This window comes from Macaca fascicularis, chromosome 4, assembly GCF_037993035.2.
Source record: "Macaca fascicularis isolate 582-1 chromosome 4, T2T-MFA8v1.1".
Taxonomy (NCBI): domain Eukaryota; kingdom Metazoa; phylum Chordata; class Mammalia; order Primates; family Cercopithecidae; genus Macaca; species Macaca fascicularis.
In genome coordinates, this window is record NC_088378.1 from 38,923,667 (window position 1) to 38,995,755 (window position 72,089).

The 72,089-nt window shown below is 41.0% G+C and overlaps 2 protein-coding genes across 10 annotated transcripts in view; both read right to left on the bottom strand.

The window, feature by feature from the left end:
* Positions 1 to 12,869: 12,869 nt before the first annotated feature.
* Positions 12,870 to 46,694, bottom strand: ALDH8A1 (aldehyde dehydrogenase 8 family member A1). Of its 8 annotated transcripts, none has more exons than XM_045391503.3 (9): positions 45,089 to 46,694; positions 44,378 to 44,450; positions 38,349 to 38,496; positions 36,941 to 37,096; positions 34,043 to 34,192; positions 33,843 to 33,893; positions 28,176 to 28,432; positions 24,494 to 24,655; positions 12,870 to 14,350 (listed from the first exon to the last, which is right to left on the bottom strand). In XM_045391503.3, exons 1-9 carry the CDS (start codon positions 45,124 to 45,126, stop codon positions 13,898 to 13,900), a joined length of 1,488 nt encoding a protein of 495 aa, XP_045247438.2. In that variant the 5' UTR covers positions 45,127 to 46,694; the 3' UTR covers positions 12,870 to 13,897. The 8 variants fall into 8 exon arrangements, with proteins under 8 accessions (XP_045247438.2, XP_073893171.1, XP_073893170.1 ...); XM_074037070.1 differs by lacking the exon at positions 45,089 to 46,694 and adding an exon at positions 23,391 to 23,493 and having other exon boundaries at positions 44,378 to 44,550; XM_074037069.1 differs by lacking the exon at positions 33,843 to 33,893.
* Positions 46,695 to 62,214: 15,520 nt separating this feature from the next.
* Positions 62,215 to 72,089, bottom strand: part of HBS1L (HBS1 like translational GTPase) — a 93,949-nt gene continuing 84,074 nt past the window's right edge. For both annotated transcript variants that reach the window (XM_005551902.3, XM_005551901.3), the window contains 3 exons: positions 66,843 to 66,943; positions 63,905 to 64,049; positions 62,215 to 62,873 (listed from right to left, as the gene is read on the bottom strand). In XM_005551902.3, the coding sequence (XP_005551959.1) occupies positions 62,862 to 62,873; positions 63,905 to 64,049; positions 66,843 to 66,943 (258 nt within the window). In that variant the 3' untranslated portion in view covers positions 62,215 to 62,861. The remainder of the gene's footprint in view (positions 62,874 to 63,904; positions 64,050 to 66,842; positions 66,944 to 72,089) is intronic.

Here is a 72,089-nt window from a genome sequence, read left to right on the forward strand (position 1 = left end):
AAACACTTAGCTAAAAAGGAGCCTATATTTGCCCAGACATCTTAGCAATCACTGTACCTAGGAGGAATTTCAGCATGAATTAGCTCTCATGCCATGTCAATGGTAACAACCAGCCAGGCTGGACTTTTTTTTCCTGTTTCTGATCTTCAGCACAATTTGAAAAGAAGATAAGATGGGTGTCTCCTAACATGTCCCCATTCCCTGCCACTCAGCCAGAACAAAACCACTCAGCCATTTCCTTGAAAACTGCACAGGTTGCAGAAAGGCCAAGCTAGGAAAATGTGCCAGGGAACATTAGTCGTCACACCACCTCACATGATGTCTCAGGATCTGTAACCTAATACAGATCCCCGTAATCTTAACACTTCATCTTATTTAGCACTACTCAGTGACACAAATGCATGTACAGATTGCTGAGGAGCCCATGATCCAAGCTCTGGGTACAGGCTGTTCCGACGGTATCGAAGAAATACTTAAGGGTAGGAGAGAGGGAGGAGGGTGAAAAATGTTCGATGGCGCAGATATTTTTAAAAACCCAGAGATCTGTAGACAAATAAAGTTACAATGTAAAACATACCAAAAAATAAAAATAAGGAGAAGGAGGAGAAGAAAATGGAAGAGGAGGAGAGAAAGTCATGTAAAATGAGGGAAGGTAAGGAGGCTTCCCAAATCCCCACACCCAGAGTAGGTGTCCACACAAGCACACACCACGACAGACACTTATTCCTGTAGGCCCTCTACCTGGTTCCACAGAGAGCGTTTAATGTTCCTAAAATGACCAGCCCCTACCTCCTTAACTTTGGTAAGCAAACTTGCCATCCCTAGATGCCCACACTCCTCGTCTTATCACTTCTCCATGATTTATTACCTTTTTTTAAGATTGTATAAAGCCCCCCAAATTTAACCATTTCTTTGGATCTTCTTTTCTACGAAGACCTTTGTGCATGTAAATATTAAATAAAATTGTATGTCTTTTTTTTTTTTTTTTTTTTTTTTTTTTGAGACAGAGTCTTGCTCTGTGGCCCAGGCTGGAGTGCAATGGCACGATCTTAGCTCACTGCAACATCCACCTCCCAGGCTCAAGCCATTCTCATGCCTCAGCCTCCCGAGTAGCTGGGATTACAGCCATGCACCACCACGCCTGGCTAACTTTTGTATTTTTAGTAGATATGGGGTTTTACTATGTTGGCCAGGCTGGTCTCAAACTCCTGGCCTCAAGTGATCCACCCACCTTGGCCTCCCAAAGTGCTGGGATTACAGGCATAAGCCGTGGCATCCGGCCTATATGTCCTTTGTTTTCTGTTAATCTGTCTTTTGTCAGTCTAATCTGCAGGTCCCAGACACAAAACCTACCAGGATAGAGGAAAGTTTTTTCCCCTCCCTTCCAAGGTATGTGTCTATTCTATCCATTTAAGGAAACAGAAAGGAAAAGCTATTCAGAAGTTATGATAAGAAGAGCAAACTGAAATGTGATATGACTTGGATAAATAGAAGGGTAAAAGTAAAAGGAATCCATTTTTTCACCTTTTTGGGTGGATATTTTTGGCAACATAAAATAGTCTTTCCATCTTTATGGACCTTACATACTATTTGATTCTGCAATTAATATTTATCTTATCTTTTGTTTGAGACAGGGTCTTACTTTGTCACCCAGGCTGGAGTGCAGTGGCACCATCATGGCTCACTGCAGCCTCAGCCTCCTGGGCTCTAGCAATTCTCCCACCTCAGCCTCCCGAGGAGCTGGGACTACAGGTGCACATCACCACACCCGGCTAATTTTGTTTAGTTTTTGTAGAGATGAGGTCTCATCATGTTGCCCAGAATGGTCTTGAACTGGCCTCAAGCAATATTCCCACCTCGGTCTCCCAAAGTGCTCAGAGTATAAGCATGAGTCACTGTGCCCAGCCTGTATATTATCTTAATATTATGAATTTCTCTTATTGGTTTTTATCCTTCTTTATTTAAAGTCAAGCTGTAGACAAAGTACAAAAAGCTAACTTAAAATTACAGAACAGAGTGAAGAAGTTACTAGCCTAGATAATGAAATTAATCAGCAGGCGAGTTGAGAAGGGAAAGGATGGAGGCCTGGGATGGTGGTTACCATCTACTTTCCTCATCTTACAGAATAAGAAGGTAGATAATGTCAGAACTCGATAAATCAACAGATTAAAATTTATACATATTAAAGTTATCCACGGAACAATTAAATATCTTAATATATATTTATGTATTTTATATATATTTTATATATATATTCATATATAAATATAAAATATATATTTATTAAATATAAAAATATATAATATATATTTTATATTAATATATTTTATATTAATATATTTTATAAATATATATTTTTATATTTATAGAAAATATATTTATATACAAATAAATATATATATATATTTTTTTTTTGAGATGGAGTCTCACTCTGTCGCTGAGGCTGGAATGCTGTGGTGCTCACTGCAACCTCTGCCTCCAGTTCAAGCGATTCTCCTGTCCCAACCTCCCAAGTAACTGGGACTATGCTCGCTAATTTTTGTATTTTTAGCAGAGGCAGGGTTTCACCGTGTTGGCCAGGTTGGTCTCAAACTCCTGACCTCAGGTGATCCACCCGTCTCGGCCTCCCAAAGTGCTGGGATTACAGGTATGAGCCACCACACCTGGCCAAATGTCTTAAAATATTAATGTAACTAATAAAAATTGGAAGGGGAGTTGCAGATGGAATGAGGTAGGGTACGTGTACTGAATTTCACACCTTTTCATTGTAGGAAACTGAAAAACTGTGTATTATTTGAAGTTGATATGGCCAGAAATGTGCAGCCACATATGGGTTAGTTCTGTTGTGTAGAAGACATAGAAGACCTAAATCCAGAACTATTTCTAAATGGTTAAATTCTGGGAAGAACAATTAAGGATGGAGAGGGGAGTGTTTAGCTCAACACGGAGAGAAATACTTTTACTTTCATTTGCATCATTAGGCACTCTTAAGGTTATTTTTATTTTTTTTTACATGTCACAATCAGCCTTTTATAAATAATAATGTATGTATTTACAAACTCCTGTTGCTGCTTTGGGAGTGGGAACTGGGAAGGTTGAGCTCCATGTTCTCCAAGGGTATCCCAGGTCTCTAGCCCTCTTATCCCCAGCTGCTTTAAGGAATGTGAGATTATCTGGTGTCATGATACACCCAGGGACATTGGAGAGAACACCTTCCCCAGAGACAACCTGGAAAGCCTGCTCCAGGTGAGGTCAAAGGAGAACAATGTCCTCTCGTGCGCCAAGTGCTGCCGGCTGCTCAGCAGGAAGACCTGGAGAGGCAGATCTCCTGGAAACCAACTTCCCATTGCACTACTCTTTCCCTTCTGCCTGGCACAGGGAGTGCCAGGGGCTGGTCTAGGATACTCCACCTGCTTTCAGGCCATCCATGTTAGATATTCCCATAAGCCACTGAGCTCAGACTTTTGAAAGACAATTTTGGCCAGGCGCGGTGCTCACACCTGCAATCCCAGCACTTTGGGAGACCGAGGCGGGCGGATCACCTGAGGTCAGGAGTTTGAGACCAGCCTGGCCAAAGTGGTGAAACCTCATTTCTACCAAAAATACAAAAATTATCCAGGCGTGATGGTGCATGCCTGTAATCCCAGCTACTTGAGAGGCTGAGGCAGGAGAATTGCTTGAACCTGGGAGGTGGTGGTTGCAGTGAGCCGAGATCACACCATTGTACTCGAGCCTGGGAGACAAGAGCAAAACTCCATCTCAAAGAAAGAAGGAAGGAAGGAAGGAAGGAAGGAAGGAAGGAAGGAAGGAAGGAAAGAAGGAAAGAAGGAAGGAAGGAAGGAAGGAAAGAAGGAAGGAAGGAAGGAAGGAAAGAAGGAAAGGAAAGAAAGAAAGAAAGAGAAAGAAAGAAAGAAAGAAAGAAAGAAAGAAAGAAAGAAAGAAAGAAAGAAAGAAAGAGAAAAAGAAAGAAAGATTGATTCAAAGCCGTTGGTCCTTGCTTCAGATCTGCTTATCTTCTGGGAATTTCCAGTGTTCTTTGCTTGGGGCTGCCTGCAGCTGACTATGACTCCATTAATATAGGGTAGATTCACCCCTGAGATGTCCCAGGGCCAAGTCTCTCACTTCAGGCTTTGTTCATGAGTGTTTCGGGTTGTAGTGTGGGGAAGATATTTTGGTCCTAGGTATCTACAGCAAGCCTTCTGAAATGCGTGTAACAGTCCAGAACAGTCACTGTCAGTCTCTGCTGCCAAGCTTGTCGGTGCCTGGTGTCAGTGCTGACTCACCCAAAGGCCAGTGCAAATCATCGTCATCACGATTCTGAGTCTTCTGCCAAACAAATCATAGGCCGCTCTTCGGTGAAGAATCGTAATTCCGATTGTAGCTGGCCATTCATCAGGTGCTGGGAATCTGCCTAATCTTGTCTATTGGCCTAGGATATGCCAGCTCCACGCATCTGATGATGACTTTCCCATCCCACACCTCGTCACAGCCCTCCTCCACATTCCTCAGTCCAGTCTTACCCTTGGAGCGATCAGAACATTCCAACCTCATCTCATAATGGCAATTCATTTCAGTGTGACTCAACAATTTCCAACAAAGCCTTGAAAAATACTCCTGGAATATTAAGAATTCATGGAGTCACTGAATCATAACAAGGTTAATTGCCAGGGATGTTGAAATCACCCTGTGTAGCTCTCTCCCCACTGCCAGATGGACAACTGAGGCACGGAGAAGCTTATTGGCTCGCCAAGGATCTTACAGCAAACAACTCCTAAACAGAACTAGAATACAAAATATACAGAACCTATAGAAATAGACAAGAAGTAGAGGTATTCTGAGGACAATGACAACTAATTGCAAATTCTGATTAAGTATTTTGGAGCTCCTGCCTACATATAATAAGCAACTGGCCTCTATGTGTTCTTAATTACAGCTGTTGGCATTGAGTTACATGTGAAACCAGTACTCTATTTTAATATTTCAAGCTCAGACATAGGGAATGGCAGGAGAGGGTGGAAACCCCTTCCCTGGGGAACTGAAGGTGGAGTGGGGCTATCTGGGGTGGTTGGGCTACTGTGTGGGGAGCAGCCTCTGATTCTACACAATTTATGTGACAGCCCCAGAGCCTCGGGCTCTGTGACTACAGGTGCCAATTGCCTGCAGGAGCAGGTTCCTGCACAGAGCATAAAATGCTCTCCGGAAGCATCTTTTGAAAGTGCCTACATATCAGGTCCCAAGGACTGCCACTGGGAAGTAAGCAGCAGGCGCTCATGAATTTCTAATAGAGGAAATCTGATTTTCATGCGACATCCTTGAGAAATCAAAGCATGTGAGAATCATCAAGATAGGTAAAAATTTGCATATCAGCATATTTATCTCTTCAGGGGATTTTTGAACAATTTCTCTGATGTTTCAAGTTCAGCAAAATACATACTTCTGAGGTCCTCTTTGCATTGATTTTAGGTATTTTAGGGGAAATGCATTTTCCTACTAATAATCCACCAGAAAGCAGCTCTGAGGGCTTCTCTCTAGTAACTCCTGGGGTTCTGAGGCTTAGGACTTGGTCTCAGTTAGTGGTCTGCATTCAGGTTGAGTTCAGTCGTTGGGATGGAAGTGATACGGTCCCCCATGGAAGCGATACCAAAGTGCTTACCGAGCGCTTGCTTCAAGCTGAGATGACTGAACTCTCCTCCCCTCTCCTGCCCCTCCCTCTGATATCCTAAATAAAGGGAGAGAGTTCACAGCTCCTGGACAGTATTCGCGGAACATGTACTGCACCCTTTCCTCAGGATGTATTTAGTGCATCCTAATCTCGAGAAAGACTGACTCCCTGAACTTTAAGGTCAGAAATAATTAGACAAGAAAATCCCTTCTCTGAATTTCTTGTAACTGTCAAAAATGATGAGTAGTGGAAAAATGGCTTCAGGTCAGACTTCTTGCTCTCCCTGAACCTTTGCACTGTATTGTGTATAAAAAGAATATAATGTTCCTGTGGCATGATAGGGTGCATGTTGCTATTTCTGCCTTTTGACTGTTCATTATCATTTGCTATCATAAGCCAAGGGCCTGATAGATAGCTGCAGAAACCTAAATAAATGCAATAATTACTCAGGACTATTCAACCCACTCATCCTCTCATTCACCTCTCCTGTGCTACAGAAAATACCTCCTTTTGTCTTGGCAAACACAATTTGGAAAAATGATTTAAGCCTTGGCAGCAATAGATAGCTATTTATATTCTATTTTGATTGCCTTAGAGGTTAGCCATCCAGAAAGCAACGTTTCATTTCTGCATTCTGAAGAATCTTAAGGCATCCCAGTCCCATTTTTTCTTTTTCTCTTTTCTATTGTTTATATAGTTTTAAATATACATAAGCATTATTTCTATGCTTCAGTGCTCTGAAAATGCATTCTGACACTCTTCCATTCTTCATAGAGTGCAAACTCCTTGAAGGCAGAGATTATTTTTCATATTAGATGTATGCCAGGATTTATTTTATCCCTATAGATTCAAGATCAATGCCGTGGACAGCATAGAGACTCCACAAAAATCTGCTGCACTGAATGTAATAAAAATCAAAATCACTATAGTAATTGTCCTGTGTCCTGGAGAAATGACACACTTGTTTACAATGAGGCAGAAACCAAATTATAATTGTTATTCTAGTTTTTATTGATTTCTGAGTAGCACCCACACATCCCCTAAGTGAGAATATGGAAGCCAAGTGTCCTGGCTCATCAGATAGTGCAAAATCTGCTAACAGGCGCCTATTGCTTGGCAAGGACTATGGCCCAAAGAGTGAAGAATGGAGCCAGAGCCCTCCGACCGCCACCAAGATAGGTATGGCCTTGCCCAGCCCACTGCTCAAGTGAATCATATTTAGAGAGTTCATTACCCCTTGAATAGCCCTCTCCAGGGCTCTACTCTCCATCACGTGATTGAAAGACTGTGGTTATAACTCATAGAGTGAATCACAGCATTTCTATAATGTTCTCCAAAGTATGTGCTTGGGCTTTGAAAGAGAAAATAATACTTTGTAGTTGAAAACTTAGGAGGGAGAGTAGGTACTAATAAATCAATCTAACAAGAAAAAAGTCAACTTGGGAGTATGGAGTAATATTTTGTAGGAATTTACTGACTCAAGTGTTTTGGATTAAACTTATTAAAGTAATGAATTCTTCTCTTATAAAATGAAGCCTTCTAGTAGGATGATCTGACCATTTAATGAGGAGATAACATCCTGGCCAGAAAAGTCCCTGGGGCCAGTACTTAATCATGTCATCCACGACCTCTAATTTTAGCTCCTAAAAACTCTGAAGCCATCTTTTCCTCCTTTTTTAAAAAAATTATTCCTGTGCTAGTTCTAGAATCATGGCAAATGTAAAGTTTTGAGTTTGATCCATGAGCTTGACAAACACAAAGTAGACGAACATGTTTTTTATCTTATTTCTGTAGGAGAGGAAAACTTTTCCTCTACCCTCTTCAGTTGGGCCTTGTGAATTAAACTGGCAAAAGTCAGATTGACAGGGGGAAAAGGCATACAAATTTTATTTTACATTTTATGTGCATGGGAGCTCCATAGAAAAGAAATAAAAACCCAAATAAGTGGCTAGTCTTGGGGCCTTAAGTACTATTTCAACAAAAAGTGGTAAATTGTTGAGAAATGACTAACAAAGAAGAGGGGGTTTGGGCTTTTAGAGCCAATAAATTGTAGGAAGGTAAATATCTGGGGGAAAAAAACAGTGAGGGTAAATGTCATTTTGTAAGGTTTGTTTATGCAGACATCTCAGCACCATCTCTATCTCCAGAAATAAAGGTTATTCTTTATGTCCTGGTACAGGAGAGAACACTATCATAAGATAATGTTATGCTCTCCTTTTAGGCAAATAGGGGGAAAATAGCTTTTCCTGTGTCTGCTTTTTCTTAATTACCCTCAGCTCAAAACAATCAATGTGCCAAAGTAGCATATTTTGGGGTGGCATATTTCTGTTCCCCTTTAGCTTTTTCATATATCTAAGATCTTCCAGATTATTAAACCATATTTTTAAATCCATATTCTTTTTAAAGATGTTCTTCAATCACCATGTCCTGTCTTCCCTGTCCTGACTTGAGCCAATAGCTTTCTAGGACTCTTTTTAATATCTAACAACTTAAAATTTATTTTCATTTCTTTCTTCAGGCAGTTCTTCTGTTCTGTTGAATTCTTCTTCCTTTTGCTGCATTACATCCCCCAGTCAGTCGTTAAATATCTTATTGTACCTTCATTCGCAAATAAGAGTTTGGCTGCATATAAATTTAGGTTCAAAATAATTTTCCTTGAGAACTTTGAAGTTTTCCTTCTCTGTCTTTTAGCATCAATGTTACTAATGAAAAGAGTGATGACAATCTTATGTGCTTTTTTTGGGTAGGTATCCTGTTGATTCACTCTGTAAGCCTTACACTAGGATTTTTTTATTTTATTTTTAATATTTTGAGACAGGGTCTCGATACATTGGCTAGGCTGGTCTCAAATTTCTTACCTTAAGATATCCTCCCACCTCGCTCCCAAAGTGCTGGGATTACAGGTGTGAGCCACTGCACTCAGCCTACACTAGGAATTTAAAATTTTCCACTGAGTATTTCTTGAAACATGGCATTTTCCATCTAAAAAGAGTTTCTCTAGTTCAGATAAATTTTATTTTTCTTTTTTTTTTTTTTTTTTTTTTTTGAGACGGAGTCTCGCTCTGTCACCCAGGCTGGAGTGCAGTGGCCGGATCTCAGCTCACTGCAAGCTCCGCCTCCCGGGTTCACGCCATTCTCCGGCCTCAGCCTCCCGAGTAGCTGGGACTACAGGCGCCCGCCACCTCGCCCGGCTAGTTTTTTTTTTTTGTATTTCTTAATAGAGACGGGGTTTCACCGTGTTAGCCAGGATGGTCTCGATCTCCTGACCTCGTGATCCGCCCGTCTCGGCCTCCCAAAGTGCTGGGATTACAGGCTTGAGCCACCGCGCCCGGCCAAATTTTATTTTTCTATTTATTTGGTTATTTTCCCCCGTTTGTCTTCTTTTTTTTCAATACCTTTTGGGGAACAGGTGGTATTTGGTTACATGGATACGGACTTAGTGCTGATTTCTGATATTTTGGTGCATCCAGCACCTGAGCAGTGTACACTGTACCCAATGTCTTTCATCCCTCACGCCCCTCCCACCCTGCCCGTTGGGAAACTCAGAGTCCATTATATCATTCTTATGCCTTAGCTTAGCTACCACTTATAAGTGAGAACATAGGATGTTTGGTTTTCCATTCCTGAGTCACTTCTCTTAGAGTAATGGTCTCCAACTCCATCCAGGTTGCTGTGAATGCTGTTATTCCATTCCTTTTTACGACTGAGTAGTATTCCATGGTGTATATGTATGTATACATATAAAATATGTATACACACACACACACACACACACATACATACCACATTTTCTTTATCCACTTGTTGGTTGATGGGCATTTAGGCTGGTTCCATATTTTTGCCGTTGTTTTTACATTTTGAACTAGTTACATATTAATAGCTCTCTAAAACTATCCTGCATCTCGCCAACTCTCTCAGATTTTTCCTTTTCTGTCATTCTCTACATCCTGAGCTATTTTCTCAACTTTATCTTCCAGACTACTAATTTGTTTTCAGCCCTATTGATGATTCCATTCTATAAATTTTTAAAATTTGTTTGGAGAATCAATTGTTTAATTTCTCAAGACCCCTTTCATGTTGTTTGCTTGCTCCTTTTTCATAGAAGCCTGTTCTTATTTATAAATGCGCTATCCCCTCACATCTTTCTGAGGGGACTCATTCAACTTTTTAGTGTCTCTGAAAAAATTGATAATTCTTGGTTGCTTGGTACATGTTTTGTTGTTGGGTATTTTTGGTTTTGTTTTGTTTTGTTTTGTTCTGAGACAGAATCTCGCTCTATTTCCCAGGCTGGAGGGCAGTGGTGCAATCTCCACTCACTGCTGCCTCCGCCTCGCGGGTTCAAGCAATTCTTCTACCTCAGCCTCCCAAGTAGCTGGGATTACAGGCGTGTGCCACCACGTTTGGCTAATTTTTTATATTTTTAGTAGAGATGGGGTTTCACCGTGTTGGCCAGATTGGTCTTGAACTCCTGACCTCAGGTGATCCACCCACCTCTGTCTCCCAAACTGCTGGGATTACAGGCATGAGCCACTGGGCCTGGCCAGTAATTTTTTAATAAAAATTATATTGTTGGCTGGGCTCAGTGGCTCATGCCTGTAATCCCAACACTTTGGGAGGCCAAGGCAGGTGGATCATTTGAGGTCAGGAGTTTGAGATCAGCCTGGCCAACATGGTGAAACCCTGTCTCTACTAAAAATACAATAATTAGCCAGGTGTGGTGGCGGGTGCCTGTAATCCCAGATATTCAGGAGGCTGAGCTCAAGAATGGCTTTAACCCAGGAGATGGAGGTTGCAGTGAGCCGAGATCGTGCCACTGCACTCCAGCCTGGGTGACAGAGAGAGAGTCTGACTCAAAGAAAAACAACGACAAAAAAAAAAAAAAAAAAAAAAAATTATATTGTTGATTGGCATGGGTAATTAACAAAGTTATTTTCTGAAATTTGGAAAAACAGTTTACTCATAAGACCCATTGCTGAATGAGGGACTAAATCCCCATTTTCTGAAGCAAAGAAGCTTCCTTTTAAGAAGTGTGGAGAGTTCATCTTGCATCCTCATTAACTACCAGTGAGGAGGACTTTGCCTTGGGTGGTGACATTTTGCAGTGCATGTCACTCTGAGACGGGGCTACCTCTCCCTTCCTCCTCCCCAGTGTTGCATGGAAGGTCCTGAGCTATCTCAGGCTTTGTGCCTGGAGCCCCATTAGAGGCATTCGTGGGAAGTTCTTCTACTCTAGTATCTCCAGCAGGGAGCAAATGTAGCCAGCTTCTCCCGAAACCTAGGAAGAGGAGAGGAGGCACTAATCTAGTGCCTAATTAGTCTTCTAATCAGTGTTTTCTAATTCCTCGACACTCCAAGTGCAATCTCAGGTCCCACCACAGAACTACTGAATCCAACTCTGTACAGAATCCCTGGTGATTCAGGAGCACTTCCAAGTCTAAGAAGCACTGCTCCTCAGCTGCTGTCCATTCCTGAGCCTCAAGCTTAGGACCTCTGGGCTCTGCCAGGAGGAGTCTCTCCCACCTTTTCTCAATTTCTCCTCTCAGCCTGTTCCTGGCTGTCCCTTCAATATGATCTACTTTCCTTTTTTGGTATATAAATAACTCTGACTTATGAAATAATATAGTGAGCACTTATATGCCCATCAACTGGCTTAAAAATGAAACCCTTGTGGACACCCTCACCCCAATTCTGTCTTTCGTCAATTCTGAGCACAGTACAGCAGGGGTGTGGAAGCCCCAAGCCAGGACACACCAGTCCCGTGGGACTCTGCTGCAGTGTAGGCACAGAATGGAGTGGTGCCTCCGCTGCTGTGGGGACGTGAGACTGCATGGATGGCCTGGGAGGAGTTCAGTCTCAGATCTGTAGGGGCTGGAACAAAACTAGGGAAGTTCTAGCTCGACTGCTAAGACTCAGACAGTGTTATCACAACTGACAGATGGAATAGTGCTGGTTGGAGGAAAAGCATTTGCTCAAATAGGCATTAATGAGGCTGCCTTGTGAGCTCAGGAGGAGTTTGAGAGATCCAAAAGACCCAGAAGTAGGGAAATGGCCTCCAGGATGTCTGCCAGCCGGAAGCAGGCCCCTCCGCAGGCAGGACCCAGGGCCAAGACAGGAACCAACAAGAGCAGGGCTGACTCTGAGCCCTGGAGAGAACAGTCTCCTGGACCAAGACAAGCCGGTGGAAGGTGGCTGTGCAGGCACAGGGAGCAAGGAGTCAGTTGCTAGAATTTGGAATCAAGATATGGTTTGGGTCTCAGGAATAAGGATGAGCTTCGGCCAGCCCATTTACAAGAGTGAAGATGCAGATTCCTAGAGACTGGAGTTGCTGAAATTCCTCCTGCTGATGTTCAAATTGGTTCTTCACTAAAGTGATTAAGGTCAAGGGGACTCAACTGAGGAAGAGAAGAGGCGAGGAAAGGAAAAGGGAAGGTAGAATCTAGAGCCAGGTATCATCCAACACCATCACTTGATCTGAAAGGGGCTGGCTTTTATTTCTCAGCATTTGCAAGTAAGCCAATATATCTGAAATCCTAAGCAAAATTATAAAGCGTGGTCTTCCCCTCTCATCACCCTCAACCACACACACACAAACCATGGAAGAAATACCCCAGAGCACCAGGAAGACTTTGTTCCCTTCCCAGAACTTGCTTTGAGCACCTTCTGTATGCCAGGCACTATGCTATGAATTGAGACTCTTCAGAGTGCAGTTCCAGCAGCCTTGGCCTTCGACACTCCTGTCCAGTTACGGAGACAGACATGCAAACAGATCACTCCCATCGGTGTAGGAAGGCCCATGCTGGAGGTGTTCCTGAGTAGCACGACTACTGAGCAAGGGCCTTAAAGTGGAGCTGGGTAGGAGAGAGGATAGGGGAGGCAAAACAAGAAGGAAACTTGGAGGGGAGATGCAACACCATGTGTGCCAGGAACCACAGGTACTTCACTGCTTCCTGAGCACCAGCTAAGGCAAGTGGAAGCGGGTGAGAGAACCCAGAGAAACCCAGGGTTCAAACCGTACCTCTACCCATACCATGTGTGTGACCTTGGTTATGTTGCTCGACCTCTATAAACCTCAGTTTTCTCCTGTGATCATTTGGGGATCCAAAAAAGAAAAAAGCATTTGAAATCTTTATTACTTAGTAAAACGTCCATATTCCTAAGAGGATGGGGATAAGGAGGAATGCATTCAAAAATAAGATACATGCCATACTGGTTACTAAAATTGTTTAACATTTATTGCTTCTTTTGGAGTTAGTAAGTTGTAAGCCTCGCTAGATGCACACACTAAGAAATGGAATTGATTGGACTTGACCATAGGAATAGATCAAACTATGTCCTCTTCTTGTTCCAAGTTTCCTCCAAAAGTGGTAGTTATTTTGTTTTTCTTCATCCTTGTAGAGATACATTTAGTAGAGCTTACCACATAAGCTTCCCCTAACAAATTCCGAAGACATCCACTGCCTCCTTATGTAATGAGGTACAATCAAAGATCAATTAGCCATGCTAGTGGTTAATAGACAAGGAGAACATCTCCAAAGATGGCAAATTATGGCCCTTTGTTTCTTTTGGGGTTTGTAGCATTTTTTTTTAAAGACAAGGTCTTACTCTGTCCCACAGGCTGAAATGCAGTGGCATGATCATGGCTCACTGCAGCCTCAACAGCCCGGGCTCAAGTGATCCTCCCACCTCAGACTCCCAAGTAGCTGGGGCTATAGGCAGAGGGCACAACACCCAGCTAATTTTTAAATTTTTGGTAAAGACAGGATTTCACCATGTTGCCTAGGCTAATCTCGAACTCCTGAACTCAAGTGATCCGCCGCCTTGGCCTCCCAAAGTGCTGGAATTATAGGCAGGAGGCACTGTGCCTGATTGTAGATTTTTTTAAAATTTACCATATACTTGCAAATGAAATAATCTGATTGTCTGGAGATTCCGAAGAGTTCAATGAAGATGATGAAAGAAACACTATAAAAACATAACCTGGGAGGAGCTTGACAACCGTTTGGCATCATTGTTCTGTCTTCCTACTTAGAAGTCTTTTCTTCTGAGTCCACATTGAAAATAGACAGTATCTCTTCACTAGTGGGTAAAATTACTAAGAACTGAGGATAAGCTAGAGATATCCTTCTGCCAAGTCAAGGCATAGCTGGAATTCATGCCGTGATTTTCATCCAACACGTTGAACAACTGATCCCAGCAGCCAGGCATCGGCCATAGTGGCTCCACCATTAGCAAAGATCAGTGTTTAACGGTGATGGTTTTGATCTCAGTGAAGAAGTCGTAAGAGTCCTTGGCTCCTTCTCTACCTATTCCAGAACTCTTCATCCCCCCGAAAGGAAGGTTCAGCTCCCTGATGAGCCAGCAGTTGGTCCAGACCAAGCCAGACTGCAGCTTCTTAGCCACCCGGTGGACACGTCCCACATTGCTGGACCACACAGTAGCTGCCAGCCCATACTTAACGTTGTTGGCTCTTTCAATCACCTCCTCTTCGCTATCAAAGGGGACGACACACGTCACTGGACCAAATATCTCTTCCGTCATGCAGCAGGATTCATCCTTAATGTCTGTTATCACCGTGGGAAGCATGAAGTAGCCTGCCTGGCTCCTGGCGGGGAGGTTCAACCTATCCACCCCCTCCCCGCACCAAATCTGGGCACCTTCAGCAAGAGCTCTCTTGACGTAACTTCTGACCTGCGTGGGTAAAAATCATAATTAGCAATGTCTTACCATGTGGCTTCACACAAATCAGCAGAAAAGTCAATGTTTTCTAATCGGCTCAGAAGGTCATTCCTAAGAAATCTAGGGTCAATTATCTTATCACTCAGCTGCTAAGCAGGAGGGCAGAGGTGCTCCAAGCATCATTTGGGCATTCACCTTTCATACATAAGTGAGGGAAGTAATTATTTAATGTCTAAGTGCCAGGAACTCAGATAAGTGTTTTTCATACAATCTCAGTTGATTGCCTCAAAACATTATTAGCTATTATTAATCTATTATTATCTTCTATTTGCTGATAGTATAATTGAGTGTGAAAAATATAAATGGTTCATAGAGCTAATAAACAGTAAAGTTAGAATTCACACTCATGTATATTCTGTAGCTAAATACACAAAGAATATTTTCTCCCTTTTTGGAAGCTATGTCCATTGCAGAAAATGGGAAGAAAAAGATGTGTAAGATTTAGTTAAAGGCCAGAATGCCCTTTAATAGATGAGCTTCCAGAACAAATCATTTCTAATTTCTAGTCTCATTACTGAATATACTCTGAAAATATACCTAGGTAATATATTTTAGCTAACTATAATGGGAAATAAATTATGTAGCAAGTTAACTCGTAATAATTATACATATAAATAAACATTGTTGAAGTCACAATTATATGTTTTTCTACCCCAAGGGGTATTATAAGCAAAAGAGAAGTGTAAAAGTAGCCCTAAAAATTAAAAATGTAGAACAGCAGTAAAGAAGCAAACCAAAGACAGGGTAAATTTCACGATAATGTTTTGGATTTTTACTTATCTATCGAGAATTCTGCCCCAGGATTACGTTAGAACTCCATTGTAGAACTGTATTCAGTGTAGAACTATATTCAGTGTAGAACTATATTCAGTGTAGAACTATATGTATATTTTCCATGTAAAATAGAGGTAATATTATTCTATTATTAAATTTGCTCCAGGTTTGTAGAATTAATAAGCCATGAAGTTAAAGACTTTTTTGGAGACAGTGTCTCACTCTGTCACCCAGGCTGCAATGCAGTGGCACGACCATGGCTTGCTGTAGCCTTGAAGACTCCTGGACTGAAGAGATTCTCCCACCTCAGCCTCTCGAGTAGCTGAGACTATAGACACAAATCATCATGTCTAATTCATTTTGTTTAAATTCCTAAAGAGATGGGGTCTTGCTATGTTGCCCAGGCTGGTCTTCAACTCCTGGTCTCAGGTGATCCGCCCTAAGTGTTGGGATTACAGGAATGAACCACCACACCCAGCTCAAGACTTTTTTTAAAAAGTAGAACATTTGATACAGATTTATATTCCCTTCCATTAACCTCCACCCCCAACATCCATAGTGATCTCGAAGTTTTCCCAGAATATATGCTATTCTAGTTTGTGGGTAGAAACTAAAATAAGTTTGTACCTCTCTTGATCCCTACTCTCTTTCTTTTTTTGAAACTAACTCATCCACATTAATTAAAAGGCTCCAAAGGTGAGTGTCCTGTGTGAACAGGGGAATTGAGGTGCAGCTGTCCGGAGGCCCTGCTGGGATGCAGTGGCTGGACTTCATCAATGATTCAGCACAGCACAAGGAGTACCTGGCTTTAGACCATTATGTCTGAATGAGATCACATGATTTATCTCTCAGAAGCTCTTGGAATAATAAAAGATAAAGAGAAGTGTCAGTCTTCAAATTGTGAACTTATCAAAACATTTAATATCTAAGGTGACACACTAATTGAATTCATTTCCTAGAGAAAGTATGACTAGATGATATCTACCCTAGCAGCTTGGGAACAGAGATTTTCAATAAATTCTGGGGGGGGTGGGGGGGTGGAGAACAAAACCATGACTAGTAATATGCTATAAATGTAAGAAATTATTATAAAATTTTTTCTTCAGGAGAGAGAATAGTTAGTACTCAGTAGCTTTAGACATAAAATCAGAGCACAGGGGTTAGAAGAGTAACCCCGAGAGCCAAGCTGTATTCAAACCCCAGTTCACCCGTTTACTAGCTGAGGGCTTTTAGATGTCCTATGCCTCAGTTTCCTTATCTGAAACATAGAATTACCACAGTCACTAATTCATAGGGCTCTTGAGAGAATTAAATAAAATAATATATACAAAAGATTTAGCATAATGCCTGGTACATAGTAAGCCTTTTTGACTGTCAGCCTCTGTTGTTATTGATGATGTTGGTGGTGACAATGAAATGACTGACCCGACACTTATTAGCAGAGAGACCTCAGAGACACCCCTCATTCTGTAGGTCAGGTTTTTTATCTGATAAAAGGGGACAGGAAACTGCAACAGTGGGCCTTGGTTAGGTCTGAATCTTGGCCCTAGCAGGGGATACACCCGTCAGCTTTTTCTGTGCTGCCTCCAGTCTCATTGTAAACCCTGCAGAATTATCCCTGTATAGTTGCCTGCATCTTTAGGCAGACAGGTACACAGCCAGATCCTCCAGAGTGTCAAGTAGGGAAGGATTCAGGAGGTAGAAAGAAAAACAAAAAGCAACCCTGCGAAAAGGCAAATGGAGCCTTATCTTCAATCCACAAGGATAGAATTCCCTGCAGGTTACTAAGCATTCCATGGAGTCACTGGGACCCTGGGAAATCATACCTCCATTTAGGAGCATGTTCTATCTCCATAAGTCCTTGAGCCCTCAGCCATTACAAAACAACTTGTACATATTCTAATTGGATTCTTTTGCCAATGGCATTGCCACCTATTGCAGCAATCACGCAGAGGTAGGACGGACACGAAAACTCCAGACTCCACATGGCCAATTTGATTTGGAGAAGACAAAAACACACCGTAGGGGCAGAGAGGGCTGGCATGCCGATGGCAGCCCGGTCTTCTTGGGCACTCAGCCCCAAAGCTTTCTGGGGTAACACGAGGAAAGATGACCATCAGCAGAGGGCAGCCGCTGCCTCCTCCAGCAAAGATGGTTTGGCACACAGAACTTAAGAGTCACAATCTGAAGAGACCATACTTAACATTTCTCTAGGTGTTTCTATTAGCTGTCTCCCAAAAGGCAGAGACAGCAGGGCTTTCTCACGAGAACTCAGCTGAAAGCCTCATGAGGAGCCCAGCTGGTGGGAGGCTCACTCAGTGTAAAGCCATATCTCATTTCATCTGTGCACACACTCAGAGTGAAGCAGTGAGGATGGCAGATGCCCAGTGATCCTCTAAGCCACAGGAAGATGGGGTCAGCAGGCTGTTTCTCAGCAGAAGGTAGATCCTCCTGAGGCTTTATACAGAGGAGGCATTGCGGGCAGAGCTGAGAGGAGTCCTACTCTATGTGGGAGGGATCGAACAGAGAGGATGACAAAACAAGGCAAGCTACATAGATACCAGCAGTTTTAGATGTGCTGTGGTTATGGAAATACTATCCTTATTGTTTTTCTCTTAAAAAACTTGGCTGCTGATAAGTACCATTTTCAAGTTTTCAACAGTGAATAAGTTTCTTTTTTTTTTTTTTTTCCTTTTTTTTGAGACAGAGTCTCACTCTTGTCACCCAGGCTGGAATGCAATAGTGCGATCTTGGCTCACTGCAACCTCTGCCTCCTGGGTTCAAGAGATTCTCCTGCCTCAGCCTCCCAAGTAGCTGGGGCTACAGGTGTGAGCCACCATGCCCAGCTAATTTTTGTATTTTTAGTAGAAACGGGGTTTCACCATGTTGGCCAGGCTGGTCTCAAACTCCTAACCTCAAGTGTTCTGCCCTCCTTGGCCTCCCAAAGTGCTGCGATTACAGGCATGAGCCACTGTGCCCGATCTAACAGTGAATAACTTTTTAACCATGTCCAAAATCTTTCCCCTTTGAAGCAGTGGAATTTTGGAGCTTTCTGAGATGAGTACAAACTATTTAGCTATACTTAGTTTTAATAAGAATAGTTGCTGAAAAATTATTTTCTATAAGGATCAAGCAGAAAATCAAAAGTAGTTGATTGAAAAGTCTTCAGTTGAGTATATAGTAACATGCTGGTTTCTTAGCATGAACAGATGTACCTTAGGACTGTAAGATGCCAACAACGGGAAAAACTGGGTGAGTGGATATAAAAATTCTCTGCCTTATCTTTGAAACATTCTATAAATCTTAAATTATTACAAAGTAGAAGGATTATTTTATTTTTTGAGACAGCATCTCACTGTCGCCCAGGCTGGAATTCAGTGGCGTGATTTCAGCTCACTGCAACCTTGACCTCCTGGGGTTCAGGTGATCCTCCTGCCTCAGCCTCCTGAGTAGCTGGGACTACAGGCATGCACTACCACGCCTGGCTAAATTTTTTTGTATAATTTTTAGAGACAGGGTTTTACCATGTTGCCCAGGCTGCTCCTGGGCTCAAGTGATCTTCCTGCCTTGGCGTCCCAAAGTGCTAGGATTACAGGCATGAGTCACCATGCCCAACGAAGATTTATTTTAAAAAAAAGAAAAAGAAAAAGAAAAGAAAAGAAAAACTGACTGAGAGAGAAAGTGTTCAATGGTAAAAATATCTAGGGGCTTTCAAAAGTTTTGTTTAAAAGATAAATATGAGTTTATGGCCTTATATTTTAATGTGGTCAGAAAAAAATTGGTAACTGCTAAGATTCATCATTTCCAAAGTGATGCATGGCACCTAAGTATACTAAATTGAAATGATATTAAGATAATACAACTAACATGTGAAACAGATGCTTGATTTTCAGGCATAATTTGGTTCAATAGAAGATGGCATTTCCGGACTTAGATACGTCCAAGAGAAGCTGGCACCATGTCTAGGGCTTTGCCAATATTTCAAGTTTTAAAAATATTGAATAAAATAAGTGGTTTAGATCTATTAGAAATCTTGGTTTTTGTCCACAGCTTCTGCAGCTGTGATGCTAGAAATAATGAGGAATGAGAAATGAGGAATAGTGGCCTTCCCATTTCTCCTTCCTTTAGGGGAAGATGGGGTTGGTAAAAACACGGTGTATAAGATGGGGTGATGGAAGCACTACGTTAAGGCAAATTTATTATTAGGGAGGTGCAAGGGATGAAAATTAGTTGTAAAAATATTAGGAGCTCCAACACGAGAATCTTCTTCCTGGGAGTCATTGTGGTCAAGCCCAGCAAAGTATTCTAGGTCCCCTGATTCCCTGCATGCACAGCTTGGAGCTGGCCAGAACAAGGTGAGCCCTAGGGAAACCAAGCTCTCCCTGCATGTCTTAGTCTGGATTCAGATAAGAACTTGCTTGACAAAATCCAAATAGAGAGCTGGGCTGAGGCAGGAGGGCCGGCCAGAGAGCGACACATTTTCAGAAACTCAGAGTAGGGTGTCCCTCCCACATGTATGCCTGTGCTTCTGGGACATGAACTTGCAAACTGAGTCCTCTGCTACCATCTGCCACGGACAGAGTCCTCACACATATTTGCCTGATAACAAAAACTATCACAAGAGACTCTACCAAAACCACAACCTTGCACAAAGGCCACCGCAACCTTGCCCCAAAAATTGTCCGTTCAGCCTTGGACTGGTACTCCCATTTAATAATAAATCACCCTTATTATTGATCCTCGTAGCCAACGATAATTGTTTCAAAACAACATTCTGTCACCTTCCTCATTTGCCCTTTAAAAACCCTCGTCTTCCTTTGCCTCCCTGGCTATGCCCAGAATCCATCACAACACGCATATCCCAGTTCATAATCTTCTGGCATTAATTCCCAAAGAAAGTCGCTTTTATTTTCTCTAGAGAGTCCTTCTCTATGTTGTTATTTTAGGTTGAAAGATTCTAACCACAAACCTACTGAAGAAAAGGTAATCTAGGTCTTCTCTGTGGAGTCACTCATAGACACAATGTTCAGGGTATATATTTCACTCTAGGGAAAAATATGGATATTTTATGCTGAAGTATTCTGACACCTAAACTTGCTAAATTCTGTGTTTATTTTATGGGTGATGAAAAGTAGGAATCACCAAAACACAAAGCTAAAGTTTAAGAATTTGGGAGGCATTCCAAATGTGAATGGTGTCTATAACTAAAATGTGTTATAATAGAAATATTTTGGTACCTTTTTAATAAGTTGATTCTTGAGAAACACAAGGACAGTGGAGAAATATGAAGCTGCAGAAATTTTTTCACTTGTATATTTGTAGTAATGCTATAGAAATCTGAAATTATTTTTGATAATAATCTAGATGTAATTTTTATATTCCTAAATTGGCATTTAAAAAGTTAGATTTGTATACTCTTGAGGTATTAAAGATCCATATTTAACCAAATGTTTTCAGAAAACTAGAGTTAGATACCAAAACTACTTGTGACCTAAACTGGAATCACCAATACTTGTACCAATGGTGAGCAGTTAAAGAGGAATTTCAAGCCAAACCTCAAACGCATGTATGTGTCTATATAGCCCCTTTATCATTGCTATGATTTAGTGATCAGTGATACTAGAGGCTCCAGGCTCAGATGGTTCAAGCATTTTCTTGGAGAAAGGCTGGGTTCTAGTTTTTGTATTTATTTTGTTTTTCCTTTCAGAGTCTTGATGCTGAGTCATGCTGGCCAGAGATGGCCAGGACCTGTGCATTTTGGACCGAATTCCAGGTAGTTTAATCTAAGGATCAAAAAAAAAAAAAAATTTTCAAAGAAAATGGATACCTTAAATTTGGGGGATATACTGTAACTGGAACACATCATGTGGTGTTAATTCAGTCATTCGCCCAACAAATACTATGCACCTACTATGTTCCAGGAGCCTTCTAGAGTCTAAAGATACAGCAATGAATGAAATAGACCAAGAAGCTGACATTCTAGTCCAGAGAAGATAGTCAGTAAAGGGGTAAGACGTATATATTGCATGTCAGATGACAGTAAGAACCATGGAGAAAAATAAAGCTCCAAAGAAGCCAAAGTTTTACAAGGTACCACTGTGTATAGGGTAGGCAGGAAAGCCATCATTCAGGTGACATCTACTCTAAGAAGGGGAAGGAGAGAGCCATGCATACATCAGAAGGAAGAGCATTCCAGGCAGCATGAGCAACAAGAGCAACCTCCAAGAAGGAGGAGGGTGCCTGGTATTCCTCAGGAAGAACAGGGAGGCCAGTATGCAGGAGTGGAATGAGGAAAGGGAAGGGTCACAGAGGTAATGGGAAAGATTGTAGCCAGTTTCTTAGGTTATTCTAAAGACTTAGGCATTGACTGTGAGTAACATGGGGTATGACCATACACAGCATGACACATCATCACCGGTGATGAAATTACTACGATATTAGAGCAAGGTTTAAAAGGTAATTTCGCTACATTAGAAATGTCAGCATGGACTCAGGAGCCTTCTGTTGTTGCTGTTGTCGCTGTTGCGGTTTGAGACAGGGTCTCATTCTGTGGCCCAGACTGGAGGGCAGTAGCGGAATCTGCAGCCTCCACTTTCCAGGCTCAAGTGATTCTCCTGCCTCTGCCTCCCAAATAGCTGGGATTATAGGTGTGCACCACCACTGCCTGGCTAATTTTTGTGTTTTTCGTAGAGACGGGGTTTCACCATGTTGGTCAGGCTGGTCTTGAACTCCTCACCTCAAATGATCCACCCGCCTCAGCCTTCCAAACTGCTGGGATTACAGGTATAAGCCAATGCACCCAGCCAGGACCCTTCTTTAAAAAGGCAGTGTGGCCAGGCGTAGTGGCTCACACCTTTAATCCCAGCACTTTGGGAGGCCAAGGTGGGCAGATCACCTGAAGTCAGGAGATCAAGATCAGCCTGGCCAACATGGTGAAACCCTGTCTCAACTAAAAATACAAATATTAGCTGGGCGTGGTGGCACACACCTGGAGTCCCAGCTACTTGGGAGGCTGAGGCAGGAGAATTGTTTGAACCCAGGAGGTGGAGGTTGCAGTGAGCCAAGATCGTGCCATTGCACTCCAGCCTAGGTGACAGAGTGAGACTCCATCTCAAAACAATAAATAAACAAAAATAAAAAATAAAAAAAGGGCAGTGTGTGTGAAGCATCACAAGGTTTTAAGCCACCTCTTCTTGACCTCTTCTTGGATGTCATTAAGCTACTTGTTATGTCATAGGAAATCCCCTAATGGTCACCCTTAAGCTCAAACGCTGGCCTTGATCACCATTCTCCACTGAAAGGAACCAAGGCTCAGTAGAGAGAGGTCTTGTTGTCCATGTGTAGCAGAGCAATTGAGACCACCTGAGGCCTCCTGTTGTCACAGGACAGAGATGCCTACAGGTGGGCCTCCGGTGGGCTCAGAAGGACAAGAAAGCAGGTTAAAGAGGGGGCTCCTGGAGTGGTTTTAAAGGTGAGGGCATGTGGCCTATTTAGTGTTGCATTTCATAAACACACAGAATCTGCAATCTATGCCAATTACTAGAACTCATTAGTGTCTTAAGTCATCACAATATTAAATATTTAATTCTCCAATAGTGGCTCATTTCAGCTTAGTACATGTTAAAAAAATAATAATAAGAAGAAACCTCCTGTGGCCAAGGAGGAACATACTGGGCATCAAAAATATTGTATGAAAGTCCACAGGAATTACAACATATTGAAGACAAATTATTTAGAGTGTCACAGAGAAAAGCCATAGCTACCAATATGAGTCAAAGCGTGGCATCGATTTCTCTCTCTTACACACACACAGAGAGAGAGAGAGAGACAGAGAGAGAGAGATCATTCAACTGATACAAAAAGTTGCTACTTCTATTTGTTTCCCTAATATATATTCTCTCACTGGGTAACTAAAATAGTTATTATGGTAGCGACTAAAATAGAAAAAAATAGTGTATCTGTTGAGTTGATACAGAAAGAACTTTGAAATTCTGAGTGAGTGAATTGCACAGGAACCTCACCCTGCAGTATTGCCTGAACCTGCTGAAAGGTACTCTAGGAGGTTAACTTTTGTTCCACCCCTTCCTGTTTCCCAGGAAGCGATCGGGGGCATACTAACATTGTTTTTCACCAGTCATTTGCAGGTGTGGGCAGGCAGGCAGGGAGCCCTAGTGTCCAAAAGAGCCAGAATGAGAGAGAACAGGGGAGTCTCTTGCACCTGGAAAATCTTCACTCCGTGCAGGACCATCAACAGCTATTGGTCTCACTGGACATTCGGCGGACCATTGTCTATGTACCCACAATCCTGTAGGTAAATTTAGCTGGAGAAAAAGACGCCATGCTGGTCAGCCTCACTTTCAGTAAATGACTACACGCCTCAAGTGAGCCCTTTGAGCTGCTCTGCTAATAACTGGGTCATTTTCCAGTTCTGTTCTCATGACCTACTGCGAGATGATTTCATACCCTCTCCTTCCTCCTGAAACCTTCCACACCTTTTCCCCTCCTCACCCTGATGCCTATTTCACTGAGAAAACAGAAGAAATAAGGACAGGCCTTCAAGCTACTTCATCTTTCCATCTGCAAGCAACTGTGTTGCAGTGTCCTGAAAGTCAAAGTTAAATATAGTCAATGTGGGAGTGCACTGTGCAGTGTCAGGGATTTCTACAAACTTACGTAAATGCTCTGTCTCTCATTGGCTGGCTGATGGGGACAAGTTTCCCTCAGTGGCCCTGAGTTGAAAGCAGAGTCCTTCTGACTCCAAAATGTATGACTTATTTTGGGAGTCACATCTGGTTATAAATTAAAATAACCCTAAATTGCAGTCAAGGGCCAGATCTGCTTTTCTTAAAAAATGACCCTAAAGATCTGAGTTTCATCAATCACTCAGAGACTATCAGTGGTTTCTTCCAGATGGGCTACCCCGGTCCCCCACTGACTAAGGACGACACAATTTGGACTGTTTGTGTTGGCACTTCTGGCTATAAACCAGAGGCAGACCTCTTCCAAAGAGAATGCTTGCCTATGGAAATCACTGGCACTCTTCCACATCACCCTTATTAGCTGACCTTTCTGTTTTGAAATTTGGCTTCCCCTCTCTACTGGTGGTATCTCCACGCTGACTTCTCAAGTTCATTAATTTCATGTGGATGCACTTTCACCGGGACTGCATTTGCATATTCTTATCCACAGTGTCTAGACTCTGTGTGCAAAAATGGGGTAGTAACTAACAATATTTCAGAGTCTGATGTGTGCAATGCTCATACTGAGCTTCTCTTCAAATAAGAACTTATTCTGTAACTTACATGGCAGAAATTTACTCACTTTCTCCAAATGTGCTTTACTTATCAGAGCACCCATGCTGGCCAATGGATCAGAGGGAATGCCGACTTTCCACTTTCTGGTAGCTTCTACAAATCTCTTTAAAAATTCAGTGTAGATGCTCTTCTGGACAAAGATCCTGCTGGTACAGAGACAGATTTCGCCCTGCCAAGAATGAGAATAGGGACAAGGCTGGAGACACTGTCCTTCATGGATAGAGCACTCCGCACTTTTGAGTACCTGCCATGTATCAGGCGCTGGTCTAGGCAATGGGGTACAATGGTAAATAAGACAAAGTCCCCACCATGTGGAACACATAGTCTTGTGGGAAAGACAAACAAAAACACAAGTACAAAAACTCGATAAATAATATAACTTCAGGTTGTGATCAAAGCCATAAAAGAAAATTAAGCAGAGAATGGGAACGGAAACTGACGGCAGGGGCAGGGGCAGCGGTTTTACAGAAGGGAGTCATGGGGGGCATGTGCAAAGAGGGGGTATTCGCCTGGAATCTTGACTGATGTGAAGCCATGAGACGGGAGAAGATCTGGAGGTGGGGAATTCTTCAGAGTAAGTACAGAGGACCTGCAGCAGGAATGAGCTGGTGTGCATGAGGAAAAGCAGCTGGTGGGGCTGAGGCTGGAAGAGGAGGCAGGGACAGGAAGTGCATGGTAGGAGAGGAGGTCAGGAGGCTAGCAAGGCTCTATTGTGCAGTCTTGTAGTTTCATAAAGAGATTATGTTTTATTCTCAGTATCATGAAAAAATGAGGGAAGGTTTTAAGCATCAGAATGATACGATCAGATTTACATTTTAACATGCTCATTCTGGGAAAACAGGATGGAAGGAAACAAGTGTAGGAACAGAGCAGAGGAGTTAAGAGAATATTCCAGAAGTCCAGATGCGTGTAGGTAGCTGGGACCAGGGAGGCATCCATGGAGATGCAGAGAAGTGAAAAGGACCCACTGAGTTCAACAGGTTCTTCCAGGGGCCCGGGACCTCCGAAAAGTGATGAAGCTGGCACAGATGCACCGGAGAAGTGATGGGATTCAGGATATACCTTAAAGACAGAACCAACAGGACCTGTCGATGGAAAGAGAGGGCAAGAACAAGAGTAGGCCGCACAGGGATTGGGGGTGCTGTTCCCTGGAAGGGCAGACTTGAGGTGGTAAGAGGATTGGTATTGCAAGGAAGGGAGAGGGAGGGAAATGAGAGCTCTGCTTTGGACACGCTGGGTTTCAGATGCCTCACAAACATCAAATAGAGATGCTGAGTGTGCAGGGGAGGGGTTATAACAGATTTCTCAGTGAAAAATAACCCTATCATTTGAATATAGCATGTAACAGTTTACAAACCACATTCTAGACTTTCAAAGCATCATTTATGCATGACAAGTACATAAATGCATAAACATTTTCACCATGTTTGTGTTTGACTTCACAAAAATCCTAGGAAATAGAAGCCTCCTGATTGTCCTGGTATTTGTACAAAGATTCATTGTCCGGATTAAACCATTAATGTTTTGAAATAATATATTCTTTCTGCAACCAGGATTGCTGTTAGGATCATCTCCATATCTAGCTTGGGAAATGTCTAAACACTTGATACTTTCATTTGCACAAGTGCCCTGTGACATCAGGGAAGGAGAGCATGACCAAGAGGCTAGAGGGGTTCACCCAGTTCCCTGTTGCTCAGTGCCCAGAAAGCATCGGTAAGCATACCAAGATGCCCAGAAGAAAGACTTTGGAGAGAGTAAGAAAAGGATAGTATCATTCACTGAGTGCCTATCGTCAAGCCAGACACTGCGCAGGGTGCTTTCCTCATTATAAATAATTCCGTAGCCTGTTAGCTTTTCCAGTTTACAGTTAGGAAAAAATGTTTTGAATTAGTACATGTCCAAGGTCACACAGAGATGCTTCAAAAAAGCCAATTACATTCAATTAAGGAAGAAATATGCACGACATAGAATTCATTGCTCAGCTAAATCAAGCTGCTTTATTTATTTTGCCTAAAATCCATTTGTGACCTTGGATTAGCCAATGAGTTAGGTATATGTCTCTTTCCCCATTGACATTTTAAAACACTCCCAAAAGGAAGGTTATCTGGGCAAACTCAAATCCTTGCACAATTCTGGTAGGAGAGAAGCTTACGCTTCTTATCTCCATGCTCAGAATTTGTTTTTTTGTTTTGTTTTTGAGATGGAGTCTTGCTCTTGTCACCCAGGCTGGAGTGCAGAGGTGCAATCTTGGCTCACTGCAATCTCCGCCTCCTGGTTTTAAGAGATTCTCCTGCCTGAGCCTCCCAAGTAGCTGAGATTACAGGTGCCCACCGCTATGCCCAGCTAATTTTTGTATTTTTAGTAGAGACGGGGTTTTGCCATGTTGGCCAGGCTGGTCTCGAACTCCTGACCTCAGGTGATCCACCCACCTCGGCCTCCCAAAGTGCTGGGACTACAGGTGTGAGTCACCATGCCCAGCTCCTCAGAATTTGTTTAGTACAGAGTTTAGCTTTCTCTCATCTTAGTTTCTCAGTCCACAAAATTTGTCACTCTGTTGTTGTCTCTAAGCCATGAAAACACTTGGTTTAATTGTTCACTTGAAACTTGCTTAATGGTTAAATTAGTTGTATTGTAAAAGTACATTGTCTATTTATCCAGAAACTATCTTTCTAGCCACTTCAAGAGTTACAGTGAGAGAAATAATTACACTTATGATTATCATGAAGATAATAACTGAAAGTAACTTTTGTCACTCTATACTCATGAAAACCCTGTTAGAAGACATCATTATTGTTCACATGATTTTATCAGTGAAGCAATGCAGGTTCAAAAGTTTATGCAATATTCAATGTCACCTGAGTTAGCTCAATACACATATCTCTCATTTCACTGCTCTTTCCTTCTGTGAAGTTCTAAGTCTTTGGCCTATATCTTTATTCTCTGTTAAAATAAAAATATCCTTTGAAGAAAATCATCCAGTGTTTATGTACATCTGCTATATCCTAGGCAGTATTCTAAGCATTGACACTGAAAATACCACACAAAAGCAGGCACCGTTTCCATCTTCTTGCAACCTACTGTTTAGTTGATCTGGTCTAGTGTTCTTAACTCTTTGGAATGCCATAGCCTTAAAGAATCTGCCAAAAACTACAGAGCCCAGAGAAATATCTGTTATGTAATTTCAGAAGCTACAACGATGCCCTGAAGCTGATCCATGAATCCACGCCGAGAAATCTTCTCTAGTCAGTTTCAGGTATTTGGAACTCAGTGTATGAATGCATTTGGAATACTTTTGAAATGAGAGTAAGATTTACTGGGAATAGGACATTTGAACCACAAGCAAAGACAAGGTTTAAGAAAAGAATAAAAGACAAGACAGGGCAACTGTGTGAATAAAGAAATGGAGATGCTCGGAGCAGCAAAATCAATCATTCCACCCCCGGCTGGTGCCTGATAAAAGCTGTGCAACTGAAGAAGAGGAGTTTGCTGAACAGAAGCTGTGACTCCACAGGGCCACTAATTAATGTTCAAATTGAGCAGAGAGTTAAGGGAATCACACAATGTACTGGTCCTGCCTTCACGGAAATGGCACTGGATTGAGTTGCTTGCTCCAGGCATTGCACTGTGATGAACCAGATCCAGCTTGACAGGGCCATGGAGGGGAGGGAGAAGAACCCCAGGGGACATACCTGGTTGGCAAAGCTGGACCTGACGGTTGCCGGAATGCACTCATCCAGGTTGGCGTCCTCGAAGATGATGGCAGGATTCTTGCCCCCCAGCTCCAGGGAGAGCTTCTTGCAGTGTGGAGCGCTCAGCTGGGTGATCCGCTCGGCGGTGGGCTGGCTCCCGGTGAAGGAGATCAGGGGCACCTCTGGATGGGACACCAGGGCCTCACCCACCCTGGGCCCAGTTCCAAACACAATATTGACCACACCTGGTGGAACACCTGGATAGGAAACAATATCAGTTATAGTAATTCTCGGTATGTTGAAGAGTTCAAGTTACATGGAAATTCTCCTTGAAAGTCCAATCGCTTGAATGGGAGTGGGTGGGGATGGAGGAAGCACTTGGGTTTTACAACACTTGGAACTTTCATGACTGCCTCTGGTTTAATAGCAAAGCAAAACCCACAGAGTCACCTCAGCCCACAGTACACACCAGGTAGGATCCCACCGGATGCTTTGCCCTAGAGAGACGCAGGGTGGAACATATTTTAGGTGATTCGTTCCATAATACTGGCTAGGCCTTAGGGCTTGAGGATGCAGAGATAGTCTCAGGCAGGTCAAGCCCACTAGGGGAGCAGCCCCCTGCTCCATCTTGGTGTCCAGGAGTCACAATGCAGTGTGAAAATGTTAAGTAGAGAGGTGTATACACGCTGCAGAGGAGCAAAGAAGAAATCGACTATCTTGGCCCAGGGAAGAAGGGCGAGGCTCCCAGGGAGGGTGGGTTTTAGGTTGGAAGTCCTGTGCACCATGCTTATAAACAACATCACAACACTGTAGGGCCAACTTACAAGTACCACAAACAACCAAAAATGGGTGCCCCAATCTTTTCTATCACAAGACCCTGCTACCCTGTATATTTGTGCATTTATGCATGTGTTTTCTTTTTTATTATTTTATTTTATTTTTGAGATGGAGTCTGGCTCTATTGCCAAGGCTGGAGTGCAGTGGCGCCATCTTGGCTCACTGCAACCTCCGCCTCCCGGGTTCAAAAGATTCTCCTGCCCTCAGCCTTCTGAGTTGCTAGGATTACAGGCATGCACCACCATGCCTGGCTAAATTTTGTATCTTTAGTAGAGAGGGGATTTCATCATGTTGTCCAGGCTGGTCTCGAACTCCTGACCTCAAGTGATCTGCCCACCTCAGCCTCCCAAAGTACTAGGATTACAGGCATGAGCCACTGTACCCGGCCTATCCATGTGTTTTCTGGACTTACTTGTTCATTGCCTGCACACAACTAGAAGGTACACTAGCTAAGGGCAGAAACAGTATCTGTTCTTTGCTCTCCGTTGTATACTCTGTGCCACAGCCTAGTTTGGCATTGAGAAATAAAAATAAAATCCTAAGCTCCCCCAGTTCACTGAATAGACCCTCTCTTGGCCAAAGGGATACCAGAGAAACCTTAAAAACTGAATTCCCAGCCATTATAGGATGAGAGGTCAAACACGCCGTAGTATGACCCTTCCTTATTAATCTTTAACCAGAATTCTTTCCTGAGTGTAAGCAGAAGCCAGCTCTAAAAAACAAGAAATGAACAACCTATTCCTTTATCGCCTTTAGCTAAACATCTGAAACTGCAACCAAATTTTCCTCCCTCTTTGCAGTTTAGATGTGGCAGCTCACCAGTCTCACAACGCATCCCTTCCTAAAAACTGACCACCATCTCTGGACTGGTTTTGGCCGACTGCCAAGGGTATGTCATGAGGGTTTTCATGTCCTCTGCTTCACCTTTTGACGTCAGATGACCAAAAACTCCACCCTCGGAACATGCTAAGGCTGCCATCTTTTTGAGCACGTGATCCAGTGAAGACACATGAAGCTCACCTGTGCACGCACCTGTTTCTCCTTTCATAAATATTCATGACTCCTCCCATATCCTACTGAACATGAATATTCAACCACCCTGCTCAGGATAAATTTCTGTTCCCTTTACCCCTCCTCCAAGTACTTGTTCTCCACTTTGGGCAGAGGCTACGCTTCCCAGCCTGCAAGATGGCCAGTCTGCAGGCTGCAACGATTTATAAGAAATAAAACCCTCCTTTCCAAATGCATGAACCTTATGATTCTTCAGCTGATAGCACAGGGAACTCAGACCAGTAAATGCAAACATTAGATGGGGTGCTTACTGTGGGGTCACCACTGCTATCCGTGACTCACACCCTTCAGGCCTCACAACAACCTTAGGAGGTAGGTAGTTTTATTACACTTAGTTCACCAGGAAGAAATTTGAGGCAAAGTGAGATTGAATAACAAGCAGTAAGCAGCAAAGCCAGCAGGTTAATGACTTAAGTAAATGAATGAGTGAATGAATGCTTAGTGTACATTATTCAAATTAGAAATGATTCATGAATGAGGAAGTTTTAAAAAGAAAATCATCTCTATAATGTCCAAAAAGAAAGTCATCTGTATAATCCCGCTGTGTCTAGGCAGTTCTTAGGATTGGCCTAAGTGTTGCATCTCTGTACCCAACGTGCACATTTGTTGAAATCTAACTTAGGTCAGTCCCAGACTGTAGGTCACTGTCAGAGGAGTGGCTGGCACCATGTGAGAGCACCCCAGCTCTGGGTTGGGGCAAAGAAAAGTGTGGAAGGAGAGGCCCTCCCTTGGGATGAAACAAGGACAAGTTTCCCACAGTTTCCTGGGCGGGGCCCAGCATCTCCACCAGTGATGGGATGTGCGTGTGGGTGAATGGGGTGTGGGGCAGGAGGGGGTGGACTGTTAGACTTTATCAATCCTGAAGGCAAAAACTGAATGGAATCACTGCTAATGTTCACAGTAGTTTCTTGGTTTTTTTTTTTTTTTGAGACAGAGTGTCTCGCTCTGTCATCCAGGCTGGAGTGCAGTGTCGCCATCTCAGCTTACTGCAACCTCCACCTCCCAGGTTCAAGCGATTCCCCTGCCTCAGCCTCCTGAGTAGCTGGGACTACAGGCGTCTGCCACCCCCAGTTAATTGTTTTGTATTTTAGTGGAGACGGGGTTTCACCATTTTGGCCAGGATGGTCTTGATCTCCTGACCTCGTGATCCGCCCGCCTTGGCCTCCCAAAGTGCTGGGATTGCAGGCATGAGCCACCACGTCCGGCCCACAGTAGCATTTTAACCGAGGGTGAGAGAGAATGCAGAAGCACTGCATATTTATCCCCACAGTAAAATGAGCCCATGCCGCAGTGAATTGCCTTCCCCTCGATGGTATTAACATTTTGATCACATTCCCTTGGGCTTGGATGCTAATGTCGGCTGGCCATTATTTCCCAGTACCATTTTGACGTTTTATCCAGAAATTAATGGAATTTTTCTCAAGATGTCTGCCCTCTAACCCTGAAGAGATTCTGGTGATAAGAGAAGGAAAGCAGTTTAATTGACAAATAACAAGTTAGCAAAACTCAGGGGAGGTGGCTAACAGACAAGTTAGGAACAGACGAGAACAGACTAGAAGGAAACCCCTCAAATGCCGGGGCTTGGCAGGGTGGCAACAAGAAGAATTTTAGGCTTAAATAGAGCACACACACACACCCCCTCACACACACACATCCCCTGCCCCACACCCACACCCACACACACACGTTCCCTACCGGCCCCCCCCACACACACACACACACATCCCCCCCCCCACCACCCCACACAGCTAATGGGAAGAGCCAGGAAAATGAAGTCAATGGGCACTCCAGGAATTAGGGCAAATATTTGGTGCCCCCAAGAAACAATGACTATTCCAGGAGTCCCATAGAAGTATTCACTGTGTCCTTTTAAAAATTAGTTTATTTCAAAGGAAGGTTATCCGTCAAGTCTGTTTAAATGCCCAGGACTAGAGGAGCTGACTCTTTAAACATCCAGAATGAATTAGTTATTTTCGCTTTTCCCTCCCCACTAAAAGCTTCTCTTACATGATTCTAAAGCAGATGACACAGATGTGGTTCACATTCCTCCCAATCCCAGTGGAGAAACCGAGGGCTCAAGAGAGGAGCAAGGTGAAGATGACACGCTGTATTTGTCAGGGGAGGAAGTTTCAGCCCATGGAGGAAAGAGGAGAAGGGCTGTCTTAGTTTCATGGGCTTATTAGCCCACAAGAAATAAGATCAATGCTGTGCGGAGATGGAAACAGAAACTCTCATGCAGGCCAGATTCAGGACAGACTGGCTGGGAAAGATAACTCATCACTGATCCAGACGTGCTTGGTCTCAGGAGAGAGTGGTTAAGGGAACACGGTTCTGCGGCGCCACCCCTGCCTCCAAGTCCCAGTAGAGGGGAAGCCCCAGGCCTAGTCCACTCTGGGGAACCTGCAGTCACCAGGCAGGGAAGAAATATGTCGTGCCTTTGCAGACACCACAGACTTCATTTCACAAAGAATGGGATTAGACTGTGGGGTCTTTTGTAGAGGAGGAACATGGGAAGGGTCGGCACTTTGAAATTATATGCCCCACCCCACTCCCTCCACCTCGAAGCCTGGGATGTCCACAGATGACAACCCAGAGTCCTAGGCTGGAAGGCCTCATTCCTCCGGAGGACCTGGGATCCGAAGGCCCAGTGCCGTTCCCTAAACAGCCTCAGTTTTGAGCCATCATCTTCCTCGTGGACTAAAGAACTGGCTAGGGTTTACTGGAAGTTAATGTGTCTGTCTGTGCTTCTAAGAAAGGTGTTCTGAAGAGGGAGAGAGGGATGGGCTCTTACCCTCCGGGCATTCTGTGGATACAGGAGAGCCCAGCAGTGCCCCTCTATGAGCTGAAAGGCAGCAAGGAAAGACTCAGCTAGACAGACGGTGAGTCTGTCCCCACCACCCAGCACTCCTGCCCTGGCTGTGGGGTGACGTGGCCAAAAGACCTTACATTAAGGGGACTTCTCACAGGAGGGCTGCTGGGGTCTCCCGCCTGCTGCCTTGAAACAGTGCCAGCCTGTGCCTGTGCGGAGCTACACCCCAGAACAAAACCAGGAGCGCATCCTGAATGCGGCCAATAAACTATTACCAGAAAAAGAACAAGGAGCAAACGCGTGAACCTTGATATGCTAGGAAGAGGCCATATTGTATTAGCTTTCCAGGAGCGGTCCCAAAGGCAGGGAAAACTGAAGGATGTATATTTAGAGCTCTTAAAATTGGGTTACTTCTACTAGGTATTCTATAGCTAAGCACACTATAGGTGTACCTAGCAATATTCTTATTGTCATCAAGATTAACTTGTGATTCCAACTTAAGATTTTATTTTTTATTATTAGTATTTTATTTATTTATTTATTTATTTTTTGAGACAGAGTCTCGCTCTGTCGCCCAGGCTGGAGTGCAGTGGTGCAATCTCAGCTCACTACAAGCTCTGCCTCCCAGGTTCATGCCATTCTCCTGCCTCAGCCTCCCAAATAGCTGGTACTACAGGTGCTCGCCACCATGCCTGGATAATTTTTTGTATTTTTAGTAGAGACGAGGTTTTACCGTATCAGCCAGGATGGTCTCGATCTCCTGACCTCATGATCCACCTGCCTCAGCCTCCCAAAGTGCTGGGATTACAGGCGTGAGCCACCGCACCGAGCCCCAATTTAAGATTTTAATTGACTCTCTGGAGCAGGCTGGTGTCTTTGATTTGATGGGGCTGTTTAAGTCTGTGTCACTATTGTGCTGCCAGTGGCCCACCCTGGGGAGTGGAACTCACCTGCAGTAGCACCTTTCTGGCATTGAAGACAGGACGCAGGATGAGGGAACCCTGTGGGTGGAGGGGATTTCCCAGACAAGGATCAGAAGACAAAGCCCAAGGCGTAACTGGAATCAATTGTGCTGCTGAGTGGAAGATTTCTATAAACTATAGCTTTGCTCCAACTCTGTGCCTGCCCCGCAACCCCAACACCTAATTACCTGCTTTATCCAGGAGAGTGCACAACATCCACGCCGTCACTGAGGTCAGCTCACTGGGTTTGGCCACCACAGTGTTCCCTGCAGCAATCGCTGGAGCTATCTTCCAGGTCAGCAAGTAGAGTGGCAAATTCCACGGGCTGATTAGACCAGCTAAGGGATGAGAGCAGAAGCACTGCCTGTGACAGAGAGCACACCCCTCTGAGGCGGACTGGCCAAGTGGGGTTATTAACGCAAAACTCCTTCATGCTGCAGGAAACTTAGCTTACTCTTCTAACTTCTTCCCAAGCTTTGCTTATATGTAGCCACCTTCAGGGAAATGAGTCTAAAATATATTCCAAGCAACTGCACCTTTTTAAAATAGAGTAAAGTCAATATGATTTACCCATTTCTTGATGGTTCATGATTATGAACAACAGCAACACAAACTCCAGAGCTAAAGAGTTGTCACCTATCATATAGCCAAAGCAATATAAATCATTCTGTTACAAAGATACATGCACGTGTATGTTCATTGCAGCACTTTGCTATTCACAATAGCAATAGCAAAGACATGGAATCAACCCAAATGCTCATCAATAATAGACTGGATAAAGAATATGGAGTACATATACACCATGAAATACTATGCAGCCATAAAAAGGAACGAGATCATGTCCTTTGCAGGCACATGGATGAAGGTAGAAGCCATTATCCTTAGCAAACTAACACAGGAGCAGAAAACCAAACACCTGAATGTTTTCACTTATAAGTGAGAGCTGAACAATTAGAACACATGGACACAGGGAAAGGAACAACACACACCAGAGCCTGTCAGGGAAGGTCGGGGAAAGAGCATCAGGATAAAGAGCAAATGCATGCTGGGTTTAACACCTAGGTGATGGGTTGATAGGTGCGGCAAAGCACCATGGCACACATTTACCTATGTAACAAACCTGCACATCCTGCACATGTCCCCTGGAAGTTCAAAAAAATATAAAAAATAAAAAAACAGTTGTCACCTATCACTAAACAGTTCCAGAATGTGATGCATTTTGAGATGTATAGACTGAGCTTTACTTTTTCAAAAACGTCTCCTTCCTCATTATTTTAACTGTCCGGCTGTTATTTCTTCTAACACGTTTCTTTACCTTTATTTCAAATCTGTTGTGGGTTGAGACATAAAATCTCAAGCTTTCTATAATTATTCATAAAATAGGGGCCAATAGGTTCGGAGTATTCCTTGTGAGGGTCCTCCTATCAGTAAAGCCAATAACCTTTGGCACATAGACTGTGACATCCATTTTGGCTAAATATTTTTAAATAAAAATTCTCTCTAGATTATCACTTGTATCCTGATCAGAGAGATTTGCTGGATGAATAATGTAATCAGCAGCTAGAATGTGTCTCCATGCAATATTCTGAAACTACCCAGGTTTCCAACCACAAAACACACAAATATAAAAATCTACCTTCTGAAAGGAAATTGATTCACCTTATTTTATACTCTTCCCTCAAGCCTGTGCTATGAAAGTAAATGCATCTCTTAGATTATTACATTTCCCATTGAAAAATCCATTCTTTAGGGGATAAAAATATTTTTGCAGCAAAATGTATTAGCACATTTCTTAGGAGGAGGTAGAGCTTTCCACAATGCCTTGAAAACATAATTTCTGAAGGTTTCAAGGAACCAAAGCAATGAGATGTCCCAATTTTTTTTTTCCTTTTAACTTATATTCATAAAATGTAACAAGTTAAAAAATGATTGTTTTTTTCTTCGAGGAAACAGTGACATCTAGTGGAAAGTTTTAGTCATCGCAGACATTTATTTATACGTTCCTCCAAAGGTCAAGAGGCAAAGGAATGCATGAAGTAAGAAAGTTCTCAGTAGAGGCTTATTTATCACATACCTGGCACCATACTACATGCCCTACGCTTATTAATTATTTAATGTACATAAATAGTTCTTCCTTTTTTTTTTTCTTTTGAGACGGAGTCTCGCTCTATCACCCAGGCTGGAGTGCAGTGGCCCGATCTCAGCTCACTGCAACCTCCGACTCCCGAGTTCAACCTACTCTCCTGCCTCAGCCTCCCAAGTAGCTGTTGCAGATGGAACCTCACTCTTGTCACCCAGGCTGGAGTACAATGGCATGATCTCAGCTCACTGAAACCTCAGCCTCCCGGGTTCAAATGACTCTCTGCCTCAGCCTTCCAAGTAGCAGGGATTGCAGGCGCCCCACCACATCCAGCTAATTTTTTGCATTTTTAGTAGAGACAGGGTTTCGCCATGTTGGCCAGGCTGGTCTCGAACTCCTGACCTCAGATGATACACCCATCTTGGCCTCCCAAAGTGCTGGGATTGCAGGCGTGAGCCACTGCGCCCAGCCTGGTTTTTCCTTTTTTAAATATAAGTAGAAAAAAAAAATCCTAGCATGTGAATTTATGTATTTACTCTTAGCATCATTCTTTTCCCTATGATTTTCCAAGATAATGTTTCAGGAATAAGTCGAGAACATGAGGCCTGGCATGGTAGCTCATGCCTGTAATCCCAGCACTTGGGGAGGCCAAGGTGGGAGGATCACTTGAGGTCAGGAGTCCGAGACTAGCCTGGCCAACATGGTGAAACCCTGTCTCTACTAAAAATATAAAAATTAGCTAGGTGTGGTGGCTAGTGAGCCGAGATCATGCCACTGCACTCCAGCCTGGGCGACAGAGAGAGACTCTGTTTAAAAAAACAAAAGTAGGGAATTTGACACAAATAAAATAAACTAGAAATAGATTTTTTAGGCCAATGGATTTTAGGTAAAAGAAAAATATCAGCTTTTCCTTTTCCTTAGCCTGTTCCTTGAGGACAATGACATAGAATGTTGTGAGCATCTGCAAGCATAAGTAGGAGGCGGGCTCTCACTGAACAGCACCTACCGACTCCCACCGGGGCCCGAACCGTGTAGTGCATGCAGCCCAGGTGGTCCATCTGCGTGCACTCCGACGTGTGGTGCAGGATGGAGGAAGCGAAGAACCTGAAGTTCTGCACAGACCGGGGAATGTCCATGGTTCTTGCCAGTGCTAAGGTTTTCCCTGTAAGAAGCAAACAACATAAAGCACTATCGGCTAATGGGGACACTCTATCCGTCAGCTTCCACCGCCCACGTGTCCCAACTCACACTGAAACGGCCTGGATTCCTTCCAGCCTGGGGCAGGCATTTCTTGACCTCACAAATATTTGATCATGGTTTGACAAAACCATAAAATATTTCGGTATAAGGTTGGAAACTGAAGTGGGGGGTTAAAATTGAGTCAATAATCTTTGTTTTGTGGACTGAACACATCATTCTCATCCTCAGTTTGCCAGATGCTACCACTTCACCCACACAAACTCTTGCAATTCAGTCACCAGGCTTTGTACCTGTGACAAAGGCATTGAAATATGGGTGTTAGGACCATTGTATTTGCACAGCAGAAAACGAAACACTTTCACACACATGGAATGTGTATTTCATGACCTCTCAACACATGGTAGAGTCATCAGAAGGGCGGCTGGGAATTCCCTGGCATGGGATGCTGCATGGCACCTGCTCGCCCATCACATGCCCTGCACGTCCTAGCTCCTGGATGGAGTAGAAAGAGAAACAGAAGCTTACCTGGACTGCTACTGAGTTCTCTTTAGCGATGTAGGGAGACTGGCCAGGAACACCAACAGAGAACTATTTCCTTTTCAAGGGCTTAGGACTCAGGCTGCTTTCTAATTTGGGCTTGGTTTATAGCACACATATAATTTTTAAAACTCTTGCCTTATCCTAACAGATATTCTTGCAAACATTTACAGATATTTACTCCATTACCCTGACCTCAGGGAAGGAGTGGAAAAAAAAATCAGAAAATGCATCGGGGGTGGAATGGTGACTGACATATCAGAAAACATCCTAAATAACCTGACTGCATAACTGCTTTTCGAATTATCTTTGCTTTGAAATTTTCTGCTTAGAATGAGTAGGAGACTGCATGATCAGCCCTAGTTCTTCATCTCTCTATGTCCATGCCCTTTGCTGTATATATTTGCACTTCCTTTCATCCAATGGACAGAGTATATTTCTTTGCCCCTCAGCTTTTGGGTCCAGCCATGTGACTTTCTCTGGCCATCTGAATGAGATGGGGTGGGCCAGCTGCAAATCCTGGCCTTCCCAGGCCTGGAGCAGGAGAGGGTTTGCTCTCCACTTCTACTATTGACAGAGGAGCAGGCACGTGGGCTGGTCCGATGGCCCCAGGAGGGGTAACATGAATAATCAGAGATGCCCTGAGTCCCATGTTACAGTTAAGAGGCAACTCTCACCTTGGTCTTTAGACTCGGCCTGGGCAAACTCCTCCAGGGACTGCTCCAGCAAATCCGCCACCTGGTTCAGGACCCGCGAGCGCTCCTGGGGGCTGCGGGATGACCAGCCGGGAAAGGCTTCTCTGGCGGCCTTGACCGCGGCTTCGATCTTTGAGGAGCAAATGGGAGAGAGGGTCACCTTAAAGCTGCTACTCCTGAGGGGATGGACGAAACCAGAATCCTCAGGTCTCCATACACCTCATTTTTTTGTTGTTGTTTTTTTAGACAGATTCTCACTCTGTAGCCCAGCCTGGAGTACAGTGGTGCAATTTTGGCTCACTGCAACCTCTGCCTCTGGAGTTCAAGTGATTTTCCCACCTCAGCTTCCTGAGCAGCTGGGATTGCAGGCATGGCTAATTTTGTATTTTTAGTAGAAATGGGGTTTCACCATGCTGACCAGGCTGGTCTCGAACTCCTGAATGCAAGTGATCCACTCGCCTCAGCCTCCTAAAATGCTGGGATTGCAGGTGTGAGCCACCACGTCTGGCCCACACCTAATTTTGAATATTCAGCATGCCCCAGTGCTGGGCCACCCACCAAGTAAATGACACAGGTGTTTACATGACCAGCAAAGGAGGGGTACCACAGAAACAAAGAAACACACTCCATTTCAACCAATGCATCCTGAATGTGGTAATCAGAGCATTAGAAAGAAGCTATTTGAATTTTAACAGATGTACATTTTCAATCACTTCAGAAACTAGAATTTTTAAAAATATCGTGGGCCAGGAGTGATGGCTCATGCCTGTAATATTAGCACTTTGGGAGGCTGGGTTGGGAGGATCTCTTGAGCCCAGGAGGTTGAGACCAGCCTGGTCAACATAGTGAGACCCTGTTTCTACACAACGTTGTTTTAAAAAAATTAGTTGGGCATGATGGTGCATGCCTGTACTCCCAGCTACTCAGGAGGCTGAGGTGGGAGGATCACTTGAGCCCAGGAGGTAGAGGCTGTAGTGAGCTGTAATTGTGCCACTGCCCTCCAGCCTAGGTGACAGACTGAGACCCTGTCTCAAAAAAATGTATATATTATATACATTTTGCATATATATAGTATATATATTACAGAAGAAGAAAATTAATCTAGATATGTGGAATCTCTAAAGCTTCTAACTCAGCTCTGACATATCTTATAAGGTCTGAAATTTTGGGTGAAATCACATCCTCAGATTGTCAATTTCACTTGAAATGACTAATTATATTCATAATTTATTGACTAATTTTTATATAAGGGAATATGCTAAATACTTTATACAAATTATTTTGTTTAAGTCCTTTTAAAATTCTATAAAATAAGTATTTCTATGCCCAATTTACAGAGGAGAAAACTGAGACACAGAAACTCAAGTAACTTGCCATAGGTCACACAGCTAATAAGTGGCAGAATCAGGACTCAAACCCAGATTTTGGTGGTTCCCAGGATCACAGGTTGCTCTGCCTACTGCCTGGTTCTGCCCAGTGGAAGAGGCCTTACTGGGGAAGAGGAGATTTGTGGCTGAACAGATGGCTTGGGTACTTGCTTTTAGAGTTACATACAAAAGGAAACAATATATGTATGAGAAGGTATGGGCAGGATCAACTCATGGCCAAAATGTGATGTAGGCAAAATAATTTTCAAGTCCTCTTCTGCCTTTCTCTTCTCTCCAGCAATGTCTAAGTAATGCCTTCTCCAGAGATGACAAATCCCTAACCTGTGTCTCACTCCTGTCCTTTCTCACATGCATGAAAAGTTATTAGAATCACAGCTGTCTTCCACCACTGGGCCCTGGCTCAGACTCAGAATCCTTTTCCATAGGCTTCTGGCAGCCGTGAGCATCTTTTTTGGAGGACTTGACCTGAAGCAATCTAGCCACCCAAGCCTGTGCTAGCCCTTATGCAAAACTTGACCCACACCCCTCCTTCATTTTCCTCATGCAAACGGACTGATATGGTTAGGTTTTGTTTCTCAACCCAAATCTCATCTTGAATTATAATCCCCAGACGTCAAGAGAGGAAAGTGATTGGTTTGTGGGGGCTATTTTCATGATAGTGAGTGAATTCTCATGAGATCTATGGTTTTATAAATGATAGTTTTTCCCGGGCTTCACACGCTGTCTCGCCTGCCGCCAGACATGCCTGCTTCCCCTTCAGCCATGATTGAAAGTTTCCTGAGGCCTCCCCAGCCATGCAGAACTGTGAGTCAATTGAATCTCTTTCCTTAATAAATTACCCAGTCTTGGGTAGTATCTTTATAGCAGTGTGAGAACGAACTAATACAGTCACTTTTAGCTGAGGTGAAGTAAGGTTTAAAATGATTCTCATCTTAATTAGAAAATTCTAGAAATATGGTGGCTTCACCTCAAAAACTAAATCTCAGATGTGGACCTGTAGACAGGATGGGGCAAGAGATTCCTTTGGTTTCTTCCACCACTAGCTGCAGCCATGAGGAAGCCCCACTGCCAGCCAACAAGAGGAGCATGAATTCCTACTCAATGTAAAAATCTGATCTTTTTGCTATTCAGAAAATTCAAGTCCACTCATATTTTCTAAGTTGCCTTATAGCACATCTTATGTCCATGTAATACAGAATACACATTAATGTACTACAAACAATAATATTAGCATAAGCTAATACATAGAAATCATTTACTATATGCCAAGCACTAAGGGCTTTACACATATTAGTCTGTTTAATCCTCAGAATAACACTACAAAGTAGATATCATTATTATCCTCATTTTATAGATGAGGAGACTGAGCCTTGCAGAAGTTCAGCCCTAAGTCAAGGCCATGGATATCAAGTGGTGCAGCTTGTCTTTGAACCAGGCAGTCTGACTCTAGTATGTGCTTATAACTGCAATGCTATAATGCAAATGTGCTATGCACACAGGTGTGCATGTGTGTGTGCACACATGTGCACATACCAATGGATCTAAGCATCAGAGATGAGAGTGTTAGCACTGTCCTCTGTAAAATAAGGATCATAATAGAGACTTCTAGGTTGTTATAACTTGCTTCTTTGGATAATCCATGTTAAAGGGCTTACTGAATGTACACTACCAGACTTTAAAATATACTACAAAACTATAGTAACCAAAATAGCATGGCACTGGTGTAAAAACACACACATAGACCTATGAAACAGAATAGATAATCCAGAAATAAATCCATGCATTTACAGCCAACTCGTTTTTTACAAAGCTGCCAAAAATATGCATTGGTGAAAAGATAGTCTTTCCAATAAATGGTGCTGGGAAAATTGGATAACCATATGCAGAAGAATGAAACTAGACCCCTATCTCTCACCAAATCAAATCAAAACAGATTAAAGAAAGACTTAGACAGATGTTAAGACTCAAAACTTTGAAACTACTGTAAGAAAACACAGGGTAAATACTTCAGGACATTGATTTGGGCAAAGATTTTTTTGGGTAAGACCTCAAAAGTACAGGCAACAAAAGAAAATTAAATAAATAAATAAATAAATAAATAAATAAAATAACATTAAGCTAAAAATCGTCTGCACGACAGAGGAAACAATCAACAGAGTTAACAGGCAACCTACAGAATGGGAGAAAATATTTGCAAACTATCCATCTGACAAGGTATTAATAACCAGAATATATAAGGAGCTTGAGCTTTTATGTATACATATACAACTCAATAGCCCCCACCAACAAATCCAACTTCAAAATAGGCAAATGATCTAACTAGATAGTCCACAAAAGAAGACGTACAAATGGCCAAGTATATAAAAAATGCTTAACATCACTAACTATTAGGGAAATGCAAGTCAAAACCACAACGAGCTATCATCTCATCCCAGTTAAAATGGCTATTATTAAAAAACAAGAAATAAAAAAGGCTGTTGAAGCTGCAGAAAAAAGGGAAGACACATACACTGTTGGTGTGAAAGTAAATTAGTGCAGCCATTATGGAAAACATATAAAGGTTTCTAAAAAAAAAACTAAAAATAGAACAACAATATGATCCAGCAATCCCACTACTGGAAATTTATCCAAAGAAAAGGAAATCGGTATACTGAAGAGATACTTGTACCCCATGTTTGTTGCAGCACTATTTACAATAGTCAAGATATGAACTCAACCTAATGTCTATCAACAGATGAATGGATAAAGAAAATATGGTATATATACACAATGGAATATTATTCAGCCATAAAAAGGAACAAAATCCTGTCATTTGCAGCAACATGATTTCAGCTGGAGGATATTATGTTAAGTGAAGTAAGCCAGGCACAAAAATACAAGTATTACATGTTCTCACTCATATGTGGAAGCTTAAAAATGTTGATCTCATGGAGGTAGAGAGTAGAATTATGGTTACCAGAGGCTGGGAAGGGTAGAGGAGAGGATAGAGGTTGGCTAATTAATACAAAAATATGGTTAAAAGGAATAAGTTCTAGTAGAGTGACAATAGTTAACAATAATTTATTGTATATTTCACAATAGTTAGAAGAACGATTTGGAATGTTCCCAACACCAAGAAATGATAAATGTTTAATGTGATGGAGATCCTAATTACCCTGATTTGAGCATGACACACTGTCTGCATGTATCAAAATGTTGCATATGCCCATAAAGATGTACAATTATGATGTATTACTTTTTAAATTTTTTTTAAAAAGAGCTTAATGACTGCAAAGCACATAGCAAAAGCTGAATAAATGGGAGCACCAGCAACATTTTTCTGAGTGATGTTTTGGGAAATTGGACATGCGGTTTGTATGGTAACCATATTTTTGAAGCCAGAAAAAAACTATGACTTATGGGATCAGATAGGATATTTGGAAGTTGGATTGCTGAGAAATTGAACATATCTATTACTCTACTAGCTAGTGCATCCATACCTCACTCTATTTTCTAAAAAGGTATGAGCAGTTAACTGCAGGAAATATTTCAGCTGAAATTGGCATGTTTGTCATTTTTAACTTCACTTTGGCAAACAAGGAAGAGTGGAAAACACAAAGCTGGATTTCCCAGAGCTGTGTTAGGTCATTTGAAGCAAACAAAATTGCAGATTATAATTTAACCAATGCATTAACCAACATTTGCAAACATTAATCCCTAAGTCTAAAGGTTTATTTTAAATGCAAGACAGATTTGAAGTATTAACAAAAAAGAAAAAAAATAGCAGTGTTCTTCAAAAAAAACTTTGCATAGAATATGTATCTTTATATAAAGGCTATAATTATATTTTAAATAATCTAGCTCTTTGTGCCTTAAAAATAATAAATTATAATTCATAAGGCATTAGATGACTATATATACATCAGCTACATTTACCACTTCAGATATATTTACATTCTCAGTGCAATAATTGATAGCTAATCAAATATATCTCAAATATTTTACAAAATTCTCCAAGTAAAATTAATACTACATTGCTAAAAAAATGTAATGCATATGCCATTAAACACTTTGAATAAGAAAAAAGATGCTGTTAACTCAAACTCCAAAAATATATGGGAATTTGATTTTGAGTTTCATCATTCAAATGATTGATTTTATTTTACTAGGTATTTTGAAGACATGAGAAATTATGAGAAGACAATCTAAAATAAAGCCCACAGTTTTTTGCTTGTTTGTTTTAGTAACGCTACACATTTTTTTAAATTCCATGGATATAGTGGTAAATTTAAGCAGTGCTTGGTGGAGAAAAGGGAATATTTAACAAAGCGATAACTCTTACAAATAATACTTTGTACTAGACACTGATTAGGAAATGTTTGAGAATTACAAAAAAAAAGAACTGCACACAGGGCTGTGTTAGGTTAGCTAGAAAATGACTTACTTCTGAATATAGTAAGAGGTTTGTTCTATGTATCATACAGTCCAGTTACAAGGTAAATCTTCTCAGAACTCAAATCTTCCTTCTATCATGTTTAACAATCCTACATCTTCCCCCAACTGCCTCTGCTTTTAGAAAATTGTTACCCATAATTGGCCAACATATTAAACACATTTCAGTCTTCTTTAAGTGCATATACTCACCTCATCTTTTCCACTATTTGGCACTCTGCAATACACTTCCCCCGTTGATGGGTCGTAAGAATCTATGTATGAGCTACAAGGTAAAAATTTTCCATCTATGAAGTTTTCCAGCATCAAAAGTGCCTTTGTTCCAGCCATAGCAAGGAAAAATTCTGCCTTTCCTCTTTACGACTGAGCACTCAGGTTGTCCCCACCACTGTCTGTACTCCTGAGTGAGCCTCCCCCTTCCCAGCCCCCATCTCCCCTTTGCCAATCAGCGAACGTGGGAGGACACCTGACACTCTCAGAGAGCATTCCAGTCTCCAAACTCAGAACTAAGAGAGTGGCTGAATGTTTCACAGACTTCTAGTGCAGTACTTGACATGGATAATTGTGTGTAAAACTAACAGCTACTTACGTATGTGTTCACAACCCTTTAAAATCGTCAAAAGGCATCTGAGCGTGTGATTTTATTGGGTTCACACTGTAAACTGTTCATTGCTCAAACACTGATTGGATGTCAGGCCCCGAAGCAAGTCCTTTACATGAATTTACTCATTTGTTTCACACAACAGTCCTGTATGAAGTAACCATTACTTCCTCTCTTTATAGAAGAAACTGAGCCTTGGAGCGGTTAGACCATTTTTCCACGGTCACATAGCTAGCAGGGGATGAACTGTAGCCTTTTAATCTCCAAATCATACACTTTTTTCTCAACACATCACTGCTCACCCTGCACAGGTGACTGAAGACAGATGCCCTCTTTCCATGGCTCATCTGTGTTTCTTTACTTTGGCTGCCCTCTCTCGGAAGAGCTGTCTCTCCATCCCAAAACCGGGGCCACAGTGGCTGTTCACATCTTCCTAGATGTGCCATGGAAATAAAGACAAGCCAAAAACATGTGTGACACATATAGCAAGGGGTTCAGATCCATGATGTAGCTGCGAATTTCTACAAATTGGTAAGAGAAATGAGCACCCCAACAGAAATGATAAGCAAAGATACAAAAAAGCAATCCATAGGAAAAGCAACACAATTGACTAACGAATATATTAACAATGCTCAGCTTTGTTGTTAAGCAAGGAATGTGAAATACAGAGGTGGCCTGATTTGCCAATCAGACTGGAGAGCATTTTTAAAGATTGAGAACATCTACTCTGTGGGGATGTGGAGAAGCATCCCTAGGCCATAGGCGGGAGGGTTCGCAGAACACTGCTTGGGGCAATTTGTCAGTGTCTGGTCAATTTCCTTTCTAGGAATCTCTCCTACAGAATTACGTGCTCATGAACAAGTAGGTAAGTCACAGGACATCGTTTTTTATGATAATTTAAAAATCAAAACAACCTAAATGTCCATGAATTGGAGAATATTACAGTATAATTGTTATATTCATAACAAGGAATACTACTTAGACATTAGAAGGATGTATTGTTAAGTGAAAAAAGAAAGCTAGTGAATAATATATATGGTATAATTTCTTTGGCTATTTACATGGTTGAGGGGAAGGCGTTTTTACTCTAAATACTTTTAAACTGCTTAAATATTTTATGGCAAGCCTATATTACTTTTATAATTATGATTTATAGTTGTAATTCAGTTGAACATTAGGTACCGATATTCTAAAATTCATTGATCACATGGGGGCACTTGCTGGCTGTGCACCTCCTTAGGCCCTCTCTGCTTCCATCTTTATTGGTCCCTAGATATTCTCCAAAATTCTTGCTAATCTCTGATGCAAAGCAATAGGCAAACCCATTCCCTGTGAAACTAAGCTCCGGGCCCCTGTCGGCCTATCTAAAGACTGTCTATGACACTCTGCGGAACAAAGGACCAACTTCTTGGTCTTTTTTTCTTTGCAGCTCTAAAGTTCTGCAGAAGCTTTGGAAATATAACTCATTATCTTTAGCATAACTACATTCTTTTTTTTTTTTTTTTTGACAGTCTCACTTTGTCGCCCAGGCTGGGGTGCCGTGGTGTGACCTTAGCTCACCGCAGCCTTGAACCCCTGGGTTCAAATGATTCTTCTGCCTCAGCCTTCCTAGTCACCCGGACTACAGGTGTGTGCCACCACGCCTGGCTAATTTTTGTATTTTTTGTAGAGATGAGGTCTCGCTATGTTGGCCAGGCTGATCTTGAACTCCTGGGCTCTGGTGATCCTCTTGCCTCAGCTTCCCAAAGTGCTGGGATTACAGGCATAAGCCACTGCACCCAGCCATAACCACATTCTTGGCAAGAGCTCAATCTCCTCACCCAGTAAAAAGTAGAAAAGCTGTATAAAGATGTTAAAGGTGTACATTTTTTCTCAGCTTAAAATTTTTAACATTCCTTTTCTAGGTTACTTTTTTGTTTTTAAATGAACTTTTATTTATTCCTCACACCATATGCAAAAATTATTTTTTGAATCCATTTTATTTTTTATGTTTTTATTTTTATTTTTGGATACAAGTTTCCCTGTTACTCAGGCTGCAGTGTAGTGGTGTGATTATAGCTTACTGCAGCCTTGAACTCCTGGGCTCAAATAATCCTCCTGCCTCAGGCTCCTGAGTAGCTAGGACTACAAGCATGCCACACCATGCCTGGCTAATTTATTATTATTACTATTATTGCTATTTTGTAGAAACAGGGTCTTGCCTGCATTGCCCAGGCTGGTCTCAAACTTTTTTTTTCCTTTTGTTTTGTGTTAATGATTTTTGGTCGTATTACTATGCTTTTGTTGAAAATATCTTCTGATTTTTTTAAACACTGGTCACATATATATAAATACAGTTATCACCACATAACAACATTTCAGTGAATGACAGACCCTATATACAACGAAGGTCCCATAAAATTATAATGGAGCTAAAAAGTTCCTATTGCCTAGTGACATCATAGCCATCGTAATGTCATAGTGAGAGGCATTACCCACATTTGTGGTGATGCTGATGTAAACAAACCCACTGCACTGCCACTTGTGTAAAAATCTACCACATACAATTATGTGCAGTACCTAATACTTGATAATGATAATAAATGACTGTTAGTGGTTTATGTATTTACTGTCTGTACTTTTATCATTATTTTAGTGTATATTCTTTCTACTTATTAAAAAAAAAAAAAAGTTAACTGTAAAAAAACCTCAGGTGCTTCAGGAGATTTTCCAGACGAAGGTATTGCTATCTGAGGAGATGGCAGCTTCATGCATATGACTGCCTCTGAAGACCTTCCAGTGGGACAAGATGTGGAGGTGGAAAGTATTGATGATCCGGACCCTGTATAGACCTAGGATAATGTGTTTGTGTCTTCATTTTTAACAAACAAATTGAAAAGTAAAATTTTAAAGTAAAAAATGTAAAAATAGAAAAAAGCTTATGGAAAAGGGGATATAAAGAAAATATATTTATACAGCTGTACAATGCATGTGTTTTAAGCTATTATTACAAAGAGTCAAAAAGTATTTTATAAATGGAAAAGTTCATAAAGTAGGAAAGTTACAGTGAGCTAAGGTTAATTTATTATCGAAGAAAAGTATTTGCTCATAACTTTAGTGCAGCCTAAGTGTACAGTATATTGTCCAGTACTGTGCTAGGCCTTCACATTCACTCACCATTCACTCACTGACTCATCCAGAACAAATTCCATGGATAAGTGGCCTACACAGGTGTACCATTTTTTATCTTTTATACTTTATTTGTTATGTATTTTTCTGTTTAGATACACAAATACTTACCATTGTGTTACAATTGCCTATGGTATTCAGGACAGTAACGTGCTGTACAGGTTTGTAGCCTAGAAGCAATAGGCTATCCCATTTAGCCTAAGTGTATAGTAGGCTGCACCATCTTGGGGTAAATACAAGCTAAAAGTTTTGCACAACCATAAAATCAATTAATGTCACATTTCTCAGAATGTATTCCCATAATGAAACAAGTATAACTATAAATACATATATGGGTAAATAAATACAATCATCTATACATTAGGGTCCATTCAGAAAACGGAAAGCATGGCAGGTTTGTCAAAATTAATACCAGGAAATGTTTACCCAGACGAAGCTGAAACAGCATGTAAGGGCTGCTGAGATAACCCAGAGATTAGCAACCAACCACAAAAAGCAGCTGCCATTCTTTAAACTGGAAGACAAAAAGGAAGAGGTGGGCTACGAGAAACCAGAAACTTTCAGGGGACCGCCCCCCCTGCCCCCCCCCCCCCGCACTCCCCCCCGCCCTCTGCCCCAGCTGGTGTTGGGACTTTTTTTTTGAGATGGAGTCTCGCTCTGTCGCCCAGGCTGAAGTGCAGTGGCTCCATCTCAGCTCACTGCAACCTCCGCCTCCCAGGTTCAAGCGATTCTCCTGTCTCAGCCTCCTGAGTAGCTGGGATTACAGGCGCACGCTGCCATGCCCGGCTAATTTTTTGTATTTTAGTGTAGACGGGATTTCACCATGTTGCCCAGACTGGTCTCCAGTTCCTGAGCTCAGGCAATCCACCCGCCTCAGCCTCCCAAAGTGCTAGGATTACAGGTGTGAGCCACTGTGCCTGTCCGGTGCTGGGACTTCTGAAGGGCATGGTGTGGCTGATGCTGGGAGGCCCAGAGCAGCTGGAGTCTGGAGCTGGCGCCGTTGCCTGTCGCCGGAGAGTCGCTGACAGGCACTGGAGACAGAAGGTAGTCTCAGGCTCTTACTGGTGCTGCCCATGGTCAGAAGGTCAGCTGGAGACAGAATGCGAGAAATACACAGCTCCCAGCCTTGGCACCACAGAGCAAAGTACCAGTAAGTGAATTTGGTGCTGAGAGACAGTGAGTACCACCCGGTGTGTGTATAAAGACTTCTGTAGCCCATCTCCTTGGGTCTCCAACAACTCTGCCTAATTGATGGACTTATCAGAATGTTTGTCTTTTTGTACAGAGTGCAAAGGATTCTAATGGGAGGACTATGGAAGGGAGATCTTTTTGAAGAAAGGACTTTTCCAAGGATGGCATGAGAGAGGAATTTTCTGCCACGTGACAGCAAAAGAGGATGGAAACCAGACACGGTGCTTCAAAATAGTGCCTGGTACTGATCAGAACTCCCCACACAAAAGATCAGGCCCAGCGGCAGAGCAGGCGTGTCTGTCAGTTACAGTGTCTGTCAGTTACAGTGGCGTCCTTGTGCCATTGGCTGCTCAAGCTGGGCCTTCGCTGGTTTTTCTTTCTTTCTTTCTTTTTTTGAGACCGTTTTGCTCTTGTTGCCCAGGCTGGAGTGCAATGGCATGATCTCAGCTCACAGCAACCTCCACTTCCTGGGTTTAAGTGATTCTCCCACCTCAGCCTCCTGAGTAGCTGGGATTACAGGCGCATGCCACCATGCCCGGCTAATTTTGTATTTTTAGTAGAGATGGGGTTTCACTCTGTTGATCAGGCTGGTCTCAAACTCCTGACCCCAAGTGATCCGCCCTCCTCGGCCTCCCAAAGTGCTGGGATTACAGGCCTGAGCCACCGCGCCCAGCCTCGCTGGGTTTTCATAATGTGCTGGGCCTTCCCTCCCTTCCCCTCTGTCCTGTCAGCCCTTTTCTGTCCGCAGTGCAACCACTTGATCCCCACCTGCAGGTCAACCACAGAGATGACTCTGGAACCAGAGCTCAGCTGAGCTGAGAGAGACTTTCACTCTGGAGGACAAAGCATGGGCCTCACTCAGAGTCTGACCATGTCCGTTGACCCCAGTCCCGATACCTGAGCTCTGACATGCCCTCAAGGCCTTCTCTCTAAGCTTGGCACAGATGTTTCTCCTGTCAGTTTCCCTTGAAGAGACATGAAATCCTATATCTGGGCCTAGTGGCTGAGAACCTACTTCCAGGTACTTCTACCTGCTTCACCGGACGTGTGGGTTATCACCTGCTCCTGAATTCTTCTGGCTGGCTCCATCTGCTGGCCACTGTGTCCTGCTGAATGCAGATTTGTTCTTACCACATCCCTGTAACACCATTCTGACCCATGGGGGAAGTGTACTCCCATTTGCGGTAACAGAATCTACCTACCACCACATCCCAAGGGGTGGATTCACTGTCAGGTCCTGCACAGTGAGGACAAGGGACTCAAGACCTTGAGTGCACTGAGAAAAAATTATAAATGGGAGGTATTAAGTATACTAATATTCTAAGAGAGCTAGTTGCTCTAGAATATTACAAAAGAGAATAAGGTGGTTTTATCTAATAGAACAAAAGTTATTCTCTTTAAAAGGGGAGAGGCAGTCTTGATTTAGGGGGCCCCAGGTATACTGTAGTTCTGAACTACCAACAGTGGTAAACAAAAATCACAGCATGGCAGCATGAGGCAGCTGGGAGGGGTACGCTAGACTCAGGAGAAACACAGAATGGGGAACGGAGAGTGCCCAGACAGTGAAATGAAGCCATCAGAGGTGAGGCTTTGGAGAAGGATAGGGGAGCATGGATACAGAAGCATGGAGAGGAAGTTAAAAGACCAGACAGTAATTCCAGGCCAAATAAATACCTGTTTTGGGGCACCATTTTCCTTCTGTCTCCACAAGAACCTTGCTCACTGGATTATCATCTAACTTTTCATTCTTCTCCTCTCTCCTGGCACTTTCGGCCTCTTCAATATAATATCACATAAAATAATATAATAAACAAACATTTAAAACAATCTTCCCTGGCTCTCTGGCCTCTGTCCTCTCCTCTATAATCCTTCTCTCCTACTGAAAACGGTACATAGAATGAATTAAAATGAAAGTGCTATTGTTATTGGAATAACTACCCTCACTTATATGTGGCAGGATGCTGTTCTCTTGCCCATTTGCCACCCCCAAACCCCAATCTTCTTAGCCTCACTACTAGGAGGAAATATTGTGCACAATCACACATCAGAATTATCCTATGCAAGGTTATCAAAATGAAACACTAGAGGTTTCTTTGGTTGCATGTGCTCCACTCAAGAATTTGGGGACATGTCCTTGCCCTTCAAGGTCAGCGCTCAGAATGGGACCACTGTCTTGGGATGATGGTTGCAGGATCCCCCAAGAGATACAGCTGAAGGCTAGAAAAACTGGGTGAGGAGAGGAACAATGTATAAGAGAGAAATTCAAGAAGTATGTATATGGGATTCTGTTTCAAGTGTGAACAGATAAGACCTTAACACATATGCTTATATTAAACTCAGTCATTTTGGGGAAAATGCCAGGTGCCCCCTGTGGTGGCCACCCCTAACGTTCTCTAACATACAATTCTCCTCCTGAGTACTCCTCAGCCCCTTTGCAATGAGGTGGGGCCGTTTGGATAGTTCTGGCCAGGGTCTTTGAGTAAAAGCCAAGCCTTCTGGGGACTGTCCACTGTCTCTCCCACTTCCCTGTAGACTAGGAAGGCTGTGTGTTCCCGGTGGCAGGTACAGGATGGAGAACCTCTGTCAGCCTGGACTAAGTCACTCTACGGAGTACAGTTCTATCATGTGGTGATAATTAGCATGAAATAAACATGTGTTTTCCCATGCCACTGTATTTGGGCACCAATTTCTAACCAATCACAGCATAAACAAGCCTACCCTGGTTAGCAGGCATGTAACTTTAGTTGGCTAAAATTTCAAAATTTCTCATTGATGCTCTTTGTGTTGCAGATAGCAGTCCCTGGGCAATGATCCCATATCTAGACAGGAATAGAGCCCTCTGTGAAGAGACACAGCTCTTTTCCTCAAAGAAAAGGGCATGGTCAAATGCGTGGGGCCTGACAGGTGTTACATACCATGTTAATGATGCAACCCTAGCCTACTTCCCTAACCAAGGAGGTGAAAGTCCAGTGCCCAGCTCAGAGGCAAGACTTAAAGCTGTGGTCAGTGGAGGGAAGGTAGGAGCCTCCAGGGCGAAGGTGTACACCTTCTCCGGTATGGAAACAGTGCTAAGATGTCAAAACTTAAACCTAGGTAAGGGGTGGCGAATTGATATTACAAAGGCCACAAGCTGTGGAAGCAGCTACCATCTGACTCCACAGTACCTTGATTGATATTTGTGACTGGACACTTGGGGAGGATCAGACATTAGGATCAATTAAGATGCAGTTCTTCTGGGCCAAATGGCCAAGGATAATCAGAGAAAATAATATCTTACACCAAATATACTAAGTGGAAAAAACTGCTCAGCAAAGTAGACTTCAGAAATGATTCTGACCCACAATACCTTAAAATGGGTGTGACTGACATTGTTTTTCTTTTCAAAATGTACTAAGATACGAGACTCCCTCACTCTCAACTCCCATGCAGCGGCAGATCCTCCAGGCTTCCTAACTCTGTGGTCAGATCCAGTTCACCAAGGGAAAGCTTTTTAGGAATTGATTTTCACAGGAAGGATTTTACTTGGCCAGGGACCACTTCTTATCATCCAGGAGATTTAACAAGATGTTTTCAGGCATATCTAGAAGAGGTGCAGGGCTTCTAACATGGGCTTCTCGGGCCATGTATACAATTAACCAGGAATGAGGCCAGGGATCTCACTGCTTATTTGTTCACCCTGGGAGGAAGCCCTGGTTGCCTAGACTTTCATTCAGGGATCAAGAACAAAGGACAGATGCAAAGACTTGCACAGTATATAGCTGAACAAGGATCAGCATTAGGCAGAATAGGTATCCAGAAATCTACATTGACACTCTGTTAAGGTGCCAGGAATAACAACAAAGTGGAGATAAAAATTCTCTATGGCATGTAGGATTCACAGGCAACACAAACAGGGATCTTTCAGAAAAAGGCTCTGTATCTTGAAGTGGATTCTTTAATGCCGGGCATGGTGGCTCACGTCTATAATCCTAGGACTTTGGGAGGCCCGAGGTGGAAGGATCACTTGAGCCCAGGAGTTTGAGACCAGCCCAGGCAACAGAGTGAGACCCCTATCTCTACAAAAAAATAGAAAAAAATTAGCCGGGTGTGGTGGTGCATGCTTGTAGTCCCAGCTACTTGGGAGGCTGAGGTGGATCACTTGAGCTCCAGGCGGTCAAGGTTGCTGTGAACCGTGATCGTGCAGTAGCACAATCATTGCTCACTGCACTCCAGCCTGGGTAACAGTGAGACCCTGTGCTGGATGCCGAGCCAGAAAAGTGAAGGTCATGTTCTCAACAATTCTCCATCCACTGAAGAACTATGGTGGTGGGAGTGGGGGCTGACTGTGGGATTTCCCTAACCCCTAGACAGCAGGGCTCCAAGACAAGTCAGAGAATAGCCTTGCCCTCCCTACATCAGGAACAAAGTGGGGTTAGAGACATTTTTGTTTCAATTGGTGAAATGTTAACAGAGGCTAGTTGAACAGCTGTGATCTACACACATTAATTTCTCAATTTTGATTATTATTATTGTGGTTGTGCAGAAGATAGAGCTAGCTAGATAGATATAGATAGACAGATAGATAGAAAGACAGATAGATGATATAGTCTCACTCTGTCACCCAGGCTGGAATGCAGTGGCATGAACATGGCTCACTACAGCCTCCACCTCCTGGTATCAGGCAATCCTCCCACCCCAGCCTCCCAAGTAGCTGGAATTACAGGCATGCACTACCATGACTGGCTATTTTTTTATTATTTTTTGTAGAGATGGGGTCTCACTATGTTGCCCAGGCTGGTCTTGAACTCCTGGCTCAAGTATTCTCCTGGTCTTGGCCTCCCAAAGTGCTGGGATTATAGGTGCGAGCCACCGCACCCAACCTCTGGAGAATACTTTGTAGGAAACAGATATTCAATTCAGTAGTGATGGGACATCATGTGGCAACATGGTTTAGGAAAAAAATTGTTTCTATTGGACTTGGAACTTTTCATTTGTTTGAAATATTTTCCAAAATATTCATAACAGAAAAGGAAGTGGATTCTTACCTCATATTATGAACATATTATTAATATCCCATAAAAATTTTTTTTTTTTTTTTTTTTTTTTTTTTGAGACGGAGTCTCGCTCTGTCACCCAGGCTGGAGTGCAGTGGCGCAATCTCGGCTCACTGCAAGCTCCGCCTCCCGGGTTCACGCCATTCTCCGGCCTCAGCCTCCCGAGTAGCTGGGACTACAGGCGCCCGCCACTGCGCCCGGCTAATTTTTTTCTATTTTTTTTAGTAGAGACGGGGTTTCACCATGGTCTCGATCTCCTGACCTTGTGATCCGCCCGCCTCGGCCTTCCAAAGTGCTGGGATTACAGGCGTGAGCCACCGCGCCCGGCAAAAAATTTTTTTTTAAAGAGGGGAAATGTCAGGGCTGGGGAAAGGCTGTGATATATTAGAATAGCTTCGATGGCACTTATTGCTAATGTTCTAATCATTAGTAGAGGGAAGAGTTTATGGGGTTTTCTTAATTGTTTTAATCTATATATGAATTACAAATGTTCTTTCGCTTGTATTAAATACTATATAACAAAAATTTAAAGACTTTATTATTTAGAACAGTTTTATATTTATAGAAATACTGCAGCCAGTTTCCCCCCAATATGAACATCTTATACTAGAATAATACATTTGCCACAATTACGGAACCAGTAGTGATACATTCTTAACTAAAATCCATAATTTATTGATATTTCCTTAGCTTTTACCTAATGTCTTTGGTACAGGATCCCACTCATGACACATTACACTTGCTTATGTCTCCTTACGTCCTCATGGCAATGAGTTTCTCAGATTTTTCTTAATGTTTTATGACCTTCACAGTTTTAATGAGTATTGGCCAAGAATTTTGTAGGATGCTCCTCTATTAAATTTGCCTGATGTTTTTATCATGATTAGAGAGGTGTTGTGAGTTTTTAGGAGGAAGAACAAAGAGAAAAAGTGCCATCTTCACATTATTATACATACATATGTTTTGGTATGTATAATCAACATGACATCACTCTTGATGTTAACCTTGATCACCTGGCTGAAGAAGTACTTGTCAGGTTTTTCCATTATAAAATTCTTTTCACTGCTTTTTCCATACCGTACTCTTTGGAAAGAAGTCACTAGGCTCAGCCCCACACATGAGGAGTGGAGTGTTATGTTCTACCTCCATGAAGGTGAAGTATCTACATAAATTATTTGAAATGCTTTTACAAGGGAGATTTGTCTCTTCATTTCCCCTTTCTTATTTATTCAATCTCCTTTTATTTATTCAATCATTTATCCATATTGGTATGGACTCATGGGTATATTTCCTAAGGACAGTCATTCTGTTTCTTTTCTAGGTTTTTAGTTAAATGTTTCTTAAGTTAGTTTTCCCATAGGCCTATAGTAAAAAATATTTAAGGATATACTGCTTTCTTTCCATTACATACAAATATATACACATATACACATGCATATATGTAAAATACATTTGTTGTATACACATGTAATACATAGGTATAAGGGTTATACACATTTTTAAAAATTTTTACTTTGCTGATTTATTTCTATTACTTTGTATTCCACAAATGATTTGAGATGACTTACAGAAATAAAAACACATACATTATAATAGGTTGGGGGTGGAGAAAATATTAGGAAGAATGAAAAAGTGCTCACAAACAAGATAAAGCCAGGGATACGGGTAGTTTACAAAATGCCTAAGATCCTGTACAGTTTGGGGCCTCAAATTTGGCTGTCAGCCTCCTGGCAGCCAAAACAAAGAGAAAACTATCATCAGTATAAAGCTATCTGAAGCTTTAATAAGTAGTCTCACTTTCATTTTTGAAAATAATCTTAAGTTTTCTTCATTAGGTTATTTAGAAGAGTGTCTTTTATACGTCCCATGACTAAAGTATTTCTAAAAACTCATTTTAATATACAGAACATTTGAATATTATGCTTTTGATAACCTGGGGTTTTCTTCATCACTAAGAATACTTTATTCAATTTTTGTAAATGAACATTTTAGAAGGTGTTTAAGGAAATAAGTCTGGCCACAAGTAAAACTCCTCAGATGAAAATGTCAGTATGCTGTCATGCAGGAGGCTCTCGGGGCATCAACAGTATTTCGCTTAAATTACCATGGTTTGATATCTGGCTTATAGGCTCTGGGATCTGAATTTGTCAATATACTGAGAATAGGCTCGTTTAACTAAACTCAAGAGGTTAATATTTAACACCCAAATTCCAATTTATTTATATACTATGAGAAGTATATCAGAAAACCCCCAGATTCTTGTGTCCTCATTCCTGGCACATTCCCTTCCTCTAATTAAACTACTTGAATTGCCAAACAATCAAACTTCAGCACATTTATTCTTACCTTCAGCAGAACTTATGTAGCTCAGTAAAAGTTAAAGGAACAACAAGGAACCAGAAGAGACATCAGACAAATCAAAATTCAACAGTATTTGAATCTAGCTCAGAGTTATGTATTTATCTCCTAACTGGGCCTGGCCTGGCCAAGGCAGCCAGGGAGTCTTTCCTTTCTGGACAGAGTGCAATCATTTGAATATTTATGGCCTTGCAAAATTCCTGATGAAATTTAATTCCCAATGTAACAGTATTAAGAGTTGAGGCCTTTTAATTACAAGATTGGGCCATGAGGGCTCCATCCTCATGCATGAGATTAGTGTCCTTATAAAAGCACTTAAGGGAGCAAGTTTGTCCCTTCAGCTCTTCTGCCTCATGCAAACACGGTTTGTTCCTTTTGCCATGTGAGGACACAGCAAGAGATGTCATGTTTGAAGCAGAGAGCCCTCACCAGATACCACATCTGTTGGTGTCTTGATCTTAGACTTCCCAGCCTCTAGAATGTTAAGACATAAATGGCTGTTATTATAAATTACCTGGGTAATTTAGGGTATTTTGCTATAGCAGTTGGAACAGACTGAGAGACAGAGCTTTGAATGAATAGCATTTGTTGCTGTGAACCTTTCTCAAGATTCCATGGATAACTAAGCCCTCTTATGAATGGCACAGACCTTCTTTAACTCTTTGCAGATATCTTGCTATTTTTGTTTTCCATTTCGTTGTTAATTCCTGTTCCTTTGTAGATTTGACTTTTCTCTATGACCAATTTTAGAATCTGTGTCTTCAGTATTCCGCAGTTTCACTAAAATGTACTTAAAAGTGGATTTCTTTTTATTTACCATCCTTGAAATATGTTGTATTGCTTCTCTTTGTGAATTCACGTCTTCCATCAATTCTGGAAAATTTTACAGCTCTATTTTTTGATATTGTACATCCATTCTCTGTATTCCCACTTTCTAAAACTTTAATTTTATATAATATATACCTTCTCATTCTAGTCTCCATTCCACATGAACTTATTCGTCTTTATCTTATTGTGGGTAAATTCTCTGATCTATGCTTCCAGCTACTAATTCTTTCTTTGGCTGTATCTAATCTGTTTAATTCAAATAGTTTTTAGTTTCAATTATATATTTCACACTTAAACATTATGTTTGATTTTAAAACACATATGGTCATTTTATAGTCTCTTTTTTACTCACCTCTTATAAGGAAATATTAAATATTTAAGTATTTTAGCCAGCTATTTTATATTCTGTAACCAGTAATTCCAATATCTGTAGTCCATTTAAATGATTCCAAACCTAAAAGACAACTCCCATATCTATAGTCTGATCCACTGAGTTCACTTTATAACGTAACTCTTCAAGAGCAGTGTTATCACTGCTCATTATCCAATTCTTGAAGGAAACTTGTAACAGTACATTCTCTTTTTACATATGTTCATTTTTTCTGCTTTGCTGTTTAAGTCCTCTATGACCTTGTTTGTTTACATTATCTATAAGGCAGAGCTATGAGAATTCCTCAATAATTGTAATTATGTCCTTTAATTTTTAATGTCTAAATTTCATTATGCATTTTTATGTCATTTGGTACAGCTTGTGCATTATACTTGTTATTAATATGAAATTCTCTTACCTTAATTTTCTTTTTACTTGCTTTAAATTCTTAGTCCAGTGTTAATATTGCTACTCCTGATTTCTGGAGAGGCAGTGTAGTGTCTTTGAACATGCCTCAGTCAGACTTAAATCTAAATTCAAATCATGTTTCCATAATTTATTTACTAGTTTTTAGTAATCCCTCTGGGCTTTAGTCTTCTTATCTGTCAACTGAGGTTAATAATACCTACCTCATATAATTATAGATATGTCATATTAGTGAGTATATGAAAATTGCTTGGCACATGGTAGACATCCAACAGATCACAGTTATTTTTGTCTCCCCAGTACATCTGTGCCCTTTCTTCTTTAAATCTATAGTGTTATTTACAAAATAGGAATATTTTGTAGATGGCATATCATTAGCTTTGCAGTTTGAGTCTACATTTTAAAGATAAAAACCTATTTTCATTTATTGTAATGATCACAACCTTTGTCTTCATTTAATTTTCTTGTTTCCTTTCCATCTTTTGCTGTACAGACTTAGTTTCTTTGCCTTTTTTTTTTTTTTTTTTTTTTTTTTTGCATTGATATGAATAGTTTCACTAATTCCACTCGTGGTTACTGTAAACATTCTTAAAACTTTGTTTTATGGGATTATCAGAATAACAAAATAATGTAGTCCCTTTATGGACTATAAGTAATTTAATGCTTTTCTTTCCCTATTTCATATCCCCATACTTGGCACAATAATTTAATTCACTTACTTCATTATTTTGTTTTGCATTGTATTTTACATCTACATTTACACTATTAACTTACTTGTACATACTTAAATGGTTTTGGTGTGAAAAAGCAGCTTCTGACCTAGCATTCACACTATGTGGTGGTGTTCTCCTGCTGAACATTTAACAATTCTCAAATCTCTAACATCAGATGAGGTCACCGTAATCCGGATAAAATGAGATACTGTAATCATGCCTGAGCACAGACAAAAACAAAGTCACTATGCAAACCATAAATAGCCAACCTCTTCTTGTGGCTAACATGGATGACTGTTGCTTCTTTCCTTTCCTCCCATCCACAACACAAAAATTAAGATACCCAATTGCAAAATCACTCCCACTTTCTGACAGCACTCACTCAATCCAGAAGAAACCCGTGCTTGCTTCAGCCCTCCTTAAAATTAGCTACATGTGCTCAAATTCTTAGCAAGCCCCTCCTTACACCTTCCCACGGAGAAGCACCTATAGACCCCAGTGGTGTGCAGTCTCTCTTGCTGCAGCAAGCATCAATAAAAACTAATTTTGATTACAATTATGCCCTGGTGATCTTTGATGACATCAACAAATGATGAGCATCAACAGATGTTTGCTGCAGAATTTTCTACCATCACCTACTCCCCAATCGTAAAGTTTCGAATTATCTCTCTCTGATACCCTGTCCCCTGGTTGGACTATCAGCCCTATTAAGACTCAAGCCGGACAGCTTTCTCTTGTGCCTGGAATATGACAGGCTCATAATTAGATGAGGAAAGGATGAATGTTTTTCTCTTACGCATTTCTATAACTATTTTAGAGGGAAATTAGAAGACGATTAAGTAGTTTGTACTGGGCCTACTTGTCTTGATTTTTTGGAAACTGTATAATTTTGACTAATTTCTGCACATCAGGATCTGTAATTGTTATTTTTATATCAATAAAAAATACCTCTAATAATTCTATTGATTACATAAAATGAAAATAACTTGGCTAACGCTCACAACTATGTAAAAAAATGCATTGGAGAGACACAAAAGAAATACATGAAAACATTGGCAGCAGCTACCTTTAGGTGATAGAACTGTGGGTTAATTTTACTCTTCTCTGTATTTTCCAAATTTTCTGAAGTCACTATGATTGCATTTTAACAACGGTTAAAAGTATTGATTTCCATACTCACAGGAGAAAAACAGCTATGCCTAGAAACTGGTCTCTAAAACATTTCTCACAGTAGAGAGGCTCAAATGTCATGAATGTGTGAATACTACTAACAAGTCAAAAAACGGTTTTGTAATGTGTTCAAGCCACATTATCCTAGAGGTTAACTGCTCAGTAGAATCTCACAAAGAGTCAAAGTCAGAGGACAAAGCCATTAGTGTGAAGAAACAGTAAAATCATAAAAAAGAAGAGTCAGGACAAGAAATACCTGAAGCAATATGACACAAAATGAATGTACTATAAATTATGGATGAAAGTAACAGGGTGAGGAAATCAGAGCATAAACAAGTTTGGGCGTGCCTGCTCTACCTCTTTGTCACTTAATTAACTCAAGTCTTCTACTACCAACAGTGTTCTCACACAGTGAATCCTCGAAATAATATCACCACTCCCTTCAACCACAATCAATCAATAAAATGCAAAAAAAAAAAAAAAAAAGATTGTACTTAAACACTATTGGAGAAGGAATGAATAAATGCATTAATTTCTACTACTACTATTTGTTTATGCTAAATTGTAAACTAAAATTCTTAATTCCATCATGGTCTTATATAATATACAGAGTGGATGGTTTCTTGTTTTTACTCCCCCTACCTTAAACCCCAATCCATTTCCCCTTCCTAACAGCACCCTGAATTTCCAATCCTCCCACAACTGTTAGCTATATGCTTTGTGTGATACTTACTTCACACTCAAACACAGGATATCCTAGGGAAGTATTAATAAATAAAATTCAATCAGAGTCAATGATGAGATGTTTCTAGGATTTCTGGAAAATATATGCTCTTTTAGTCTGTCCTTGCCCTGGATGGAAGATCTGAGGATGTAAGTGTGGAATTTTCACATCCTGTCAAGAACCTGGCATTACAGGAGAGGTTTTTTATTTGTTGAAGACAAGGTCTTGCTCTGCTGCCCAGGCTGGACTGCAGTGATGCGATCATGGCTCACTGCAGCTTTGACCTCATGGGCTCAAGTGATCTTCCCACCCCAGCCTGCTGAGTAGCTGGGACTACAGGCATGTGGCACCACACCCAGCTGATCTGTTTTTAAATTTTTTCTGTAGAGACAAGGTCTCACTATATCGCCTCAGCTGGTCTCAAACTCCTGGGCTCAAGCTATCCTCCCAACCCAGCCTCCCAAAGTGTTTTGATTACAGGTGTGAGCCACCGTGCCGGGCTAAGAGTTCTGTATAGAGTTTGAGGGCAAAACCAGCACTAAGGAAGGCAGAGTGGAGATGAGTCCTTGCTAACATTGGGTGAGCTGCTCGATTTAAACTGAACCAAAGCTAGAGCTACCTCTAATTTTCTCAGTTATGTCATTCAAAAATTTTTCTTTGCTGCTTAAGTCACTTGAAGTTAGATTTCTGTCACATGTATCTGTTAAATTCCTGATTAATATTAATATATAAATAAAAGTTTCTTAACTCAGTGAATTTACTCTGAAGTGACAACTACACATGTATTTTGGTAAAGAAATATACCAAGTGTGTTCACTTGGTAATCATCCAATAAGCAGCACATGTATAATCTGCCTACTTTACCGTATGGATGTTATTGCTTATGTTCAAAATGTCAGGTTCATGAAAAGGGGCGGGGAAAAGAAATGCTGTTGTATATGTTAAGCCATCAATATACAAATCACACTGCTTTCTAATTAAAAAAAAAAAAAAAAAAAAGGCTTATCATAAATAGTCTATTAGATCAGAGTTCCAGGTCCAGCTGAGGTCAAAATCTACTCTAAAGCTCCTTGCACCCAGGAGGCACCTCAACGAATACCTGTTTTTAAATAAGTAAACTTTGGGGTTTGTTGTTGAAACCTTAAAGAAAAATACGACTCTTACTTACTCACAGGGGACTTATAATTTATAAGGCAAGCAAGATAAAGACAGGGCCATCATAGGTGTAATTCTAAAAGTGAGAATAGGAAAAGCAAGTTATGGTTAAAAAAATGGATGAGATGAAATTGGATCTGCCATTAGGATAAAAAATAATTCATGTGACAGAACTAGGAAACTCTTAGGTGGAAAAGATCCCACAAAACCCCTAAATCATATTTAATGTTAGTGGCAGAGAATCTCATAAATGTCTAGAGAATCTCATAAATGTCTGAAGAACAAAACACAGTTTGTATTATGCTCACACTAAGGCATTTTATTAGCTGGCTTTACAACTTAAATAATATCTTGGCTTTCAAAGGAACAGCTTCCACTAATTCCAAATTAAACTTTCACAAGTTTACTTGTTTGGGGAGGGACATTCTTATGGTCACCACAAAATACCTTTATTATAACCTTTCCCAAATCTTTTCTTAGCGTTAACCGGGAAAAAAAAAAAGCTTAGGTCAAATATCAACTGCCTGAAAAACCCAGTTAAGTTACTTTTCCTTAAAACATGTGCAGTATAATTGAATCAAAAGAGAAAACTGCAAATACATTGTGCTTTGGCCAGAAGTAGAGTTCATTTCATGATGATTCAGTATCTTCGGATACTATTTTTGACACTTGCCATAAATCTCAGCGAAGTAAATCCATTTACTAACATTTCAAAGGGAAAGTTGTTTTTAACATTAGCCTTTCTTTGCCAGTTGGCAACTTATAATTTTTGCAGAGGTGATTATTAATACTTCTTTGCAGCTAATTTTAGCTTTAATTTTTCCTCTCATCTAAAAAAATATCAATTGCACATTGTTCCTTTGACTTAATGACTGGATTCTTTGAAACAGAGGTTAGCTATTTCACTGTATCCGGAAACACGGCAGAAATTCTGACCCATCATTCTTTTATCTGTTAAAGCAAAAAAAAAAAAGACATTTGCTATCATTTAATCAATCACATTATAAGAACAACAACGGGAAAATTACAGTGAAAGAATTATTATATCAAGAGAAAATCTTTTTATTTGTTCTGCAACTTTCTTCCTTTCCTAGTCATGCTATTTCTGCAATTTACTATACTCTCTCCATTATTCTCCACAAACAACTCTATCTTATTTTTAGAATGCTCTTTTAGAAAGAATGCCTTGATAGATTAAATGTGATGTTGATGACATCAGCTACCATATTGGATGCTTCATATGTGCCGACTGCTGTGCCGAGTTCTTTGCACGTTATCATTTCATTTCGCAACAACTCTAGGAGGTAGATTCTATTATCCTATTTTTATACTGAAGGAGGTAAATTGAAGAAGAAATGCATTTATGCTGCTAAAAGTTGGTGGAGCAAGAACACAAACGGGTAGTGTAACTCTGAAAGCTGTTTTCTTCACCTCCACCCCACACCGCCTTCCATATGCATTTTACTTAAATGATGTATATAGAGTTTCTTGGTGCTTTAGCAACTTAAAAGAAAGACCTTTCATGATATGTGTAACTCACTTCGGATGCAACTTAAAGAGTATGTTATATCCAATTAAATGAACTAGTTTTAGGCAGAAAACAATCATGTGCAGTAATGAAGTACCCTTTAAAATTCACAAGATTCATATTAATTATGATAATGTAGAAGAAATTAAATCACTGAAATTTTCTGGTTCATTTCTGGCTATTTTCTCCAGCAATTAGAATTTAATATAAATTCTAATTTCTTATTCTAATAGCATAGCTGTGTTTCCTTTAAGCCATAAAATCTCATTGAAGATTTTACCAATCTTCCAAATATAACTCTATCCCTTAAAGGACCACTACAACCTAAAATGCGTAAGGCCTCTCCTCATCAATGCTTCTTCTTTCATTCCCTCAATGCTTTCTTTTCATTCCTAAAAGGTAAAAAAGAAAAGGCATCATAACTATGGATATATAATGAGTCACTTTAAAATACCTCAGTGACAACACCAGCAGCTATTGTAGAACCACCGTAACGTAGCATGAACCTCCCCAGCTCTTTAAAGTCTTTATACAGCTCAAGAGCTATTGGTCTTTGTGTCTGCAGCTCTACCAATGCATTCTGGCCTTTAGTCAAAAACCTATTCAGACAAAAAAAAGAACAAATGAATATATGATAGACGTGAATAAACGTAATAATGACAACCTGAAAAACAAATATTTCACATTTAACCAACATATCAACTGTGTCTTTCAAAACCAAGAAAAATATTTTTTAAATAAAAATATATGTCTCTGGACTTTCTGCTTTAGTTGAAAGAAATGAGGAGTAATTCTAGATTTAAGAAACATTAGGTAGTTCATTTTTACCAGTCTTCCAAATATAACTCTATCCCTTACAGGACCACCATAGCCTAAAATGCTTAGGGCCCCTCCTCATGAAAGAAATGCTTTTTCTTTCATTCCCTCAAGAAAGTGAGTTCAATTATCTAATAAAGAAAATTATACTAAGGCTTATTTCTATGAAAAAAGTATTTGCAAAGCGGAATATAATGCCCTATGTCTTTCCTAGTAAAACTGTAATTTGGAGAATATGTATTAGGAAGTTATCTGTAAAGAGGACAATCAATCTGCTGTTGCTAAGATTATCCTCAATCAAGCAAGCAATCTCTCTGTTTCCCCACACAGGAATAATAGTTCCTTAGCAGAGTTCAGGACAAAAATCACATAAGTAGCTTTTCCACAATATGATACTTGTAAAATATGAAGGAAGACTGGGCATGGATCAGACTGTAAATGGTTTCATAAAAATAAGTAAACAAAAAATCTCTAGGGTAGGTCCTGCTCAGACTTAGTGAGAGAGGCAGAACCTAAAAAGGGACATTTTGGAATTGTTTTCTAATTTAATTTTGATGTACTCTAGAAGTATAGTGGACAGAAATCATAAACTCTCCTTTTGAAAGATTAGTTCAGGGGCAGACAGACTAAAAGAAGGTTCTAAAAAAATACACCAAAAATTCCAAATATCAGTTTCGGACAATTTCAGGCTTAAGTTCATTCCTTAGGAAGGAGAGCATCTAATACATACATGGCTTGTTCCTAATTTAGTTTCTAAAACATTAAATTCCATACTGCATAATCAAGAGCCTACAACGTACCTGAACAGGAATGAAAGGGAAAAGCCAAACAGCTGTGCAAAATAAAAGGATAAAGCTACAAATAAGGTGACAGGGAACACAAACATGAGAATATATGTTAAACTCTACCATCATTGAGCTAGGATTTTGTAGCAGAAGCATGGAGGGGAAGACTCAGGATTATATATGATGAGCCAATTTCAGACTGAAAATTCTGTATCAATTGTCTGGGTCAAACAACCTGGCTCCTGAACAAAAGAATGTAAGCTATGTAAACCAACTGACCAGGTTAGAATCCTGCCTCTATCACTTGAGCTTTGTGTCACTTGCCAGATGCTTCACAGGACTGCTAAGAATATACATCATGTGAAAGCATTCACAATACAACCTAAAAAATAGTGGCCCTCAAGAAATGTTAGTCGTATAGTTATATCGTGTTTCTCAGAACATTATGGCAAACACTCATGCCAGAAGCTAAAGACTCAGGTTAAATATAAAGATCTACCTTTAGAAGAGAGGTAAAGTAGCCCTTCCTCCTAACAGTGAAACAGGCAAGGGTTTAGAGCAATGTAAGATTTCCTCTTCCACTTGCAGTCAGCCTATTAACCCACTACCCACATTTGGCCTCTTCTGCAGGTGTAAAAGATGAGGAACACCAAGGACAGAAAAAAGGGGACTTGGGATGTTATTGGAAAAGACGTTGGAAGGGAAACCCCAAAGCTAAAGCAGCCAAACCAAATTGCAATTAGCCTTAACTTGGATTAGGGTAAGAAATCTTTTTTTTTCTTTTTTTTTCGGGGGGGATGGAGTTTCACTCTTTTGCCCAGGCTGAAGTGAACTGGCACGATCATCGCTCACTGCAACCTCCGCCCACCGGGTACAAGGGATTCTCCTGCCTCAGACTCCTGAGTAGCTGGGATTACAGTTGTGAGCCACCACACACAACTAATTTTTGTATTTTTAGTATAGACAGGGTTTCATCATGTTGGCCAAGCTGGTCTCAAACTCCAGACCTCAGGTGATCCGCCTGCCTCTGCCTCCCAAAGTGCTAGGATTACAGGCATGAGCCACCATGCCCGGCCAAGAAATCTATTTTGTAACATTCATCTCCAGTTTTGTATTTTGTTTTTATTTACATACTTAGTTTCTGAGGAAGTACTTAAAAAATCCCAATCTTGTCCTAGCCAAAGGGAAAGTGTCACACCTAGGCCTGGACATTAATGCTAATCAGCAGGCCCAACAGGATGCTGATCACCTCAACGTAAGGCTCCACGTGGACTATGAGCAAAAAACAAAAACAAAACCAAAAAAAAACTTTCCAGATGGGAAAAGAGCAGGCACTACAGAGTGTGTAGATTATTTTCTTCTTAGCTTAGCGTAGGGAATGATCTTATTAAGGAGGTGACAAGAAAGTTAAACACGCAGTAGAAATTTGGAACCAGTGTCTAGACATACTTTTTAAAACGTAGGTCTGGTTTTTGAAATGCCCTTATTTTCACATCATCAGTATCTACGGCTTGAAATGTACATACATATATAAGCTTATATTTACGTTTATTTATAATTCACATCCTCCACCACCACACATAACAGAAATTATATCTAGCATTCATATCTAAACAAAAGCTTAAATACTTGCTTGTTTTTATGTTTGTTTTAATCTAGTCCTTGAAAAAAATAATTTCTGGAACAAGTAAAAATGGGTTTCACTTACCACAAAGAGAAATACTACACAAATGAGCTAATCATTAAAAAATTGGCTTAAATTGCTTATCATTTCTGTATTAAAACACTCACTTAGGCTTTTTCTTTGTGACTTCACCCGTGCTTTTGTTTAAGACACTAATCAATCGTTTAATAACGGCGGGTTCACTGACAGTTTGGTAGTGTAACAGCACCTAAAACAAAAAAAAATTATAACATAAAAATCTGCATAGTATCGCTGTCCTTTTCTTTTGGCACTTACACTTAATTATCTTCAATTCAGTGCTACTGCTTGGAGTCTTTCAGGATCTCCAGTTGCTTCCTCTAAGTCCCACCACTCTAATCAGGTGGTTACTTAACTTACTAAGGGGAAAAAAGTCATGAGAGGCATTTCAAATTTCTACTGCACCAATTGCTGTATCAACTTAGCTCACTGCATAACCTGTCAGCTTTTTCCTCTGTACAGATGGAGGGTAACAACATCTTAGGGTTGTTGTAAAGATTAAGTAAGATAATTCGTCATTTAGAACAAATGTTTTTGTCATTTTTATTATTATAAGTAGTAGGGAAAGAACCTGGGATTGAATCTCAACTCGTTCTCTTCTATCTGTCTGTACCTCAGTTTCCTCAAGTGTAAAATAAGTAGGCTTTTATAGTGTTATGACGAAAATTAAATAGGATCAGACACAGTGCCTGCCATGGTAGATGTTCAACGAATATGAATTGTCTCATACAAATTAGAGAGGGGGATAATACCATATTCACAGTAATTAATGTATTCATTGTTGAATAAGAATATTATAATAAATCAGAGGTAAAGAGGAAGGACACTAACATTTTTAACTACACTGGGTACAAGCATTGTATGATACGATTTATAAGTTCTATTTAATTTATGCGGTAGCTGAGTAGGCCCTGAAGTCAGACAGACCTGGGTTCAAATCACCTCTAGTTGTGTGAACTTTGGGGCAAGTTCTTTTTTTTTGGAAGCAGAGTCTTGCTCTGTTGTCCAGGCAGGAGTGCAGTGGTGCAATCTCAGCTCACTGCAACTTCTACCTCCCAGGTTCAGGCAATTCTCCTACCTCAGCCCCTAGAGCAGCTGGGATTACAGGTGCACGACACCACACCCAGCTAGTTTTTGTACTATAGTACAGACGGGGTTTCACCATGTTGGCCAGGCTGGTCTCGAACTCCTGACCTCAGGTGATCTGCCTGTCTTGGCCTCCCAAAGTGCTGGGATTACAGGCATAACCCATTGTGCCTGGCCTGGCACAATTTCTTTAACAATCTTCCACCCCTAAAATCCCCAGCCTCTGGTTCCTTATCACTGAAATGAGGAAAATCAGATAATGTTATTTTAAAGTGGTGCCTGGCACATGGCAAGCATTCAGTTAACTGATGGTCTTATATATTAGCTATTATTTCCATGTTTTATATGTAAGGAAAATTAAAATAAAAAAAGGTTAAGCAATTTAACGTGGCCATGATGCTACGTGTAGAGCTGAATTTTAGGCTTATGTCAGTTGAAATTACAAATTGAAAGCTCTTCCCACTTGAGTTTACAAGGAGGCCTATAGAAATCATACAAATGGAACCTTTCGCTTCATGAAGATGAAGCTAAGGTTTGGATACACCCTAATCCAAACCAGAACATTGATTGACTATCCTCGCTCAAATAATAAGTGTGCAATAAGCATGAAGCGTGTAATATGTCTACAGTTTGTAGGTATTGGAAAGATCAATTCCCAGGACATATCAGAACTATCAAAGTTTCATTGGTTTATAAGGACCATTTAATGCTGTTTGTAGAAACACTGACACTTCTACTCTGGAATTTCCTAGCCAAAATAGTTTGCACATTCAGAAAACAGAAATGCAAGAGGGGCTGTAGATGCACAATCCTAGACTTTGGGAACTTTCTAAACCAACTCATTCAATTTAAAAAAACAAAACAAAACAAAAAGGCACAGCTGAGCCTCCATTACTCCAAAAAGACAAAAGTGGTTTTATTTTTCAATGGCACTTGAGGAGTCAGAACTAGAAAGATTCCAAAAGAATTAAAAACTGACTACTGGGGGTGAAAAACTTGCCACAACGCATGGCAAAGTGGTGAGAAACACCTCTGTGCATTCAAAGCATTCAGGTCTTAACCAGTATCAACATAACATAAATATAAGTCTAAGTATCTAAGAAACATTTCTTTTGTAACAAACAACTTATGTAAACAAGGAGGATTCACTTCGCTTAGCCAAGGTGTGACAAAGGAACTGGAACCAATCTCCATGGCCAAATTTGAAAGAACAGAAGCACACAAACCTAATTAAGTTCTTTCTACCCTTGGTGAGCTATGTGTGCATTCCAGGTAAAATCAGGGTGAACAAAGGATGGGTGGTGGCAGCATGAAGTTAGGTCTCATATGTCTTTTTATCTCCTCAGTATCTTGCAAATAGTAGCTCAAACAAATTATTACGCGAAAATAATAGAGAGAAGTGACTGTACACTATCTCAACATTTTAATTCAGATTATATATAATCAAAGTAATCTATAATTCAAAGCAATGTGCGGCATAGTGTAATAGGAAAAAAAAGCACTGGATTTCAGAGTAAAGGTAACGAATAAGGAGTCCTGGCTTAATCACTTATTATTCATATAGGACAACTTCTCGGAGGGTTCAATTCCTTAACTACAAATGGGAACCATACTAATACAGGTCCACAATCACTTACCTGCAATTCCCAAGTCCCAAAAGACTGAAAATCTGAAGTTTTTTCCTAAGTCTGTAACAAGCCCATTTAAGTGCAAAACCAGACTTAAAGTGAGGCAATGTACAGATCTTAATTTATCTCAGTTAGTGTTAATAAGTTCTGGTGCAGAAACATTAATATTTTGATTTTAGAGTGTTGTTCCCTTCTGTTGTGTAACTTTACGCATTATTTACCTTTCTAAAGTTCTAACATTTCTGAGTTCTAAAACCATTGGCCTAAAGGGTTTCCGGTAAAGGCTGGGATTCTAGACTTCATGTAGTGTTATGAGAATCAAATTATCTAGTGTTTTATAAACTCAAATGGGCTACATAATCTGTTAGGTGGCCAAATAGATTACTTTCCTTAATTATCTGGATAACCTGTATTTTAAAAATATTAACAAATACATAGTCAATTGGTTTTCAACAAGGGTACCAGGACCATTCAATAGGGAAAGAACAGTCTTTTCAACTCATGGTGCTGGGAAAATTGGATATCCATATGCAAAACAATGAAGTTCTACCTTACATATGTACAAAAATTAACTGAGAATGGATCAAAGACCTAAATATAAAAGCAAAAACAACAAAACTCTTAAAAGAGAACATAGCACAAAAGCTTTATGACATTGGATTTGGCAATGATTTCTTGGATAATCACCAAAAACATAGGCAACAAAGGAAAAAATAAACTGTACTTCAACCAAATTAAAAACTTTCGTGCAGCAAAGGACACTATCAAGAGAATTAAAAGGCAGCCTAGAGAATAGGAGAAAATATCTGCAAATCATGTATGTAATAGGGGATGATATTAAGAATTTCTATTAATAACAACACAACCTAATTCAAAATGTGCAAAGGATTTAAAAAGACATTTCTCAAAGATATACAAATGGCTAATAAGCACATGAAAAGATGTTCAGCATCTAATTAGAGAAATGCAAATTGAAACCACCATAAGACACCACTTAACAACTATTAGTTTGCCTATTATATTTTTAAAAATCCCTCTCCCACACCCCACTCCTAGAAAACTTGTTATTTAATGTGTTGACAAGGAAGTAGAGAAAAAAGAACCCTTATGCACTGCTGGTGGGAATGTAAAATGGTAGAGCCCCTGTGGAAAATGGTTTAGCAGTTCCTCAAAAAGTTAAACATAGAATTACCATATGATCCAGCAATTCCACTCCTAGGCATATGCCCAAAAGAAAGGAAAGCATGAATCCCAATAGATACTTGTACATCCGTTTTCACAGCAGCATTATTCATAACAGCCAAAAGATGGAAATAACCCAAATGTGCATCAACAGATAAATGGATTTTTAAAAGGTGGTATATACATGCAATGGAATGTTATTCAGGCTTAAAAAGGGATGAAATTCTGATACACACTACAACACGGACAAACCATGAAAACAATTTGCTAAGTGAAATAAGCCAGACACAAAAGGACAAATATTGTATGATTCCACTTACATAAGGAACCTAGAACAGGCAAATTCACAGAGAAAGTAAGTAGAAGAATGGTTACCAGGGGATACCAAGAGCAAATAATGTGAAGTTACTGTTTAATGGGTACAGATTTTCAGTTTGGGATGTTGAAAAAGTTCTGCAGATGAATAGTAGTGATGACTGGCTGGGCGCAGTGGCTCAACGCCTGTAATCCCAGCACTTTGGTAGGCCAAAACTGGTGGATCACCTAAGGTCAGGAGTTCGGGATCAGCCTGGCCAACAAGGTGAAACCCCGTCTCCATTAAAAATACAAAAAATTAGCCAGCCGTGGTGGCGCACACCTGCAGTCCCAGCTACTCGGGAGGCTGAGGCAGTTACGGGAGGCTGAGGCAGGAGAACTGCTTGAGCCCAGAAGGCAGAGGTTGCAGTGAGCCAAGATTGTGCCACCGTACTCTAGCCTGGACGCGAGAGACTCCATCTCAAGAGAAAAAAAAAAAAAAATGAATCATAGTGATGACTGCACAACATTGTGGAGGTACTTAATGCCACTGATTGTACACTTAAAAGTGGTAAATTCCATGCTTTATATATATATAAAATAATAAAATCAAATATAAATTAACTTAAAGTCTAATCCATTCTTCTATTATTTCCACTTAAAAAAATATAGAGTAAGAAGAGAGAAGATTCAAATAAGCTCAATTCAAAATGAAAATGGAGACATTATAAACGACACCACAGAAATACAAAAGATCATTTGAGACTATTATAAACACGTCCGTGCACACAAACTGAAAAATCTAGAGGAAACATACAACCCTCCAAGCTTGAATCAGGAAGAAATAAGAAATCCTAAACAGACCAATATCAAGCAGTGAGAATAAATCAGTAATAAAAAAAATTGCCAACAACAACAAAAAAGCCCAGGGCCAGATGGATCCACAGCCAAATTCTACCAGACATTCAAAGAAATAACACCAATCCTACTGAAATTATTAAAAGATTGAAAAAGAGAGAATCCTAACTCATTCCATAAAGCCAGTATCATCACCCTGATAACAAAACCAGGAAAGGACATAACAAAAAAAGAAAACTAGAGACCAATATCCCTGATAAACATAGATGCAAAAATCCCTAACAAAAT

What these genes read in the sequence shown, in the direction of transcription:
- ALDH8A1 (XM_005551896.4), bottom strand. Translation starts at nt 44,515, where the DNA reads ATGGCTGGAACAAAGGCACTTTTGATGCTGGAAAACTTCATAGATGGA. An exon ending in CAAATAGTGGAAAAGATGAG is followed by an intron (nt 38,497 to 44,377) that starts GTGAGTATATGC and finishes TGCTCCTCAAAG; the next exon opens with ATCGAAGCCGCGGTCAAGGC. An exon ending in GTAAAGCACATTTGGAGAAA is followed by an intron (nt 14,351 to 24,493) that starts GTGAGTAAATTT and finishes TTACCCACGCAG; the next exon opens with GTCAGAAGTTACGTCAAGAG.